The following is a 68,982-nucleotide window of genomic DNA, read 5'->3' as shown; positions in this document are numbered from 1 at the left end:
ACTCTCATCACCTTAAGTCCAAAATTGTCCTGTCAAAAAAATGGATTTTCTCTTTTGAACGTTTGAAGTCAGACGTCGGCAGGTGATTGACATGTTTTATGTTAATGAAGTTTGTCAGCCACAAACACAACTAGAACAGACTAAACACAGAAGAGTCCACAGGACAAACAAAACGTTCTGAGCTAATTTGTTCTGCTTTTTGTCTATTTGCTGATATTTCCACACGATGGAAAAAAACATCAAGTCACGCAGTCACACCTGCGTTTGTCTTTCATCCAGTCCTTCAGTTTGAGTCCAGGAAGCTCCATCCAGTTAGCCAGGCTCAGCGTTAGCATGGAGCCCTCCATGGCCTTCAAAACAAACACACACGTCAAACTACACATGAACCAAGGTCATTTACATCTGTGTGTGTGTGTGTGTCTGTCTGACGTTCACAGGGTTTTACATTAAATTTGAATTTTTTTCCCAGCTTTGGCTCAGTGAAGCAGAAACACACACACACACACACACACACACAATAATGAGAATAATCTGTGAATAATCTGCAGTCACGTACATGCCAGGCTCCTCCAGGTGAACCCTTCCCTAGCACCAGGTGTGAGATGGCGCGCTCCGGCTCGTATCGCCATTCCAGCGGCGACGTGTGGTCCAGTCCGAAGTCGCTGTCGGGGAGCAGCAGCGAGTCGAAGAGCACGGCCACGGGATTGGACGATCGGCCCTCCAGACCCTCACACAGGTACTCCAGATCCTAGAGGGAGGGGCCAGTGACATCATGAAGCTGTGACTGCGTCCACACAATCAGACAGACAGACGTATGACGCGGGCGCACAAATCCATCCAGTTTTGAGGCACAGGAAGGCCCTGAACAACGCCTTTATTTTCGAGGAATAATAATAAAAATAATAATAATAATTCTTAATTTTTAAGTCATATATGTACCATTTGTGAAACATTAATAACATGTTTTTCCTGTTTACACGTGCACGCTTCGGTTTAGTGCACCGGTGCGTGTGTGTGTCCGTGAGTGCGTGTGTGTGTGTGTGTGTCTTACCTGCTCCAGCAGTGACAGGTGAGGCTGCTCCACCAGTTTGCTGTGCAGCAGGGGGTTGGGGTGCGATGCTCCAGGTGACAGGTAGGGGGTGTAACCTGACAACAGGTACGACAGACAGATCCCAGAGGGGCCGTTACCTAGGAAACAGAGAGAGAGCGAAAGAGCGAGCGAGCTTTAGAAGGAACTTTATCGACACCATCTTTCTCCCCTTTGTTTTCCCGCTGCAGTACACATGCCAGGCCTGTGTGTGGCACTGTAACAATGGCCAGCTGTAATGAACTGCAGTGACTCGGCAGTTTGTTGAGTGACTGTTGCCACAGCAACCACACGGCCACACACACGCCGAGAACTTAAGCTGCCTTCTGTCGCTGTGCTCGTGAAAACACCGCAGCAGAGCGGCAGCATGACTCAGCACGACTGTGTGAACGCCGACACCATGACTCGGCAAGAATGCACACACATAAACAGCAAGTATGAACAATTATTACAACGATGATGATGATAATGATGAGCCTTCATCATTAATTAACCTGTCAGAATTGATTGATTGAAAAATAAAAATGCTGATCAGTACAAACCGGTTTTTTTAACTGAACATTTTATAAGACTTATTTTTTAACGACAGATGAGACGCAGGCTTTGTAAAGGCGTTTTTAACTTTGAAACATTTGGTGACATAAGAAACATTGTTGAGTAAATATTGCAACATTTTTTTTACCTTAATCATGTTTTAACATTAATAACAAGTTTGTTACTTAAATGACATGTTTATGTAACTTTGGAACATCCATGTTAACACTTTGATAAAACAAGTCGTTATTAAAACGTTGCTGTGGCGATTATGTCACGACGTCAATATTCACTGTTTCTTCTTATTTGTCAAGTCATTGTTTGATTGTTGCAGCGCTGAGAGGAAATAAACGCAGCGTGACAAGAGTCAAATCTGCCGAGTCAGGATTACATAACGACTACGTGTGTATGTGTGTGTGTGTGTGTGTGTCTTACCAATAATCACAACAGGCAGAATCTCTCTGTCTTTGTCATGAAGCTCCATTATAACTGAAAGGAAAAACACCATGATGTTAATGTTAATGTTTGTTGTGGTTCCTCCCTGCAGCTGTTGGACTGTACAACAAACACTGCTCGCAGCAGACCTCACGTAACCAGGCTCCTCATGCAATACTGTACACAAGGGCAATATACTCATTTACGCTGTAAACATCAAGTCCATACTGTGTATATTCTGCTAACTGTCTATAATGTACCTTCTATTTTAACTCTTTTTTATAGTCTAAGTGTTTAAGTGTCTAAATCTTTTTATATTGTCATTTTCTTTTTTGGTAATGCATGTTTATTATCTGTATCTTTACGGTCTTGTTTTATTTATTTTTGTGAGCATCAGCATGACTCAGCATAACTGTTCATCTTTGCCGAGTCCTGTCATTGGCTACAACTGTCAGTCAGCACACACACACACACACACACACACACACACACATATTTTAAAGTTTAACAAAGCAACATGATCTCACATAATCTCAGATTACCAGATTAAACAGTTTGCTGCTGATTTTACTGGAGATGTTTTTTTCTGATAATACAACAGTTTCTTACCCTTGTCGTCCTTTTTTGACAATTGAAAACCTTTTGGGAACGTGAGTCAAATTAAATGACACATGTTTACACATGTTTGCATTGAACACGTCAGTTTATGTTTGTGTTTCCTAATATAAATAATATTACTCTGACAATGAAAGAATGTTAAAATAAGTCAAGTCATGATGAAGGTGTGTTTTCACTGTACACCCTCAGGCTGTGTGTGTGTGTGTGTGTGTGTGTGGGATCACGTTTCACTTCCACACCCATATTTACAAAGGTATTTGTTACAAGAAGAAAATGAACGTGCACATTTACGAGGACAACTTTAAAAAATGAATGCTTATATTGTTTCTATTTTCTTATTCTGTTACTTGTATATTTTATTTGATCAAGTTTGAAAAAAATCAACTTTAAACCATCAATTCACATTTTAATATATTTTTTTTATTTTCAATAATAATAATAATAATAATAATAATAATAATAATAATAATAACAATAATAATAACTAATTCAACCACATTTATATTTCATGTTTTCATTCAATTACAAAGACAAAAGGTCAAATTAGAGAATAGGGAGGAGGAAGAGGAGAGGGAGAGAGAGAGGAGGTGAAAAACTCTGTACAAATGATCAAAAGAGGAAAAACTTTAGGAGGTGGAAACACTGAAGGGAGAGGGAGACAGCTCCTCCTCTCTTACATAAGAGGAGGAGCTGGAAGCACACACACACACACACACACACACACACACACACTCACACACTCCATGTTTTGGCACAAAATGCCAAAATGATTTCCCAGGAAAAAGTGACCATCACATGACTTACAGTAAAATATGCTGAGTCACCACAGCCGTGTTCTATTGTTAGTTGCACCATGTTTTATGACATTTCATAAACAAATATAAATATGTATGTATATGTATATATATATATATATATATATATATATATATATATATATATATATGTATATATATATATACACACACACACACATACATATATACATACATATATATTCATATGTAAATACATATGTATATACATACATATACATATATATACACACATACATATACATACACAGTTTATTGATCAGTTAAAGCATGTGTGTGACACGTGTTAGTGATATGGGTTAGTTGTGCGTCTGTCACCACGTTTACATAAGAACACAGGAATAAACCACGGTACACGACGTTGGTTCAGAAACAGAACAAAAAGGGTGAGCAGTTAAAGTAGTGTTTGTAAAGTAGTGAAATATATTCTTCTATAAATCCAGGAATAACACAGGATTACACCGTGTGTTGACGTTCTCTGACGATGACTCAGCATGTGCTCACATTCACAGTCAGTCTGTCATAACAACGAAAGAGCTTTCACTAACCAGGTCTAAATAAACTGTTTACACTGTGACACAGGTGTGTGTGTGTGTGTGTGTGTGTGTGTGTGGGATCATCAGGATTTATTAATCCTCTGCTCCAATAATCCAGTTACTGATTATTCAATTAATCAGCACATTCACTCAATTTTTATTTTAAATTGTTGTTTGATAGTACAGAGAAGTGTTATTATTATAATTCAGAATTCTGACTTCCGACTGACTCAGGGGTGTAGTGGCTCAGTGGTTAAGATCGGTACCCTGCGTGCAAAAGACTTCATGTCTCAAGTTCAACTCCACCCCTGGCAGGTTGTACTCCATTCCATTGTAAGTCGCTTTGGATAAAAGTGTCTGCTAAATGATAATAATAATAATAATGTAATGTAATAATGTAATGACTCTTTTTTACATGTGCCTCTGACTTTTTAATGGACTAACGGAATATGAACGAAGTGACAGTGACTCAGCAGAACTTGTTTCTGAGAGAAACTTCAGGTCAAACAAACACAGCTTCATCCTGAGTTAGTCATTTTTAAAATGAATAAAGCAGGGGTCTCAAACTCCGGTGACCTGTGGGCCACTGACTGTCTCGTTTGGTCAAGTATGAGCTCAAAATGACATATCAATATGCCGCATTGATTCCCTATATATGTACTCTATTGCCTCGTGTGAGCTTTTCTGTCTTTTACTTCTTCTGTCTTTTAGCCATTATGTATATGTATATGTATATGTATATATATATATATATATATATACATATACATATATATATATATATATACATATACATATATATATATATATATACCTATACATATACATAAGTGCTTGTTTTAATATGGAACAATATTTATGATGCAAAATGAATCTATTCATTTAAAAAAAATAAAAACATACAGAAAGGACTTTTAAGAAAGGACGAGTTAAGTTGACGTAAGAACACGAGTGTGACGTGAACGCGTCACTTCTTCTGGAGTTTTCCACGCCGACCCACCCGTGACCCACCGTCCTCCGCTGACCTGCGCCGCGTTACGTCACGAATGTCACATCACGTTCGTGCGCGAGCACCGCCGAGACCGCCACTAACCCCGCGTGAGTCTCGTCACGCCGCGATGAAAAATTAGATGAAATTAAAAAAAAATAGAAAGAAATGCAGCGGCTTTAATTTAAGTGAGATGAAAAGATGGAGGATACTCACGCTAAAATGGCGGTGAATCGCTGCGAGCACTTTTAAACTGACATACACGGTGTTCTGCTGCTGCTGCTGCTGCTGACAGTCTCACTCAGTCATTCCGCTTTTGTTCCGCTGATTCTGATTCTGATTCTGATTCTTCTTCTTCTTCTTCTTCTTCTTCTTACGCTTACTCTTTGCAGAACATGTGAGACGTAAAGCTGCAGCAGATGCCGCACACTCGCCGCTTTTTATACCATTCACACAGCCAGGCACGAGCCAGCCAATCACAGGCCACCCCCCCCCCCCCACCTCTGCCGGCACAAGCCCCTCCCCTTTCCTCCTTCATCCACAAAGCAAAGATCGTCTCTGGCTGCGAGATGGACACGAACACGAGTTTAGCCGAGCGTGGTCGGCAGAGGAAGCCGAGCGTCGCCCGCCATTTTGTGAGTGTCATCGGTGGAGACGAGCTCAGTCGTGAGTGACGCTTTTATTCTTTTGGTGTGAAATAAAAGGGCATTTTAAAAAAATTAAAAAAAACGCTTTGATAAGAAAACCGAACACGAAATAATTGAAATGACAATTGTCCTCATGAAAGTACTTTCACATAGAGATCATACGACTGTAGATAACTCATTTATTTAAGCAAGTTTTATCTCACTGTGAGACAGACTTTTCCAACAGGAAAGTGAAGTTTATAAACCACTCACTCTCCCACACCAAAGACTTTAACATCACACACACAGGAGTTGTTGATCCACTGCTGCCTCCATCACTAAGTTCAAATGTCTGATTTTGTCACTTCAGGGTTTTTTTTTTAATTTGTTTTCACTTCTATTTTTTAATTTCTCACCCTTGCATTAGAGGGTAGAGTTGATCTTTATATAAAAAAAATCACTGAGTTCAAACTTCAGTGACACAAAGTGACCACATGAGGCAGCAGAGGAGCAGCAGCTCCTGTGTCCCCGCAGCTAAAATCACTGATTTTCTCTGTGGGCTTTGGTGTGGGAGAGTGAGTGGTTTACAAACTTGAGTTTCCTGTTGGAAAAGTCTGTCTCACAGTGAGATAAAGACGTGAGCGTGTTCTCTACGTAGACTTTCATGACGGTTCTGGTCACAGGGGGGCGCTCACAGCAGTGCTGAGTTTGTTTCAAAATCTCGTACGACCACACGTCCAAAAAACCTAAACTATACTCACTACTATACTTAGATATCTTTTTTATATAATTGTTTCTTAGCTCATTGCTAATATGCTGACATTAGTCAGCAAAAATGCTAACTAGCCCTTTTAGCTAACTCCTCCCATTTCCGCACTCGTTGCAGGTGTCGATGACAAAGCTGAAATTCACAAGCTCAGAGTGAACAAGTCTGTGTATAAAGGTATAGTGGTACTTTTAGAGTATAGAGTACCTTAAAGTGATACTTTTAGAATGAAAGTACAAGTATGTGACCAGAAAATGACTTTGGTAGAAGTTGAAGTCACTTTTTATAACATTACTTCAGTAAAAGTCTTAAAGTAAAGTTCAGATTGAGACATGGTGGCTCAGTGGTAGGGTGTGTTGTCTTTCATCTGGAAGGTTGTGGGTTAAATTCCTGTCTTTGCTCATCTATATGTGTCTCATCAAGACTATATAAATGCAGACCATAATAGCAACTCTACTGATTTTATTTGGTATTAACGGGTAACAAAGAGAGTTAGAGGAAAAATGTGGTGGAGTAAAAGTACTAAGTAAGTTATACTAGAACTAGAAAGAACAAAGTGAATTACGTGAAAAAGTAAGTGTGACGTATTTCACAAAGTCAATGCAAGTACTTTCTGCTCAGGTGTGTTTATATACAGTATACAGTTTAATAGTAAATGTCATCAGATTGAAAGAAAGCCGTTGCACATTCTTATCGCCTCTGTTTATTACTGTTTTGACATAGTAACGGAAGATTCCTTCATGGGAACATGTGACTGCATAAAGTGCATTTCCACTTCTCTAATAAAGCCCTGGACTGACAGAGGCCAGCAGCGGCCGGTGAGTCACAGGAAAATAATCCCACACCAGAAGCTGTGCTTTGTCTGCGCGCCGACGTCACGGGGATCTGCTTCGACAGCAGAGATTAGGGCGAGACAAAGGGGACGGCGAAGGGTTAAACGTACACAGAGCATTCCTCCATGGTCACACAGGAACACACGGGTTATGTAACATGTGCCGACTGCATCATGACAACACATGAACACACTGAACCAAAGTCAATCTACTTCAGCTAAAATCACTGATTTTCTCTGTGGACTTTGGTGTGGGAGAGTGAGCGGTTCACACACTTCAGTTTCCTGTTGGAAAAGTCCTCGGACTGTGATAGAAACGGCCATTTATTGTGGAAAATGTCGGGAATGTCTTGGAATATGCAAATCTCTAATCCTGTCCATCCTGGTCACAGCTCAGCATCTTCAGCTCCTCCAGCGCCAACAGTGATTTAGATCCACAGTCACAGACATGAGACACCTGTGTGGCAGTTGACCTCTGGCCCCGCCCCTTCCTCCAGTTTCCACTCCTCTGTGTTGAAAGGTGGAACCAAACACTGATGCATACATTAGATTATGTAAGAGTGAGTGATTAGTGATGATGTAACATTTTCTAGTAGCCGCAGCAGCTGGTGTACAATTATTTATCATTTATTTTTACAGTTTTCACAACTCTGGACACAAAACTCCAAACGGTCATCACTTGTAACACAGGCTGTCTAATGTTCAAAACATTGCATTGTGCATTCACATCTTTATAGAAATCTCGCACAATCGTTGGTTCAAAAAACACATTTACTGTGAAATACCATTGAAACATAACTATAGTTCACCCACACACAAACAACCCATAGTTTCACTGTGTCACTGTTCGTCGTACAATCATTAAATATTGTAGAACAAAATAGGTGATACAGGTTTCATTAAGGTACTATGTGTACAGTACAGTGAACACATCTCTGTAAAAGTACTGCAGTAGTAGAGCGAATACTACAGACACAGTGGAATCATTGAACAAAGTTTGTAATATATTGATGCAAAACACTGCAGTACAATCACAACATAGGTTTATTATTTTATTTAAGCAAAAATAATTAGCTATGACATAGAAGCGAAAAGACAGTACTGTAAAACATTGTGATATTTCTGTTGTAACTGTCTTATAATACTATAAACTTTAAAGTTTTCTAACTGGGCTTCTTATCTGTTATGTTTTCATGCACATCTGTGTCACTACAGCGACACTGTACTTTAACCCTTTCATATTTACATGTGTCATCTGTCTGAACAACTGCAACAAACTACTGTCTCTTTGGATTAGAAGACGAAAGACAATCAGTCATTCACATGTCAGTGTGCAGCACGATGGGACTAAAATCTACACACACAGTCAGTTTAAGTCTTGTCTCACTGTGAGAGAGACCACTCACTCTCCCACACCAAAGTCCATAGAGAAAATCAGTGATTTTAGCTGCTGGTCCTCTGCTGCCCTCGTGTGGTCACTTTGTGTCACTGAGGTCAATCTGAACAGAGGATTTTAAACACTGAAGTGACAAAATCAGACATTTGAACTCAGTGATGGAGGCAGCAGTGGATCAACAACCGTGTGTGTGTGATGTTAAAATCACTGATTTTCTCTGTGGACTTTGGTGTGGGAGAGTGAGTGGTTTACAAACTTCTGTTTCCTGTTTTCCTGCACACAGGAGTTGTTGATCCACTGCTGCCTCCATCACTGAGTTCAAATGTCTTATTTTGTCTCTTTCGGCTTTCAAAATCCAAAGTGACCACACGAGGCAGCAGAGGACCAGCAGCTCTTGTGTCCCCGCAGCTAAAATCACTGATTTACTCTGTGGACTTTGGTGTGGGAGAGTGAGTGGTTTACAAACTTCAGTTTCCTGTTGGAAAAGTCTGTCTCACAGTGAGATAAAAACATTCTTAAAGATATCGTAGACTTAAATTGATGGAGATTTTATGTTTTTTAGCTAATTGCTAATTGCCTTTGGCCAGCTCACTCAGAGTCGTTGCAGGTGAAATTGAAATGAACTTTAGTTCAGATTTGGGAGATTTTTCACTCGTTGTTTTTTTTAGTTTTACACACACACGCACACACACGCGCACACACACGCACACACGCACACACACACATACCTTCACTGGGATTTGAACCCACGATGTTTGGACTGGACTGTTTTCAACGCTGGTTCCATCAGGAACAGAACCATGGTGACAGAGACAGAGGATCAGAGTGTATAAAAGTATCTTAAAGTGATACTTGAGTAAAAGTACAAGCCTGTGACCAGAAAATGACTTTGGTAGAAATAAATCACTTAGAAAAGTCTAAGTGAGGTAAGGAAATAAGGCTATTAAATGTGCTTGGACAACAAATAAAAACAAGGTCAACAGTAACGTCAACACCTGCAATACCGTCCCTGAACACACAAGGGTGCTGCAGCTCTTCAGTGAGGTCACAGCCTGCTCTGTGTTCACAGTCCAGTCCAGTTTGGTGTTCATGTGGACACCCGGGTCCTTATAAGAATCTGTCTCTGTCTGGGGAAATCCACCACCAGGTCTTTGGTTTTCATGCCCGTCCTTGATGAGACAGACGATAGCGGAGTCGTCAGAGGACAGTAACAAAGTACAAATACTTTGTTACTGTACTTCACATTCACATATCTGTATACTTTACGTTGTTATTCGTTTTTATTTCGATCAGTAAAGGAAAACTCCTTCCTGCCACCACTGTGTCCTGCTGTACTCCACTGGAATCATGGAATCATTAACAGAAATGTTTTATTGTTGGAGACGTTCCCATGACTCAGTGAGAGCACCACGGTGTGCGGCGATAACACCACATTTTACAGGAAATGAAAAACAATAACTGCTGATTTAAAGGAACAGTGATTTCCGTGGGGTGAGGGGGTCTGTAGGTCTCTCACCTCAAACTTACCCTCCAGACATCTATGAAGAATCTACAGTAAGGTGTTTTAGTTTGTCCGTTTACAACATGGTGGTCCAAGACGAGATGTAATTATAATAAAAAATAAAAGCTTTATTCTGTGCTCATGAAACCAACAAGTCATACATTCAGGTGAGTGTTCCCAATAAGGGCAGAGGTCTGAAGACAGAGGGTCTAAGGACACAGGGTCTGAAGATGGAGGGTCTAAGGACACAGGGTCTAAGAGCAGAAGGTCTAAGGACACAGGGTCTGAAGATGGAGGGTCTAAGGACTGAGGGTCTGAGAACAGAGGGTCTAAGGACACAAGGTCTGAAGACAGAGGGTCTGAAGATAGAGGGTCTAAGGACACAGGGTCTAAGGACAGAGGGTCTAAGGACACAGGGTCTAAGAGCAGAAGGTCTAAGGACACAGGGTCTGAAGATGGAGGGTCTAAGGACTGAGGGTCTGAGAACAGAGGGTCTAAGGACAGAGGGTCTAAGGACTGAGGGTCTGAGAACAGAGGGTCTAAGGACACAGGGTCTGAAGACAGAGGGTCTAATGACACAGGGTCTAATGACACAGGGTCTAAGGACAGAGGGTCTAAGGACACAGGGTCTGAAGACAGAGGGTCTAAGGACACAGGGTCTTAAGACAGAGGGTCTAAGGACTGAGGGTCTGAGAACAGAGGGTCTAAGGACACAGGGTCTGAAGACAGAGGGTCTAAGAACACAGGGTCTAAGGACAGAGGGTCTGAAGACAGAGGGTCTAAGAACACAGGGTCTAAGGACAGAGGGTCTAAGGACACAGGGTCTAATGACACAGGGTCTAAGGACACAGGGTCTTAAGACAGAGGGTCTAAGGACTGAGGGTCTGAGAACAGAGGGTCTAAGGACACAGGGTCTGAAGACAGAGGGTCTAAGAACACAGGGTCTAAGGACAGAGGGTCTTAAGACAGAGGGTCTAAGGACAGAGGGTCTGAGAACAGAGGGTCTAAGGGCACAGGGTCTGAAGACAGAGGGTCTAAGAACACAGGGTCTAAGGACAGAGGGTCTAAGGACAGAGGGTCTGAAGACAGAGGGTCTAAGGGCAGAGGGTCTAAGGACACAGGGTCTTAAGACAGAGGGTCTAAGGACAGAGGGTCTAAAGACAGAGGGTCTAAGGACAGAGGGTTTAAAGACAGAGGGTCTAAAGACAGAGGGTGTCACTTGCTGACTTTAAAGCCCTTATATTTATATTTTAAATCTATATTTTATAAATATATTTGGTATAATTATACCATTACCTTTAGCCCACAACAGCCCCGACACAGACTTTGCTTACACTTGACTTGAGTTTGTATTTCACCAGTAAACCCAGAGAACCAGCACATTTTACAGACTTGACCCAGTTTCACTGTTTTTACTCCTTACACTCTGACACTTATTAGCTCTGATCCACCTGTGACACCTGTTAACTGCAGGATAAAGTCCAGAGGCGTTACATTTCTGGGAAGTGATTCTTTATCACACATCGCACACATCATAACCCTGTTTTCCCGTAACTGTGGAAACACAAGAGGAAATGTGTGTTCTCTTCAACCTAAACAAATTTACAAAGGCTGCTTTGAATTCATTTGCTTATGAAGTAGACACAGTATCATGCATTCATCCACTGGCACACAATATAAAACCAGACGTGTACTCTCAGTGAAAACATGGCTGCGAGCAGAGACAGTAGGATAAAATAAACATATTAAAAATGCCTCGTGTGGTCACTTTGTGTCACTGAGGTCAATCTGAACAAAGGTTTTGAAATGCCGAAATCCCAAAATAAGACATTTGAACTTAGTGACGGAGGCAGCAGTGGATCAACAACTCCTGTGTGCTGTGATGTTAAAATCACTGATTTTCTCTCTGGGGTTTGGTGTGGCGTCGTTTCTTGGAGTTATTTACAGTAGTGTGAATCACCCATGTCTCACTTTAACATCACATACCCTGGTATTTACAGTAGAACAGTATTCATGCCTTTCACCACCGGAGGATGCTCACGTACCACAGTTTGAGAATCGTGGCTCTTTTGCTGCTGTTTGAACCCCCTCCATCATCTGTTATCTGCTTATTTAAGTGTCCAATCAGAGCTCAGTGACGAAGGCATTGCGTCAGGATTAGAAGTGTGGGCGTGGCTTCCTGTGTTTATAAGATCTTCAGGAAACAGAGCGAGATATTTCAGTCAGAGCTCAGAGACATTCACCTCTCAGGACCGCTGTTTGTGTCTCCATCATGTCTTCAACTGTGTCCACGACCGTGGGGAACATGGTGGTCGTCACCCACATCCACCCTGCTAACGCTAACGCTAACGCTGCTGAGAACACACAAAAGTTAGTGGGCGTCCAGAAGTTCATCAAAGGCCGACCACAGGCGCTGGGGGTAAGAAAGCACAGAATACACCTTTACTTTTACTTTATGACGTAAAGAAGTACAAATACTTAATTACTGCACTTCAGTACAACTTTTACATATGTGAACTTGACTTTGTTATTTATATTTCTACCAACTTGTGCTTTTACACTACTACATTTAAACTGTGTACTTTTACTAAATTCCCCAAATAGTATAAATTGTGTACTTTTACTGCATTCCCTAAATAAGTATAAATTGTGTACTTTTACTAAATTTCTTAAATAAGTATAAATTGTGTACTTTTACTACATTCCCTAAATAAGTATAAATTGTGTACTTTTACCAAATTCCCTAAATAAGTATTAATTGTGTACTTTTACAAAATCTCCTAAATAAGTATAAATTGTGTACTTTTACTACATTCCCTAAATAAGTATAAATTGTATACTTTTACTTAATTCCCTAAATAAGTATAAATTGTGTACTTTTACTACATTTGCTAAATATGTATAAATTGTGTACTTTTACTGCATTCCCTAAATAAGTATAAATTGTGTACTTTTACTACATTCCCTTAATAAGTATAAATTGTGTACTTTTACTAAGTTCCCTAAATAAGTATACATTGTGTACTTTTACTGCATTCCCTAAATAAGTATAAATTGTGTACTTTTGCTACGTTCCCTAAATAAGTATAAATTGTGTACTTTAACTACATTCCTTGAATAAGTATAAATTGTGTACTTTTACTACATTCCCTAAATAAGTATAAATTGTGTACTTTTACTGCATTCCCTAAATAAGTATACTTTTACTGCATTCCCTAAATAAGTATAAATTGTGTACTTTTGCTACGTTCCCTAAATAAGTATAAATTGTGTACTTTAACTACATTCCTTGAATAAGTATAAATTGTGTACTTTTACTACATTCCCTAAATAAGTATAAATTGTGTACTTTAACTGCATTCCCTAAATAAGTATACTTTTACTACATTCGCAAAATAAGTATAAATTGTGTACTTTTGCTACATTCCCTAAATAAGTATAAATTGTGTACTTTTACTACATTCCCTAAATAAGTATAAATTGTGTACTTTTACTTAATTCCCTGAAAAAGTATTAATTGTGTACTTTTACTACATTATCTAAATAAGTATAAATTGTGTACTTTTACTGCATTCCCTAAATAAGTATAAATTGTGTACTTTTACCAAATTCCCTAAATAAGTATTAATTGTGTACTTTTACAAAATCTCCTAAATAAGTATAAATTGTGTACTTTTACTACATTCCCTAAATAAGTATAAATTGTATACTTTTACTAAATTCCCTAAATAAGTATAAATTGTGTACTTTTACTACATTTGCTAAATAAGTATAATTTGTTACTTTTACTGCATTCCCTAAATAAGTATAAATTGTGTACTTTTACTTATTCCCTGAAAAAGTATAAATTGTGTACTTTTACTAAGTTCCCTAAATAAGTATACTTTTACCAAATTCCCTAAATAAGTATAAATTGTGTACTTTTACTACATTCCCTTAATAAGTATAAATTGTGTACTTTTACTAAGTTCCCTAAATAAGTATACATTGTGTACTTTTACTGCATTCCCTAAATAAGTATAAATTGTGTACTTTTGCTACGTTCCCTAAATAAGTATAAATTGTGTACTTTAACTACATTCCTTGAATAAGTATAAATTGTGTACTTTAACTACATTCCTTGAATAAGTATAAATTGTGTACTTTTACTACATTCCCTAAATAAGTATAAATTGTGTACTTTTACTGCATTCCCTAAATAAGTATACTTTTACTGCATTCCCTAAATAAGTATAAATTGTGTACTTTTGCTATGTTCCCTAAATAAGTATAAATTGTGTACTTTAACTACATTCCTTGAATAGTATAAATTGTGTACTTTTACTACATTCCCTAAATAAGTATAAATTGTGTACTTTTACTGCATTCCCTAAATAAGTATACTTTTACTACATTCGCAAAATAAGTATAAATTGTGTACTTTTGCTACATTCCCTAAATAAGTATAAATTGTGTACTTTTACTTAATTCCCTAAATAAGTATAAATTGTGTACTTTTACTACATTATCTAAATAAGTATAAATTGTTTACTTTTACTGCATTCCCTAAATAAGTATAAATTGTGTATGTTTACTAAATTTCTTAAATAAGTATAAATTTTGTACTTTTACTGCATTCCCTAAATAAGTATAAATTGTGTATGTTTACTAAATTTCTTAAATAAGTATAAATTGTGTACTTTTACTACATTCTCTAAATAAGTATAAATTGTGTACTTTTACCAAATTCCCTAAATAAGTATTAATGGTGTACTTTTACAAAATCTCCTAAATAAGTATAAATTGTGTACTTTTACTACATTCCCTAAATAAGTATAAATTGTATACTTTTACTAGATTCCCTAAATAAGTATAAATTGTGTACTTTTACTACATTTGCTAAATAAGTCAAAATGTTGTACTATTACTACATTCCCTAAATAAGTCTAAATTGTGTACTTTTACTACATTTGCTAAATAAGTCAAAATGTTGTACTATTACTCCATTCCCTAAATAAGTCTAAATTGTGTACTTTTACAGCATTCCCTAAATAAGTATAAATTGTGTACTTTTACTGCATTCCCTAAATACGTATAAATTGTGTACTTTTACTGCATTCCCTAAATAAGTATAAATTGTGTACTTAGTGAGTGAGTTAGTAAATGAGTGAGTGAGTCATGTAGGAAGTACTGAACGATTCTGTGAACAAATCTTTTAAATGAACTGATTCTAATGATTCAGTAACACTGAAAACAATGTGTTTCTTTAGGTTTGGAGAGGAAGGTGGTGAAACCTCAAACCACTTCCTGACAGAACTCACTGTTCCTTCATAAATAAATAAACAGAACTTACGTTTCACTTCCTGTAATGTGTGGGATAAGTTTCGTTTCATATGAAATAACTCAGTAACTGAGAGACGGGGCAGAAGCGTCTCTTTAAGGGTTAAATCTCTGCAGCTGTTACGAGTCATGTGAGCGCTCGGTATGCTCGTTGCGTCTCCAACAAACATGTACCGAACCATTCTGTGAACAAATCTGTGTATAAAAGTACCTTAAAGTGATATTTTTGGAGTCAAAGTACAAGTATGTGGCCAGAAAATGACTTTGGTAGAAGCTGAAGTCACTTTTTATAATATTACTTCAGTAAAAGAAAGTTTATAACATTTACAGTGTGTCAGGCCTGTCCAGCGTCAGCGTCTCTGCTTGTGTTTGTCTCTGCAGACGGTTCAGATCATCATCGGCCTGATGATTCTCCTGTTTGGGATCGCCATGACGCCTGATGCAGACACAATGGGAATTTACAGCGGCATCTTCGTCTGGGGAGCTGCGTTTGTGAGTCACTGTTTCACAATCATGTGAATCCCAGTCCAAAACCTCCAACACACACACACACACACACACACATACACTCACTCTCCCACACCGAAGTCCACAGAGAAAATCCGGGATTTTAACATCACACACACAGGAGCTGTTGATCCACCGCTGCCTCCATCACTGAGTTCAAATGTCTTATTGAGCAAATTCAGTGTTTGAAATCCTCAATTCGGGTTTACTTCAGTGACACAAAGTGACCACACGAGGCAGTAGAGGATCAACAACTCCTGTGTGTGTGATGTTAAAATCAGTGGTTTTCTCTGTGGACTTTGGTGTGGGAGAGTGAGTGGTTTACAAGCTTCAGTTTCCTGTTGGAAACGTGATGTCCATGTTTCTACACGAGCACACAGCTGATCAGTTTGTGCTTGTGTGTTTCAGTACATCACAGCTGGATCTCTGACAGTGGCTGCTGCCAGACGACCGAGCCGCTGCCTGGTGAGTATGAACATGTCACTTGTGTTTCCTCGTTCATTTCTTATTCTTTCTTTCTTTCTTTCTTTCTTTCTTTCACTCTGTGGATCAGTGTGAGTGTCGCCGCTCTCTCACGTCGTGTGTCGTCTCTGCTGCTCACAGGTGAACTGTGCGATGGCGTTCAGTATCGTCGCAGTGGTCACTGCAGTCACAGCCACCATCCTCTACTCTCTGGACGGTGCAGGGATTACATACTTCTGTCGCTACTACGACAACGGCAACTATGGCAACGGCAGCTATGGCAATGGCTACTATAACTCCTGCTACAAATATATGGTATAAACAGACGTTCACACCCTGCTCAGCACACACCACTGACAACTTTCTTGTTATTCTTCCGTGTTTATTCTTCCTGATGTTTTATGGTCTGGACTTAGATTCCTGTTTTTGTGTTTATCACTGTTCAGTGTGTCAGGACATTAAAGTCAAAGTGGAACCATGTTTAACAGAACACACGTCTGTGCAGGGACCCAACTGTCCTGTTGTTAGTGTCTCTCACTGTCCTGTTGTTTGTGTCTCTCTCGTCCTGTTGTTAGTGTCTCTCACTGTCCTGTTGTTAGTGTCTCTCTCGTCCTGTTGTTAGTGTCTCTCACTGTCCTGTTGTTAGTGTCTCTCACTGTCCTGTTGTTAGTGTCTCTCTCGTCCTGTTGTTAGTGTCTCTCACTGTCCTGTTGTTAGTGTCTCTCACTGTCCTGTTGTTAGTGTCTCTCTCGTTCTGTTGGTAGTGTCTCTCTCGTCCTGTTGTTAGTGTCTCTCACTGTCCTGTTGTTAGTGTCTCTCTCGTCCTGTTGTTAGTGTCTCTCGTCCTGTTGTTAGTGTCTCTCTCGTCCTGTTGTTAGTGTCTCTCACCGTCTTGTTGTTAGTGTCTCTCTCGTCCTGTTGTTAGTGTCTCTCACCATCTTGTTGTTAGTGTCTCTCTCGTCCTGTTGTTAGTGTCTCTCACTGTCCTGTTGTTAGTGTCTCTCTCGTCCTGTTGTTAGTGTCTCTCGTCCTGTTGTTAGTGTCTCTCTCGTCCTGTTGTTAGTGTCTCTCACCGTCCTGTTGTTAGTGTCTCTCTCGTCCTGTTGTTAGTGTCTCTCACCGTCCTGTTGTTAGTGTCTCTCACTGTCCTGTTGTTAGTGTCTCTCTCATCCTGTTGTGAGTGTCGCTCTCATCCTGTTGTTAGTGTCGCTCTCATCCTGTTGTTAGTGTCTCTCGTCCTGTTGTTCGTGTCTCTCACCGTCCTGTTGTTAGTGTCTCTCGCCGTCCTGTTGTTAGTGTCTCTCTCGTCCTGTTGTTAGTGTCTCTCTCGTCCTGTTATTAGTGTATCTCTCGTCCTGTTGTTAGTGTCTCACCGTCCTGTTGTTAGTGTCTCTCTCATCCTGTTGTTAGTGTCTTACGTCCTTTTGTTAGTGTCTCTCACCGCCCTGTTGTATGTGTGTTTCCAGAGTCGGATGATGGGCGTCTCAGGAGTCCTGGCTGTCTTCAATGCGTTGCAGTTAATTGTCTCAGCCGTCGTCATTGGTTACGCCTGCTGTGCCCAATGCTGCTGTGGAGAGGTCTGTGTGTGTGTGTGTGTGTGTGTGTGTGTTATATACAATATAACATATATAAACCAATATAATATATAAATATTGTGTGTGTTTTCCAGACACCATCAATCATTGTTGTACCTGCAGAATCTTTGGTGACTGGACAAACTGCTGCTCCCTACAGTGAAGAGGTCAGGTCAAATATGTGTGTGTGTGTGTGTGTGTGTGAGATCAGTTTGAGTCTGCGACGTCTCACTGTGAGACAGACGTTTGTAAACCACTCACTCTCTCACACCAAACGCCAGAGAGAAAATCAGTGATTTTAGCTGCTGGTCCTCTGCTGCCTCGTGTGGTCACTTTGTGTCACTGAGGTCAATCTGAGGCGAGGTTTTTTAAAGCCGAAGTAACAAAATAAGACATTTGAACTTAGGGATGGAGGCAGCAGAGGATCAACAACTCCTGTGTGTGTGATGTTAAAATCACTGATTTTCTCTAAGGACTTTGGTGTTGGAGAGTGAGTGGTTTACAAAAGTCTGTCTCACAGTGAGATAAAGACATGAACGTGTTCTGAAGATATCGTAGACTGACGTAGATTCTATGAACACGAGTCTTCTGTTCAGTGTCTGAAGCCTGTTTTTCTGGGGGGTTTATGCAGGTATACAACGTCAAACCAGAAGCAGGCGTCATGGCTCCTCCTTATCCTCCAGCGTACGACACTGTGCATAACTGAAGACGGAGAGCTGACGTCACGACGACCGCCTGACTCTTCACACGACACAAGCACCAGCCTGGAATGTTTTCATATCCTTAAAAATCCAAATAATCTTTCACTGTTTCAACAGATTGACATCACGTTGTCCTCACTTGAATCCCAATCCATCTTTGATCATGAACTATTTTCTGTTTTGTTTCTGTTAAAAAGTGTTTCGTGTGATTTCAGATTCTTAAATGTCAAGAATGTTTCTTTGCTTTGATATGACAATAAACTGAATATCGTCACAAAAGCATGAGCTTTCGTGTCGTTCACTTACCAAACATGCAAATCTGCAAATTTTAAAGATTCAAAATGGTTGACTTCCTGTCGAGCTGAGGCCGCGGTCCCAATGGACTTTTTTGTTCGTCTCGGGCGGTGACATGTCTCCACCAAGTTTCGTGAAATTTGGTGAAACTTAGTTTCGTCTTTGTCCTACTGGATCTCACCTTAGGGGGCGCAACTGAGGCAAATCACTCCGATCCTCAGTCTCTGTCTCCATGCTTCTGTTCCTGATGGAAACCAGCGCTGAAAACATCAAACACTATAAATATTATACAAATATTCAGAGTAACCAGAGATCACAAGAGGCGTGGTTACATTTGGAATCAGGGGCGGTGGAGGCAATATTTGCAAAACAAGGAAAAGAATATAGAATAATATTAGGAGAAGGAAGGGAGTTGGAATATATAGTAACTGAAGTCTGGACAAAAACTTGACCCGCTCATGCTTATGAGCGGGTCTTTGATGGAGCATGGAGATCCAGACTCACAGACCGATGACGTGTGCAGTGGAGCTGTTGGAGGTCGGAAGCCAGATTTCTTGTGCCAATGTTTTTCAGGTTTCTAAAACATATTTCATGTTTGGGCTCGATGTGCCGTGACAGAGAAATGACTGTGTGTTCAGACACGTCCATATCACATCACACAGGCGCAGAGTCAGTGATCAAGATGTTCCCCTTGATGTGTGTGGGAACGTCAACATGTTGCCAGAGGTGTAAACAGTCCAGTAGCTGTGGGAACTCGGTTGCAAGGCGACGTCCAAGTATTACGATGTTGGAGGAAGATTGTACATCTCTGGGATGAAACGTGGGTTTAGTTGAGGAGGCCAGTAAATTAAAAGAACTGTCGTAGGGAGAGGATGTTGCTGTTAAATGCTAGACATTCAAAAGAGGACAGGTCTCATTTAAAACAGAAAACACATCTGGTGGATGTCAGGTTTGTCCCGTTTGTGATCATGTATGAGGCTGAAAAGAGGGTTAGGGTTAGGGTTAGTCACGTGTCTCTGTGCTCGATTCACGCCGCGTCTTTAGTCAGCGCTCTGATGAGAGACAGCTGACCAGACGGAGGGAATGGCCTCTCCAGACCGGGAGAAGACCAGCTTTCGACGGGAGCCTCTGTGGATGTACCAGGGCTGACGTAGGAGTCCAAGTTCTTTTATCAGCGCTGGAGTACAGGCTGGAGTGTTGTAGTGGCAGCAGAGAAGTTCATTATGCGTCTGTTGTTAGCCGCCAGCCACAGAGGTAGCACGCAGAGCAGGGGAAGCACTCGGTGGACCCGAGACCCGAGACCAAGAGCAGGAGAACCTGGCAGGGTTTAAGGTGCTGTGGCCAGTTAGCTGCTCTGCTAACCTGCTACCAGCCGCTGGATGGATAGAGAAGTCGTCAGAGTCGGTAAGATCCATGCACCAACCCGTCAAATAATCCAGTCAGTTTTATCGATTAATGGCTCACAGGGATTAGTGGCAGAAATAGTTCAGCATTATTTTAGAAGTGGACACTTGAAGCGTCCTCTCCCACCTCTCTACGAAGGAACATACCTTGAATCGTAGTCTACGATCTCTACGTCACACGTTCACGTCTTCATATCGCTGTGAGACAAACTTTTCCAACAGGAAACTGAAGTTTGTAAAACACTCACTCTCCCACACCAAAGTCCAGAGAGAAAATCAGTGCACTGTCCAGCAGCGCCCGTTGTGATCACGTGGGCTCTGCGTGTTGGATGCATGTAGATCACATGATCACAACAACAGTGTGTGTGTGCTACTGCTATTTCAGAGGTTACACATGTTTCTTTAACCTCTGAACTCAGAGGCTACAAAGCCGCACAGCGAGCGCGAGCTAGCCATTAGCACCACGTTAGCTCATCCTGAGGCGAGTTGCTAAAACAACATTGTTTCATAAATCAGCGCCACCTGTCGACTTTTTAACAGTCTCCGTTTGTTAATTATATATATACATATATACGTATATATATATATATATATATATATATAAGCTCTTACATATATATATATATATTTATATATATATATATATATATATATATATATATATATATACGTATATATGTATATATACGTATATATGTATGTTTTAAATGTGTCCTGAAGCTCCACACACGGAGCTAAGTACGTCTGCGGGGCCGGGCCCCGGGCTCCGGGTTTACCTGCGGGACGAGTCACTCACTCTGTGTGGGTTGGGCTAATCCAAAATAGTGAAAACAAGGGGGGTGTTCTCTGAAGACATGCTGTTACTGTACATGAGAAACACGGCTGCTCTGAACACACCCCCATTAGCACTTGGTACTTTCCTCCTGATGAAATGAACCATAGACTGTGTGAAATGAACAATATTCTTATGTTGAAGGTTAAAATTGATGTAACCATTTAATTTTAATAATGAATGGGTCAGTTTGTCTCAGACCTACTTGTGACCACCGTATGGTGTATTGACACCTGGGTGACATGAGGGTGTGACGTCACACGTCACGTAACGTGCTGCGTTTCCCAGGTGCAGTTACAAACTACGACAGCAGTTGGCGTACTCCCCTTTTAGCTAAATTTAAATATAAACATTCTTTCACACTGTTACACACGTGTGTGTATGTGTATGTATATATGTGTATGTACGTGTGTGTTTATGTATATGTATATGTATATATGTATATGTACGTGTGTGTCTTATTTACTTAAAATGTGAGTATAAAACTGTCTGCACTGGAATCATAATCCATCTTTGATCATGTAGTATTTTCTTTCTTTTTTCTTTTTTTGTTTTGTTTCTGTTAGAAAGTGCTTTGTGTGAGTTGAGATTCTTAAACGTGAATGTGTTTTTTTGCGTTTCTATGACAATAAACTGAATATCATCACAAAACAATGAGCTACGTGTCGTTCATTTACGAAAAGTGCAAATCTGTCAATCTGGGCCGACTTCCTGTTGATCTCAATTGACTTTTTTCTTGATTTTGGGTTCAAGTTTCACCGTAGGAGGCGCTATAGAGACCTGGGGCTCGCGCTGTGTGTGTGTGTGTGTGTGTGTGATTGAGCTAACGGTCCAATCAGAGCTCAGTGACGACGTCAGTGATGACGTCGTTGCTCCAGGGCGGAGGGCGTAGTCACTCATGCTCGTCGTAACGGCGCAGTTAGACAGTCCAAAGTCTCAGGACCGCTGTGTGTGTCTCGATCATGTCTTCAACCGTGTCCACGACCGTGGGGGACATGGTGGTCGTCACCCACGTCCTCCCTGCTAACGCTACCACTGCTGACAACACACAACAGTTAGTGGGCGTCCGGAAGTTCATCGCGTGCCGACCACAGGCGCTGGGGGTAAGAGAAACCACAGAAAACACCTTTACTTTCACTTTATGACGTAACGAAGTACAAATACTTCATTACTGCACTTCAGTACAACATTCACATATGTGTACTTTATTTATATTTCTAGCAACTTGTACTTTTACTCCACTACTGTTAAATTGTGTACTTTTACTACATTTCCTAAATAAATTGTGTACTTTTACTCCACTACTTTTAATTTGTGTACTTTTAGTCCACTACTTTTAAATTGTGTACTTTTACTACATTTCCAATAAATTGTGTACTTTTACTACATTTCCTAGATAAATTGTTTACTTTTATATATTTCCTAAATAAATTGTTTACTTTTGTATATTTCCTAAATAAATTGTGTACTTTTACTCCACTACTTTTAAATTGTGTACTTTTACTCCACTACTTTTAAATTGTGTACTTTTACTACGTTTCCTAAATAAATTGTGTACTTTTACTCCACTACTTTTAAATTGTGTACTTTTACTCCACTACCTTTAAATTGTGTACTTTTACTACATTTCTAGATGAATTGTGTACTTTCACTCCACTACTTTTAAATTGTGTATTGTTACTACATTTCTGAGATAAATTGTGTGCTTTAACTACAATTCCTAAATAAATTGTGTACTTTAACTGCATTTCCTAAATAAATTGTGTACTTTTACTACATTTCCTAGATAAATTGTGTACTTTTACTACATTTCCTAAATAAATTGTGTACTTTACTACATTTCCTAGATAAATTTTTTTACTTTTACTAAATTTCCTAGATAAATTGTGTACTTTTACTACATTTCCTAAATAAATTGTGTACTTTACTACATTTCCTAGATAAATTGTGTACTTTTACTACATTTCCTAGATAAATTGTGTACTTTTACTACATTTCCTAAATTAATTGTGTACTTTACTACATTTCCTAGATAAATTGTGTACTTTAACTAAATTGTGTACTTTTACTACATTTCCTAGATAAATAGTGTACTTTTACTACATTTCCTAGATAAAATAACGTGCATTATCACATGTTAACGATGAAGACTTTCTCTGTGGTTAGAAAAGAAACCAGGAACGAACCAGGCCTGTCCAGCGTCACCTTCTCTGCTTGTGTTTGTCTCCACAGACAGTTCAGATCCTCATCGGCGTCATGATTCTCCTGTTTGGGCTCGCGATGACGCCTCTTGCAGATGCGATTGGAGTTATCACCGGCATCTTCGTCTGGGGAGCTGCGTTTGTGAGTCACGGTTTCACAATCATGTAAAACCCATTTTTACTCTTTGGCTTTCAACCCAGTATGAGACGTTGGTTTTTATCTTTTTATAGTTTTATTGCATGACTTTTTCATTTGTGGTTTTATTAATACTTTCTACAGTATTTTATTCATTTTCATTGTTTTATGTCATTTTTTTATATTTTATTTGTCTTATTTATCTCTGCTGTACAGCACTTTGTTTCAGCTGTTGTTGTTTTTTAATGTGCTTTATAAATAAAGTTGGTCTGGATTGAATCCCAGTACAAAAAGGTCAAACCTCGTCAGGTAGAAGGGGAGTTTCCTGAAGGAGGAGGAATAATGGCAACTCACCTCTGTCAATGCAGAGAGCAACGTCCAACACCACTCACTCTCCCACACCAAAGTCCACGGAGAAAATCAGTGATTTTAGCTGCGGGGCCACAGGAGCTGCTGGTCCTCTGCTGCCTCGTGTGGTCACTTTGTGTCACTGAGGTCATTCTGAACAAAGAATTTCAAACACTGAAGTGACAAAATAAGACATTTGAACTTAGTGATGGAGGCAGCAGTGGATCCACAACTCCTGTGTGTGTGATGTTAAAATCAGTGGTTTTCTCTGTGGACTTTGGTGTGGGAGAGTGAGTGGTTTACAAGCTTCAGTTTCCCGTTGGAAACGTGATGTCCATGTTTCTACACGAGCACACAGCTGATCAGTTTGTGCTTGTGTGTTTCAGTACATCACAGCTGGATCTCTGACAGTGGCTGCTGCCAGACGACCGAGCCGCTGCCTGGTGAGTATGAACATGTCACTTGTGTTTCCTCGTTCATTTCTTATTCTTTCTTTCTTTCTTTCTTTCTTTCACTCTGTGGATCAGTGTGAGTGTCGCCGCTCTCTCACGTCGCGTGTCGTCTCTCTGCTGCTCACAGGTGAACTGTGCGATGGCGTTCAGTATCGTCGCAGTGGTCACTGCCGTCGGAGCCATCGCCATCTACTCTGTGGACGCTGCAGGGATTACATACTTCTGCTTGTACGACAGTGACTCCTGGTACAGCTGCGCCCTTTACGAGGTATTAACAAAAACAGACGTTCACACATTGTTGTTGAAAGTGTGTCAACTTCTCCAGTCTTTAATTAATCTGTTGTTATTGTTATTGTCTCTTCAGTAACCTCACCATCCTTGTTAGAGCCATTTTTTGGTTTATGTGTGTGTATTTTATATGTAATACCTGGAAGCCACAGTAGGTGGCGCTCAGTACTGTGGGGTGCTGGAAATTGGTAAATAGAATAGCAGGTAAATACTCAGCAGGTGTGCTGCTTACTGGGGAAGCACGCAGTTTTTGACCGTCGTCGTCGGCATCACTTTGGTGGGGCGAACGTGAGCTATTTGTTTGGAATTTGCATTCAAGTCACAGCGTTAAAGTCTGTGTCTTTACAGTTCAGCAGAGGTCGCTTATTTGTTGTTTGTGAGCGCAAACCGTGAATAAATGTTTGGTGACTGTATACAACACACATGTTTCATTCATTCATTGGACCCGGAAGACGACGCGTCAACTACTATAGTAACAGTACAGCAGTCACTATAGTCCTGTTGTTAGTGTCTCTCGTCCTGTTGTTAGTGTCTCTCGTCCTGTTGTTAGTGTCTCTCACCGTCCTGTTGTTAGTGTCTCTCATCGTCCTGTTGTTAGTGTCTCTCATCGTCCTGTTGTTAGTGTCTCTCGTCCTGTTGTTAGTGTCTCTCACCGTCCTGTTGTTAGTGTCTCTCACTGTCCTGTTGTTTGTGTCTCTCACTGTCTTGTTGTTAGTGTCTCTCACTGTCCTGTTGTTAGTGTCTCTCGTCCTGTTGTTAGTGTCTCACCGTCCTGTTGTTAGTGTCTCACCGTCCTGTTGTTAGTGTGCCTCACCGTCCTGTTGTTAGTGTCTCACCTTCCTGTTGTTTGTGTCTCTCACTGTCCTGTTTTTAGTGTCTGTCGTCCTGTTGTTTGTGTCTCTCACCGCCTTGTTGTTAGTGTCTCTCTCGTCCTTTTGTTAGTGTCTCTCACTGTCTTGTTGTTAGTGTCTCTCACCGTCCTGTTGTTAGTGTCTCACCGTCCTGTTGTTAGTGTGCCTCACCGTCCTGTTGTTAGTGTCTCACCTTCCTGTTGTTTGTGTCTCTCACTGTCCTGTTTTTAGTGTCTGTCGTCCTGTTGTTTGTGTCTCTCACCGCCTTGTTGTTAGTGTCTCTCTCGTCCTTTTGTTAGTGTCTCTCACTGTCTTGTTGTTAGTGTCTCTCACCGTCCTGTTGTTAGTGTCTCTCGTCCTGTTGTTAGTGTCTCACCGTCCTGTTGTTAGTGTCTCTCACCGTCCTGTTGTTAGTGTGTCTCACCGTCCTGTTGTTTGTGTCTCTCACTGTCTTGTTGTTAGTGTCTCTCACTGTCCTGTTGTTAGTGTCTCTCGTCCTGTTGTTAGTGTCTCACCGTCCTGATGTTAGTGTCTCTCACCGTCCTGTTGTTAGTGTGTCTCACCGTCCTGTTGTTAGTGTCTCACCGTCCTGTTGTTAGTGTGTCTCACCGTCCTGTTGTTAGTGTCTCTCACTGTCTTGTTGTTAGTGTCTCTCACTGTCCTGTTGTTTGTGTCTCTCACTGTCTTGTTGTTAGTGTCTCTCGTCCTGTTGTTAGTGTCTCTCTCGTCCTGTTGTTAGTCTCACCGTCCTGTTGTTAGTGTGTCTCACCGTCCCGTTGTTTGTGTCTCTCACTGTCCTGTTTTTAGTGTCTGTCGTCCTGTTGTTTGTGTCTCTCACCGTCTTGTTGTTAGTGTCTCTCTCGTCCTTTTGTTAGTGTCTCTCACTGTCTTGTTGTTAGTGTCTCTCACCGTCTTGTTGTTAGTGTCTCTCTCGTCCTTTTGTTAGTGTCTCTCACTGTCTTGTTGTTAGTGTCTCTCACCGTCCTGTTGTTAGTGTCTCTCGTCCTGTTGTTAGTGTCTCACCGTCCTGTTGTTAGTGTCTCTCACCGTCCTGTTGTTAGTGTGTCTCACCGTCCTGTTGTTTGTGTCTCTCACTGTCTTGTTGTTAGTGTCTCTCACTGTCCTGTTGTTAGTGTCTCTCGTCCTGTTGTTAGTGTCTCTCTCGTCCTGTTGTTAGTGTCTCTCACCGTCTTGTTGTTAGTGTCTCTCTCGTCCTGTTGTTAGTGTCTCTCACTGTCCTGTTGTTAGTGTCTCTCTCGTCCTGTTGTTAGTGTCTCTCGTCCTGTTGTTAGTGTCTCTCTCGTCCTGTTGTTAGTGTCTCTCACCGTCCTGTTGTTAGTGTCTCTCTCGTCCTGTTGTTAGTGTCTCTCACTGTCCTGTTGTTAGTGTCTCTCACCGTCCTGTTGTTAGTGTCTCTCTCGTCCTGTTGTTAGTGTCTCTCACTGTCCTGTTGTTAGTGTCTCTCTCATCCTGTTGTTAGTGTCGCTCTCATCCTGTTGTTAGTGTCTCTCGTCCTGTTGTTCGTGTCTCTCACCGTCCTGTTGTTAGTGTCTCACTGTCCTTTTGTTAGTGTCTCTCTCGTTCTGTTGTTAGTGTCTCTCACCGTCCTGTTGTTAGTGTCTCTCTGTCCTTTTGTTAGTGTCTCTCTCGTTCTGTTGTTAGTGTCTCTCACCGTCCTGTTGTTAGTGTCTCTCTCGTCCTGTTGTTAGTGTCTCTCACCATCCTGTTGTTAGTGTCTCTCACCGTCCTGTTGTTAGTGTCTCTCACCGTCCTGTTGTTAGTGTCTCACTGTCCTGTGGTTAGTGTCTCTCGCTGTCCTGTTGTTAGTGTCTCTCCTTCCTGTTGTTAGTGTCTCTCTCGTTCTGTTGTTAGTGTCTCTCTCGTTCTGTTGTTAGTGTCTCACTGTCCTGTTGTAAGTGTCTCTCGCCTTCCTGTTGTTAGTGTCTCTCGTCCTGTTGTTAGTGTCTCTTACTGTCCTGTTGTTAGTGTCTCTGTCGTTCTGTTGTTAGTGTCTCTCACTGTCCTGTTGTTAGTGTCTCTCTGTCCTGTTGTTAGTGTCTCTCTCGTTCTGTTGGTAGTGTCTCTCTCGTCCTGTTGTTAGTGTCTCTCACTGTCCTGTTGTTAGTGTCTCTCTCGTCCTGTTGTTAGTGTCTCTCGTCCTGTTGTTAGTGTCTCTCTCGTCCTGTTGTTAGTGTCTCTCACCGTCTTGTTGTTAGTGTCTCTCTCGTCCTGTTGTTAGTGTCTCTCACTGTCCTGTTGTTAGTGTCTCTCTCGTCCTGTTGTTAGTGTCTCTCGTCCTGTTGTTAGTGTCTCTCTCGTCCTGTTGTTAGCGTCTCAATGTCCTGTTGTTTGTGTCTCTCACTGTCCTGTTGTTTGTGTGTTTTCAGAGTCGGATGCAGGGCGTGTCAGGAGTCCTGATTGTCTTCAATGTGTTGCAGCTGGTCATCTCAGCCGTCGTCATTGGTTACGCCTGCAATGCCACGTGTAACTGCGGTGGAGAGGTCTGTGTGTGTCTGTGTATATACAATATACCATATATAAACCAATCGATAATATAAACATTGTGTGTGTGTCTTTCAGATACCATCACACTATTTGGTGCCTGGACAAACTGCTGCTCCCAACGCTGAAGAGGTCAGGTCAAATATCGTGTGTGTGTGTCAACAGGATTGTGTTTTGAAAAAAATCTTCATCACCACTATATCTTCAGAACATGTTCACATCTTTATCAGTGATTTTAGCTGCGGGGACACAGCAGCTGCTGGTCCTCTGCTGCCTCGTGTGGGCACTTTGTGTCACTGAGGTCAATCTGGAGCAAGGTTTTTAAAAGCCGAAGTGACAAAATAAGACATTTGAACTTAGTGATGGAGGCAGCAGTGGATCAACAAGTCCTGTGTGTGTGTGATGTTAAAATCACTGATTTTCTCTGTGGACTTTGGTGTGGGAGAGTGAGTGGTTTACAAACTTCACTTTCTTGTTGGAAAAGTCAGTTTCACAGTGAGATAAAGAAGAGATAAAATGTTCTGAAGATATCGTAATCTTAAACTGACGTAGATTCTTTTAACATGAGTCTTTTGTTAAGTGTCTTTAAGCCTGAACTGTTCCTTTGTGTGTGTGTGTGTGTGTGTGTGTGGGTTGATGCAGAACTTCAAAGGAGAGGCGAGCGCCATGATTCTTCCTCGTCCTCCAGCGTACAACTGAAGACGGTGCCTTGGCGTCACCACGAGCACCAGCCTGGTTTTCATGTTACCATGTCCTTAAAAATCCAAATACTGTTCCATGTTTATTAAGAAATTCCAAATGTCTCACACACACACACACATATATATATATCAGTAATAAGCCTGTAATGATATGCTATCAAAAGTGAAATCGTGAAACTAACCCACGAACCTGTGTTGCGGTGGGAAAACACAGACACGCCCCTTCAAACCACAGTTTGTGCTTCCAATCCAGATGCAGCTCTATGAGCGGTCAGTGCGACCAAACCTTCTTACATTACTATTTAGTTCATATTGAAAGAATCAAACGTAAACTTCTGTACGTTGAAGACACATGTTCTCCTCCTCCGTCTGCGTGTCACGTGACTACGTTTGTTTCGTTATTTTGTGGTTTATGGCACAGACAGAAGCGTGAATCATCTCCACAATGGAGTTGAGTTCTGCCCTCCCCAATGACATTGTGACTTTGGTGTATCGTTACATATATATATACACATATATGTATGTGTGTGTGTCTTATTTACTCAACATGTTAGTATAAAACTGTCCTCACTGGTATCATAATCCATCTTTGATCATGTACTATTTTCTTTGAGTGTTTTCTTTCTGTTAGAAAGTGTTTTGTGTGAGTTTAGATTCTTAAATGTGAACGCGTTTCTTTGTTTTTCTACGACAATAAACTGAATATCATCACAAAACAATGAGCTACACGTCGTTCATTTATGAAGCGGGCAAATCTGCCAAGGCGGGCGCCAAATTTCAAAATGGCCGACTTCCTGTTGAGCTAAGGTCATGGTCCTATAGAATTTTTTGTCCGTCTTGGGCTGTGACATGTCTCCACCAATATTCGTGAAATTTGGTGCAACTTAAGTTTTGGCTTTGTCCTACTGGATCTCCCCTCTGGGGGCGCTACTGAGCCATTTTTGCACCACTTTTACATATTTCCCTTATCGTGTGTGGAGTTTTGAGCAGATCGGTCAATGTGCAGTTAAGTTAAAGGTAACTTTCTGTTTCGTGGCGAAATGGCGGCTAAATTCAAAAGAGTCGTGTTTGTAGACTTCCTGTTGGGTCAAGTTTGTGTTTGTAGACGTGTCCACGGTCGGTCTCTTGTGTCACGTATAAAGTTTCGAGCAGATCTGTCAATGTTACAGGGACACTCCCCATTTTGTGGCCAAGAGTCAAAATTAGCCAAAATGTAAAGTGTTGCGTACAAATTGATGCAACATTTCACATTTCCCGCCATTGTTGGTACGATTAACGTGCAGCTTAGTTTTGGTTCAAGTTTCATCTTAGGAGGCTCAACAGCAACATTTTATGTACGATCTTTAAATCGTTTGATCTTTCTGAACTTTCGTAAGAAAGTGCCTAAACTCAGGGCCGGCTCTACCTAATTTTGTGCCCTAGGCGAGATTGCCCTCCCCCCCCCCCACACACACACACACGAATTACACCAGCCAAATGAAGAATCACACACATGATTTTCAACACAATATCAAACGTGATAAGACAAAGCACCAGCACCACAACTGTGTCAGTGGGCACACAGGTGTTAATATACTAGTGATGACTATGGTAAAGGGGCCACACGGTGGTGTAGTGGTTAGCACTCTCGCCTTGCAGCGAGAAGACCCGGGTTCGAGCCCCGGTTGGAACAAGGGCCTTTCTGCATGGAGTTTGCATGTTCTCCCCGTGTGTGCGTGGGTTCTCTCCGGGTTCTCCTCCTTCCTCCCACAGTCCAAAAACATGCAATGTGGGGATAGGTAAATTGGACACTCCAAATTGACCATAGGAGTGAGTGTGAGAGTGAATGGTTGTTTGTCTCTATCTGTGTGTGGCCCTGCGATGGACTGGCGAGCTGTCCAGGGTGTACCCCGCCTATCGCCCGATGTAGCTGAGATTGGCACAGCACCCCCCGCGACCCTCTGGCAGAGGATGAAGCGGTAGATAATGACTGACTGACTATGGTAAAATTAATTTTCAACACACTCAAACATAATGATGACGTGATGAAACTGAAATAAAATACCAAATCAGACTGGACATCCAGGCAGGCAGAGATGATAACAGTTATCATCACCGCTGTTTATGTTTGTGATGAGTTTTCATTACTTTTCTGAAAACTAATGAAAACTCATCACAAATATAAACAGCGCTGATGCAGTGCGCATTTTCACATTAAACACGATGTAGCTAGCAAGCAGAAATATGAAAACATTTATTGTTTTACATAAATAGCGTTAATAAAACGTCTTCACACCAAACGGCACAATTAAAAAAAATTGTACAGGCTAACGTTACCTTTATATTGTAATTTCCTCTTCTCCTCTTCTTTTCGTCTCTAGCGGTTTTGCGCTCCCGAGGGCTTGGACGGCCTTTTCATGTCGTCAATAACAAAAGTTTCACCTGCCTGTGACCTGACCTCTGATCCCTGCTCTGACCCTGAGGACACCCGTCATGTGATTCAGCAGCACCACATTTTAGGAACATTATTGTTTATTCATTTGTTAATTTTTATTATTTTCAAGAGAGAACACACAAATGAGGGCGACTGGGAATAGAAAATCATTTTTATTTTCATTGTTTTAAAAATGTTTTATTTATTAATTTTTTTTTATTATTTTGATTTTTTTATTTTATTTTATTTATTTATTTATTTTTTTCTGCTGGAGGGGCGCCGCGACCGCCTATATCGCCTATGCCAAGAGCCGGCCCTGCCTAAACTGTTCAACAACACAACAGCGCGCGCGCATACACACACACACACACACACACTGATTCTAACGGTCCAATCAGAGCTCAGTGACGAAAATCCTGTTTCTTCCAGGATGGCATGGTTGCACTTTATTGGTTGTTTTATCTATTTTAATAACTATTGTTAATTGTTGTCCTGTGTATGTATTTTATTGCTATTTCTATTATTAGCGTATGTTGTGTCATTGTTGTACTTGGTTTTTACTGTTGTCTTACGCTGCTGGCTGCACTACAAATTGCCCTCCGGGGACAATAAAGATCTCTTGACTTGACTTGACTTGACTCAGTGAGCGGAGGGCGCAGTCTCTCGCGCTCCGTGTAACGGCGCAGTCAAAGAGTCCACAGTCTCAGGACCGTTCCGTGTGTCTCTGTCATGTCTTCAACCGTGTCCACGACCGTGGGGGACATGTTTGTCGTCACCCACGTAAACACAGAGCAGCAGAACTCAGTGGGCGTCCGGAGGTTCATCAAGGGACAACCACAGGCGCTGGGGGTAAGAGAACGCACAGAATACACTTTTCATTTTGATCACTACTTTTAATTTGTGTACGTTTACTATACTTCCTAAATAAATTGTGTACTTTTACTGCACTTCCTAAATAAGATGTTTACTTTTACTCCACTACTTTTAAATTGTGTACGTTTACTATACATCCTAAATAAATTGTGTACTTTTACTACACTTCCTAAATAAGTTGTTTACTTTTACTCCACTACTTTTAAATTGTGTACGTTTACTATACATCCTAAATAAATTGTGTACTTTTACTACACTTCCTAAATAAGTTGTTTACTTTTACTCCACTACTTTTAAATTGTGTACATTTACTATACATCCTAAATAAACTGTGTACTTTTACTACACTTCCTAAATAAGTTGTTAACTTTTACTCCACTACTTTTAAATTGTGTACGTTTACTACACTTCCTAAATAAATTGTGTACTTTTACTACACTTCCTAAATAAGTTGTTTACTTTTACTCCACTACTTTTAAATTGTGTACGTTTACTACATTCCTAAATAAATTGTGTACTTTTACTACACTTCCTAAATAAGTTGTTTACTTTTACTCCACTACTTTTACATTGTGTACTTTTACTACACTTCCTAGATAAATTGTGTACTTTTACTACACTTCCTAAATAAATTGTGTACTTTTACTACACTTCCTAATTAAATTGTGTACTTTTACTACACTTCCTATATAAATTGTGTACATTAACTCCACTACTTTTAAATTGTGTACTTTTACTACACTTCCTAAATAAATGGTGTACTTTTACTACACTACATTTCCTAAATATTTTTTTTTTTACATCAAATCACTGTTTTGCAAACAGGTTCAAATCCAGGGTAAAAACTCTTTTTCTGCTATAACAATAATTATTATTATTATTTAAAACCAGCTGTGTTTAATTAAAGTCAAAGTCTTCTCTCAGCTGTTTGTTTCACCGACGTTTATCTGATTGTTCGGCATGAATGTCGTTACCTATTTGTTTGTTTTTTCTTTGTTTTTCTCAAAGAGAAGCCCCAACGTTCAAAACATCGGCACAAAAGTACAAATAAATGGAATAATCATAAGCGATTATAACTGATAACTGATCTACAGTTGGACGTTGTTGGCTTTGATTCTCGTGTGTGACGTACTTAACACTAACTCTTAGTTTGTTTCCATGTCTCGTCACTAATTCTCCTGTCATTTCAGATCCCGCCTTTCTTCTATGCAATCAGCTCATTTCCCTCACCTGCGTTTCCCCGCCCATCTCCTCACCTGCAGCTCATGTGCTCGCTGCGTCCCTCAGTGTATAAATACCAGCCCATTCTCATCTGAGCGCTGCCAGATTGTCTTGTGTTAGTGTTTTTTTTTTTGCCAAGCCTCTCCAGCATTTCTAAGTAGCCTTCTTGTTTTGACCCTGTTCTGCCTTTCTTGGACCTAGGGTTCCTGCCTGCCTCTTGTCGGATTTGTTTGCCTGTTTGTGACGGATCTCCTGCTTTTGATTTCGTAAACTAAGGCCATCTGAGAGCGATAATCCCACTAGCACGTTCTGCGTCTGCCCCAGGGCCTCTTACCAGAGGAACGTGGTCCAGGAGGCATCCTCAACGGTTTATCGGAGGGCTGTGGTGCCCAATGACTTATAATAATAATAACAAAGCTGTCAACGCCTACGAAATACAGCCTTTACCGTGACATTTCTTTACTTGCTGTATGAATAGAATAGATACTTTATTAACACACACTGAGTAGCGCCCGAGGAGCAATGGGGGTTGGGTAACTTGCTCAGGGGTACCCCAGCCCTTTCGACCTGGTGGGGACTTGAACCAGCAACCCTCCAGTTACAAGCAAGTTCCCTTTCCACTTGGCCACGGGCTGCCCACGATGGGCCTTACCAGGTCATCTTGGCCCCAACCCTAACCTCACTTCTTCCCCATGTCTAACCCTAAACCCCCGGGGTGCCCTTTTCCCCGAAATTGAGTTGTTTCTTGCACATGATATACTTAGAAGTCGTCTTTTCTTCCACTTTTCTGAGATTTCTCTCAAAATCCTCTAGTTTAGTGAAAACGTCGGGACTGCTAGCTTGGGGAATAGTTGCCGTACGTCACTTCCGGCACCACGGCCTTCCGAAAAATCCTCAACCATCCTCACCAGACCTGAACCACCTTAACTGACTCCTCTCAACGCGGGGGGGCAGGTACTGAGAGTCGTCTGAGCTTCAAACCCGAACTCTGATCCCAGTCCCCCTGCGGAGAAAACTCTTTTCCACCACCTGTATCCGCCATCTCGTCCTTTTGGTCTCGATCCGCAGCTTGTGACCGTCGGTGAGGGTTCCCTTCTGGCCTCTTCACCCCAACGGACCAGGGACGAAGACACAGCGGCTGTGTTTATAATTGGGGGAGGAGTCTGTGACAATGAGCTTTGTGTTGATTGGACAAGACGGTGATGAGAGAGTGAACCAGTGGAGCAAAAGTGGATGATGAAAGCCTACGATGCAGAAGCTGGTGTTTGACCAGAGAGGGCAGCAGATACACAACATGTACAATTTCAATACTTTGATTTGAACCTGGATCAACAAATGACATTAACTAGATCTACATTTACACTGGTTTACATCTGAAAACACTGGTTTACACCTGAAAACACTGGTAGAGGGTTAGTTACACTGTAACACCGTTTCTGGATTTAACGACTGTCGAGAGCAACCTGTCTGACACTGGTCAGAAACAGCGTCTCTGCTTGTGTTTGTCTCTGCAGACGGTTCAGATCATCATCGGCTTGATGGTTTTCCTGATTGGGATCACGATGGCGCCTGATGGAGACACAATGGGAATTCACAGCGGCGCCTTCGTCTGGGGACCTGCGTTTGTGAGTCACTGTTTCACAATCATGTGAATGCCAGTCTAAACCTCAGAGTCAACGCAGAGAGCAACGTCCAACACCACTCACTCTCCCACACCAAAGTCCAGAGAGAAAATCAGTGATTTTAGCTGCGGGGACACAGGAGCTGCTGGTCCTCTGTTGCCTTGTGTGGTCACTTTGGCCGTTTCTCAATACTCAAGTAAGCAAGTATGTACTTGCTTTCTTGGGAAGTATATACTTGAGAAGTACGCTGGGAGTATATACTTGCCAAGTACGGGAGTACACAAGTATGTGGTTGTTTCTCAATACTCAAGTATGCAAGTATGTATGTATTGTTCTGCTGTTTGAATGGTGGCTGGCGCCAAGTGCTGCAGCCTCATTACCGCCACCTACAGTGTTGATAAATGAACATATGAAATACTTTTAATAAATGCATATATATGTTGTTATTATTTTTACATTTTAAATATTTAACTTCATTTATTAATTTATTTCTATTAAAATATACAATAGAAATAATACAATGTGGAAAATAGATCTATTACAGCATTGTAGAGTAGTATATATATATATATATATATGTATGTATGACATATATGTACGTGTACAAATATATACTACTCTACATACTATACTATACATATCTAATATTTACATATTATATTTAAATATAAATCTCGACTTTAATATAAATCTAAAATTCAAAGTTAAAATAAAAAAAACATTAACAATATACAAACCTTCAAACTTTCAGGTCAAAACGTTTCCATTAAAAACAAAATAACACGTCAACAACAAATCTATGGATCACACCGAGCATCTAATGACAGCGACGTCTGAGCCAGCGGATCATTTCATCAGGACAGGCCGAGGTAACGCTGCTCTGTGCCGGGCACAGTGAGAGCCGAGCGTCTGCAGAGGCGGAGCTGATCACCTCCGACAAACGTTGCTGCCAAACTATAAATACGTCATATCTTCATACACAAACCACATGTTTGAATTCTAAATGACTAATTTCTCGCCTCAAATGATGTTAAAACTTTGTTCCGGGACACAGAAAAATATTTATTTCAGATTTATATTTCTATTATCTGCTGCTATGCTCCGCCGAAATGTATTCTGGGATACATGGCCATCGCAAGTACGCTTAAGTCACCTCCGATGCATACTTGGTAAAAATGGGCGGAGCGAGAACATTTCCGGGTTTGAGAACCGTCCTCGCTGTTCGCTTACTTGAGAATTGGAACAGCACTTGGACTGAGGCTGATGACGTTTTCACAAGTACGGGAGTACGCAAGTACGCTCAAGTACGCACAAGTATGGATATTGAGAAACGGCCTCTGTGTCACTGAGGTCAATCTGAAGCAAGGTTTTTTAAAGCCGAAGTGACAAAATAAGACATTTGAACTTAGTGATGGAGGCAGCAGAGGTTCAACAACTGTGTATGTGATGTTAAAATCACTGATTTTCTCTGTGGACTTTGGTGTGGGAGAGTGAGTGGTTTACAAACTTCAGTTTCCTGTTGGAAAAGTCAGTTTCACAGTGAGATAAAGACGTGAACACATGTGACATAGATTTGATCATGTGATGAGTTTCCCTTGGTGTCGCTCTGCCTGTCTCTGACTTGAAAGTGAAGTGTGTAAAAATCATTGGTTTCCTCTGTGGGCGTTGGTGCAGGCAAAAGATCAGTTTCCTGACATAAGAGCATGTGTGCGGCATTAAGTCTTGAGTCAGTGCCAGGAAGTGGAGATGTTTTCACTTCACTGTTGTGCAACAAACGTGTTGCTTGTGCTTGTGTGTTTCAGTCCATCACAGCTGGATCTCTGACAGTGGCTGCTGCCACAAAACTCAACCGCTGCCTGGTGAGTATGAACATGTGCAGGGCCAGGACAATGATGATGGTGTTGAAGCTCTGGAATCACAGAGTGTGTGTTATCCCAATCGTCTCACGCTACGGCAGCGCAACTCAGCGTTAGGGTCAGAGGTCACTTGAAGCAGCTTTATTTAAAGAGTTGGACTTTAAGTGGAAGAAGTTTCTGGGAGCTGGTTCCACAGGAGAGGAGCTTGGTCCCTGAAAGCTCTGACTCTCTCCTCTTATGATGCTCTTGTAACTCCACGTCTGTTTTCTTCTTTCTTCTCCATCACTGACAGAACCTGCGGTTTTTTTACCTGGTTCAGCTGAGCTGATACTCAAGTGTGACATCATCACACTGCTGGCCTCTGATTGGTCAGAGAGTGACTTCCGACACACATTTTCAAATTCACAAACTTTCAAAGATTTCAAGGACCCTTGGAGCTACTTCTAAGGGCTTGGAACGTTCTTATTTTCAAAATGTATGATTATATTATATGATATTAAAGATCCCTTTGCCCGGTGCAAATTAACCCTGCGTTTTTGTGTGTATCTGCGTCATTACCTTGTTTATGAAGCCCTAAAAGTCCATAACAATCAATTCAGCCACTGCTGAGAGCGCAGAGTTTGATTGTTTTCCTGAGCTCTACGAAGCGGAACGGCACTTCCGTTGACTTTCACTACTCCTCTAAACAGCAGCGCCTCCTAGTCTGGGCACTAGAGTCCGGGCATATCCGGTGACGTACTTCTTCTACGGTTGAAAGTAGCAATATAAAGCAGGACACAGCACCAAACTTCACCTTAAGGAAGGAATGAGCAGTGCAAACAATATGTATATAACTGTCTTTGTGTGCTTGTTTTGTCGTTTAGCATTAGCGATAGCCGGCTACACGCTACGCTCGTGTTTCATTTGCATGTGTGTTTATCATCTTGGTAACCACAACGTTATCCAAGCTACAGGCGTCCTGCAGCAGTCTTTCACTGTCACAGTGTCTTCTGACTCTGGGTCAGACTCCGGATCAAATGTGTAAGGGATTACGACATTACTCAATGTTTTGATCATTGCTAGCGGTGCATCTGCCCTTCCAGAAGGGGAGCTGCGGGTCTGAGAGCTGACGTGCCAATTACGTCACTTCCAGATAACTGGCCAATCACAAGACAGTCCATGTTCTGTGGGTGTGGTTTTGGTCTGAAACAGCGGGCTGACGAGAGCGTCAGTAATGAGACATTTACATCGGCTCGTTTATAGCGACTAGGACGTTTTTGACCATAAAAAGAACTTCATGTTTGTAAGTACACCTCTATATCTCACATAGAAGTGAGATAGGACAATGCTATGGCCACTTTAAATTTTCAAGGACCCTTTCAAGCACTTTCAATGACCCATGTCTATTTGTCTATTTTCTTTCAAGGGCTTTGACATATTTTTTTTTGCTTTGACGTCGCACTCATGACTCTTCAGTGACAACGCTCTCTGACCAATCACAGGCCAGCAGTCTGATGACGTCACACGTGCTCATAATCTCGTCGACCTGCTTGTTTGCTCGTTGTGTGCGTGCTTCTGTCATTCTCTCGTCTCGTGTCTCTGCTTCTCACAGATTAAATGTGCGATGGCGTTCAGTATCGTCACAGCGGTCACTTCCACCATAGCCGCCATCCTCTACTCTGTGGATTTTTTTGTTCTACTGCTGTTCATTCGCTGTGGTTACAACTGCGAACTGTTCAAGGTATGTTGTTCTCTCTCACTGTCCTGTTGTTAGTGTCTCTCACCGTCCTGTTGTTAGTGTCTCTCACCGTCTCTCACCGTCCTGTTGTTATTAAGTAAGCAAGTAAAACTTTATTTATATAGCACTTTTAAAAACAGCAATTTACAAAGTGCTTATACATACATAATAAAAAATGCACAGAAAGGAAGAAAACAATGTGATGAAAGGATTAAGGGTGGTTAACGCTCTAGATACAAATAGATTAAAAAAAGAGGATAAAAGGACAGCATCACATAAAATGAAGTCTATAAAATGAGTTTTAAGAAGAGATTTAAAAGATGAAACTGAGTTCGCAAGCCTTATCTCCGCTGTTCCAAAGCAGAGGCACTCTAACAGAGTAGGCGCGGTCACCTCTGGTTTTTAGCCTTGGCCTTGGAATAGTTAAGAGAGAGACCCGCCCGCAGATCTAAGGCTGCGAACAGGCTCGTATGGGGTCAGCATGTCAGTAATGTATTCAGGGTCTAGACCTTGACGAGCGGAGTTGTTTAATTGGAGGAAGTTATGGGCCATCCAGCGGTTCACATCTTTTAGACAGTCTAAAACAGCAACCAGGCTTCTCGGATCGTTGGGTCTCAGTGGGAGGTATATCTGTGTGTCGTCAGCATAGCAGTGGAAAGAGACATTATGCCGCTGGATGATTTGGCCGAGTGTGAGCATATAAATAGAAAATAAAATTGGACCTAAAATAGAACCCTGCGGTACACCATAGGCTATTTGGGTTCTACAGGATGAGTGATTGCCTATGGTGACTGCACAGGTTCTGTTAAAAAGGTAAGAGCAAAACCAAACAAGTGCTGTGTCCCTGATACCAACCAAGGATTTAAGACGGTCAATTAAAAAGTTGTGGTCTATAGTATCAAAGGCAGCACTTAGGTCTAAAATAATTAAAATAGCACTCTCTCCTCTGTCTGTAGTTAAAAGCAGGTTGTTGGTTACTTTGAGGAGGGCAGTTTCAGTACTATGTAAAACTTTAAAACCGGATTGAAATTTCTCAAATAAATTATTTTGTGCCATAAAAGATAAAAGCTGGGAGGAAACTACTTTTTCTAAAACTTTTGATAAAAAGGGAAGTTTAGAAATTGGTCTAAAATTATTCAAATGGGTGGGGTCTAGTTGGGCTTTCTTTAAAAGAGGTTGGACCGCAGCATGTTTAAAAACAGGGAAAAACACGTTAAAGAACTATTTACAATGGATAATATACTGGGTCCAAGTGTGGTAAAAACCTCTTTAAGAAATTTGGTGGGAATAAAATCAAGGCTGCACCTGGTTGGTTACATGTCTGCTTAAATGTCTGATAAGAAAGGAAGTGAAACTCGCTAAAAATGTGTAGAAATGTCTCTACTGGTGGATAAAATGCTGTATGGGGGGGTGATCTGTTGCCTAATAAAATTGACCTTGTCTTTAAAAAACTGTAAAAACTCCTTGCAGGTCTTTTGTGTTGCATCATTAAAATAAGAGGAAGAGGGGGAGCTAACTAAATCTAAAACCTTAAATAAAACTGGGTTTTGAATGGTTCTCTAAAATCAGGTTGGAAAAATAGGCGTTTTTGCTACTTTTACTGCATTTTGGTATTTTTTCATTGAGTCTTTCCATATTTCCTTAAAACATGAATTCCGGTCTTTTTCCAATTTCTTTCATTTTTTCTACATTCTCTTTTAAGTTGGTGTGTAAAATTGTTGTGCCAGGGTTGTAGATTAAAAGTGCTGTGTCGATGGGGGGGTCTATGGCTGATGATGGTGGATATGGGTAGAAACTCTAGTGATGCTGTTGATGACGGGTGTGGCTGGTAGGGGGAGGGGAGCTAGCGGGGGGGAGTGTGGACTGGGAGAGTGGAGGTGATGGATGTTCCGGGGGTGCGAGGGTGTGTCAGGTAAACAGTCATGCACGTGAATGTGATTGGACAGCATGGTGAATGTTTGCAGTTAGCATGCTGCTACCCATATAGTTTGGGTGAATGCCGTCAAGTTTAAAAAAGGAGGAACGCTTCCAAAACAAATTAAAATTGTCCATAAAACCAAAGTTAAGAGCTGTGCATGTGGACTGGAGCCATGTATGGAGACTGAGGATTCTGCTAAAACGAGCTGTTCCACGGCCGAGCGAGGGAATGGGACCAGAAATAAAAACGGACTTCCCGCAGGACCTTAAAAAGCTAAAAAGATTGTTAAAATCATTTTTTGTGAGTTCGGACTGCTGGCGAGCAGTGTCGCACGTCCCAAAGTGGACGATTATACGAGTGAGTTCAGCAGCCCCGGTAATTTGCTGATCAGCGGGACTGTGGCTCCAGGGAAGCAGTGTGTGGCAGCGTTGAAAAATCGTGTGTTCCCGATTATGGAGTCTCCGATAATGAGTGTGGTAGGGGAGAATAGTGGACGAGGGGGCGACTGCTGCTGCTTGTCATGGCTGGATGTTGCCCTGTGGTGTCGAACAGGTGAGTGCCAGTGTGTGCCAGCGCTGTCAGCCCCAGAAAGGGGAGAGGGACTCACCGTTACTGGCTCTGGACGAAGAAGACCTCCGGAGCGTCTGAGCACAGCCTCGCGCAAGAGCCGGTGTCGGGAGGTTGAAGTCACGGGCCGGGATGTGGAGCCGCCAATGGAGCTTGGAGCCATTTACTGAAGTTTAGCGGTGTGTGCGGGCCCCATTTTCAGGGAATCCGTGTCAGGGCGAGCTGGAGCGGCAGGTTCAGCGGCTGAGGGAGCCGGAGTGTCGGCCGCCAGATCCGTGTAATGGTTGGACAGGCTCAGGCGAGGAGGTGAGGTGAGCCCGCCCGTATCCTTCTTGCGGCCACATACCACCACCTCGGACCAGGAGGGCGATCTATTGGGAGTGGAGCAGGAGGACGGCCGAAGGCAGGTTGAGGGGGTCCCAGACAGCTGTGGAGTGGTTTGCTGTGTTCAGGGAGAAAATCTGCTGGAACTGGTCAGTGGCCGGATTCATAAGGCTGGACAGCATGGCTTCCTTACTCCTTAGCTCATTGGAGAGCCTTCTGATATCCTCCTTCAGGTCAGATATTTTTTTATTTGCGTGTAAAAGTTCTGTGTCAGCATCAGAAGGCATGGTCCGTGAAGTTTTGGAAGCTAGCATGCAACCCTGAGCGGACTCAGTGCAGCCGCCTGACAGTCACCTGACAGTCTCTCACCGTCCTGTTGTTTGTGTCTCTCGTCCTGTTGTTAGTGTCTCTCTTCCTGTTGTTAGTGTCTCTCACTGTCCTGTTGTTAGTGTCTCTCACCGTCCTGTTGTTAGTGTCTCTCACTGTCCTGTTGGTTGTGTCTCTCGTCCTGTTGTTAGTGTCTCTCTTCCTGTTGTTAGTGTCTCTCACTGTCCTGTTGTTAGTGTCTCTCACCGTCCTGTTGTTTGTGTCTCTCTTCCTGTTGTTAGTGCCTCTCACCGTCCTGTTGTTTGTGTCTCTCTTCCTGTTGTTAGTGCCTCTCACCGTCCTGTTGTTTGTGTGTTTCCAGAGTCGGATAGAGGGCATCTCAGTAGTCCTGGTTGTCTTCAACCTGTTACAGATGATCGTCTCAGTCGTCATTGCGGGTTACGCCTGCTGTGCCACATGTGACGGCAAAGAAGAGGTGAGTCGACAGACAGACTATAAAAGACATTTTGCAGGGGAAGATTATGAAGACGCTGCTTTTCCAAACAACAGTCACAGTAACATTTTTATGTACGATCTTTAAATGTGTTTGATATTTGTGTGTGTGTGTGTGTGTCTTCCAGACACCTGCAGTATATTTGGCGACTGCACAAACTGCTGCTCCCAACACTGAAGAGGTCAGGTCAAATTAGTGTGTGTGTGTGTGTTTGAAAAAAACTGACAACAGTTTAAATCTACGATATCTACGTCACATGTTGATGAATTTGAAACAACATTCCAGGCCCTTGAATGTTTTTGAAAATGGCCCTAAAAACACATGGGTGCTTGAATTTTGTTCAAGAAAGAAACTGAAGTTGATATTTAGGTGAAAAATCCAAGCACAAACATGTTTGTTGCACAACAGTGAAGTGAAAACATCTTCACTTCCCGGTACTGACTCAGGACTTAATGCCACACACATGTTCTTACGTCAGGAAACTGATCTTTTGCCTGCACCAACGCCCACAGAGGAAACCAATGATTTTTACAATGCAACACAGACTTGTGGATCAAGTCTGAAATGTGGATCGGACTGATTTTAAAAGCTGAAATCACAAAATCAGACTCAGTGATGGAGGCAGCAGTGGATCATGATGTTAAAATCACAGATTTTCTCTCTGTCTCCACTGGCAGCCATGTTGTCTCTGTTTCTCAGCTTTTAGTCTGAACTGTCCTTTTGGATTGTAACATTTGTGTGTGTGTGTGTGTGTGTGTGTGTAGGCGAGCGTAATGATTCCTCCTCCAGCGTACAACACTGTGGTCAACTGAGCTGATGTCACAACGAGCACCAGTCTGGAATGTTTTCATGTCCTTCAAAATCCAAATAATCTTTTGTTATTCACAAATTTACATCACGCTGTTCTCACTTGAATGACAATCTATTTTTGATCATGTACTATAGTCTTGTTTTTTCTGTTAAAAACTGTAAATATGTTTCTTTGCTTTTCTACGACAATAAACGGCATATCACAAAACAATGAGCTGTGGGGACGAGATTTTTCTCTGCATTTAGGAAACAGAGCAACATTTTTTGATGAATCGATACCTGAAATAATCATGAGTCTCTAACACCAACAGGATAAAATGATGAAAGTGAATGTTACTGTTCTATGTAAATGTAAATGGACCAGGTAAGGACTGGATGTGGTTCAGGTATTTTCTCTTTAACTTTACTTCCACACATGCAGCAGTTTACTGCGTGTCTCTCACCGTCCTGTTGTATTAAACAGGTGAAACTCATTTCAGGTCCAGTTACTATAAATTCTTATATCAGTTCTACAAATGAACAAGTAAACGCAATAATTATTATAATAGTGTTTTAATTACAGTATTTCAATTCTCCAAGAACTCCAAAAGCTCTGAGTGTGGTAGAGCTCCGAGTGTGAGAGCTCCGAGTGTCAGAGCTCTGAGTGTGGTAGAGCTCCGAGTGTGAGAGCTCCGAGTGTCAGAGCTCCGAGTGTCAGAGCTCTGAGTGTGAGAGCTCCGAGTGTGGTAGAGCTCCAAGTGTGGAAGAGCTCCGAGTGTCAGAGCTCCGAGTGTGGTAGAGCTCCAAGTGTGGAAGAGCTCCGAGTGTCAGAGCTCTGAGTGTCATAGTGCTCCGAGTGTCAGAGCTCCAAGTGTGAGAGCTCCGAGTGTGGTAGAGCTCCAAATGTCGTAGAGCTCCCAGTGGGGTAGAGCTCTGAGTGTTGTTAAGCTTTAAGATTTTAACTTTAGTAAAATTATAAAAAAAAGTGACGTCAACTTGTACCAAAGTCATTTTCTGGTCACATACTTGTACTTTTACGCTAAAAGCATCATTTTTAGGTACTTTATATACAGACTGCTGTGTGTGGAAATGGACACGATGAGAACCAGTGATGAGAAAAAGGAAAGAGGAAGAAGCAGTCAGGTGACGACAGATGAACTCTTTACACAAACATCGATATGTCTGTCTGTCTGTCTGTCTGTCTGTCTATCTATCTATCTATCTATCTATTTATCTATCTATCTATCTATCTATCTATCTATCTATCTATCTATCACACAGTGCCGTCTAGTGGAAACTGAATCATGATTTAAGCAGTTTACTGAGTCTACTGTAACACTTTCTTTATCCTATCTTATCCTTAAGATTCCTTGAGTCCTTAAACATTGGAACCCACAGTGCTGTACGCTGGAGGATGAGGAGGAATCATGGCGCTCGCTTCTCCTTTGATGTTCTGCATCTGCATGAACACACACACACACACACACACACACACACACACACAGGTTACAATCTTCTACTGGAGGTAAAGGACAAAGGGCGATAGGCGGAGTCACACCCTGGACAGATCGCCAGTCCATCGCAGGGACACACAGACAAACAACCATTCACTCTCACACTCACACAGTGACCAGTTTATCTACTTTTAATATCTTATACAATCACACTTTAAACCACAAAAACTGAAACTAACCCTTTAAGACACAATCATGTAAACAAACACACACACCTCACACACACACACACACAATATTTGACCTGACCTCTTCAGTGTAGGGAGCAGCAGTTTGTCCAGTGGCCAAAGATTCTGCAAGTGTCTGTAACACACACACACACACACTTTAAAAAACATTATAACACAGAAATATCAAAGAAAAAAAAAGGATGGATTCATTCACCTCTTCACGGCAGCTACACGTGGCATAGCAGGCGTAACCAATGACGACCGATGAGATGATCACCTGCAACAGGCTGAAGACGGCCAGGACTCCTGAGACGCCCTGTATCAGATTCTGGAAAAACACAAACAACAGGACGGTGAAAGACACTAACAACAGGACGGTGAAAGACACTAACAACAGGACGGTGAGAGACACTAACAACAGGACGAGAGACACTAACAACAGGACGAGAGAGACACTAACCATAGGACGGTGAGAGACACTCACAACAGGACGAGAGAGACACTAACAACAGGACGAGAGAGACACTAACAACAGGATGGTGAGAGACACTAACAACAGGACAAGAGACACTAACAACAGGACAGTGAGAGACACTAACAACAGGAAGGTGAGAGACACTAACAACAGGACGTTGAGAGACACAAACAACAGGACGAGAGACACTAACAACAGGACGGTTAGAGACACAAACAACAGGACGGTGAGAGACACTAACAACAGGACAAGAGACACAAACAACAAGACGGTGAGAGACACTAACAACAGGACGTTGAGAGACAAAAAAACAGGACGGTGAGAGACACTAACAACAGGACGAGAGACACTAACAACAGGACAAGAGACACAAATAACAGGATGGTGAGAGACACTTACAACAGGACGGTGAGAGACACAAACAACAGGACGGTGAGAGACACTAACAACAGGACGAGAGACACTAACAACAGGACAAGAGACACAAATAACAGGATGGTGAGAGACACTTACAACAGGACGGTGAAAGACACTAACAACAGGACGGTGAAAGACACTAACAACAGGACGGTGAGAGACACTAACAACAGGACGAGAGACACTAACAACAGGACGAGAGAGACACTAACCATAGGACGGTGAGAGACACTCACAACAGGACGAGAGAGACACTAACAACAGGACGAGAGAGACACTAACAACAGGATGGTGAGAGACACTAACAACAGGACAAGAGACACTAACAACAGGACAGTGAGAGACACTAACAACAGGACGGTGAGAGACACTAACAACAGGACGTTGAGAGACACAAACAACAGGACGAGAGACACTAACAACAGGACGGTTAGAGACACAAACAACAGGACGGTGAGAGACACTAACAACAGGACAAGAGACACAAACAACAAGACGGTGAGAGACACTAACAACAGGACGTTGAGAGACAAAAAAACAGGACGGTGAGAGACACTAACAACAGGACGAGAGACACTAACAACAGGACAAGAGACACAAATAACAGGATGGTGAGAGACACTTACAACAGGACGGTGAGAGACACAAACAACAGGACGGTGAGAGACACTAACAACAGGACGAGAGACACTAACAACAGGACAAGAGACACAAATAACAGGATGGTGAGAGACACTTACAACAGGACGGTGAAAGACACTAACAACAGGACGGTGAAAGACACTAACAACAGGACGGTGAGAGACACTAACAACAGGACGAGAGACACTAACAACAGGACGAGAGAGACACTAACCATAGGACGGTGAGAGACACTCACAACAGGACGAGAGAGACACTAACAACAGGACGAGAGAGACACTAACAACAGGATGGTGAGAGACACTAACAACAGGACAAGAGACACTAACAACAGGACAGTGAGAGACACTAACAACAGGACGGTGAGAGACACTAACAACAGGACGTTGAGAGACACAAACAACAGGACGAGAGACACTAACAACAGGACGGTTAGAGACACAAACAACAGGACGGTGAGAGACACTAACAACAGGACAAGAGACACAAACAACAAGACGGTGAGAGACACTAACAACAGGACGTTGAGAGACAAAAAAACAGGACGGTGAGAGACACTAACAACAGGACGAGAGACACTAACAACAGGACAAGAGACACAAATAACAGGATGGTGAGAGACACTTACAACAGGACGGTGAGAGACACAAACAACAGGACGGTGAGAGACACTAACAACAGGACGAGAGACACTAACAACAGGACAAGAGACACAAATAACAGGATGGTGAGAGACACTTACAACAGGACGGTGAAAGACACTAACAACAGGACGGTGAAAGACACTAACAACAGGACGGTGAGAGACACTAACAACAGGACGAGAGACACTAACAACAGGACGAGAGAGACACTAACCATAGGACGGTGAGAGACACTCACAACAGGACGAGAGAGACACTAACAACAGGACGAGAGAGACACTAACAACAGGATGGTGAGAGACACTAACAACAGGACAAGAGACACTAACAACAGGACAGTGAGAGACACTAACAACAGGACGGTGAGAGACACTAACAACAGGACGTTGAGAGACACAAACAACAGGACGAGAGACACTAACAACAGGACGGTTAGAGACACAAACAACAGGACGGTGAGAGACACTAACAACAGGACAAGAGACACAAACAACAAGACGGTGAGAGACACTAACAACAGGACGTTGAGAGACAAAAAAACAGGACGGTGAGAGACACTAACAACAGGACGAGAGACACTAACAACAGGACAAGAGACACAAATAACAGGATGGTGAGAGACACTTACAACAGGACGGTGAGAGACACAAACAACAGGACGGTGAGAGACACTAACAACAGGACGTTGAGAGACACAAACAACAGGACGAGAGACACTAACAACAGGACGGTTAGAGACACAAACAACAGGACGGTGAGAGACACTAACAACAGGACAAGAGACACAAACAACAAGACGGTGAGAGACACTAACAACAGGACGTTGAGAGACAAAAAAACAGGACGGTGAGAGACACTAACAACAGGACGAGAGACACTAACAACAGGACAAGAGACACAAATAACAGGATGGTGAGAGACACTTACAACAGGACGGTGAGAGACACAAACAACAGGACGGTGAGAGACACAAACAACAGGACGGTGAGAGACACTAACAACAGGATGGTGAGAGACACAAACAACAGGACGAGAGACACAAACAACAGGACGGTGAGAGACACTAACAACAGGACAAGAGACACAAACAACAGGACGGTTAGAGACACTAACAACAGGACAGTGAGAGACACAAACAACAGGACGGTGAGAGACAGAGAAGTTGACACACTTTCATCAACACTCAGCCATTATGTGTGACCTTGTGTTTTTCTTAATACCTTGTATAAGAGGCAGTTGGACCAGGAGATTCTGTTGTACTGGTAGTAGTCATTGTCGTACTCGGAGCAGTCGAGTGAAATCCTTGCACCGTCCACAGAGTAGAGGATGGTGGCTATGACGGCAGAGACCAGTGCGACGATACTGAACGCCATCGCACAGTTCACCTGTGAGCAGCAGAGACGACACACGACGTGAGAGAGCGGCGACACTCACACTGATCCACAGAGTGAAAGAAAGAAAGAAAGAAAGAAAGAAAGAATAAGAAATGAACGAGGAAACACAAGTGACATGTTCATACTCACCAGGCAGCGGCTCGGTCGTCTGGCAGCAGCCACTGTCAGAGATCCAGCTGTGATGTACTGAAACACACAAGCACAAACTGATCATAGAATCAGTGATGGAGGCATCACTGATTTTCTCTGTGGACTTTGGTGTGGGAGAGTGAGTGGTGTTGGACGTTGCTCTCTGCGTTGACAGAGGTGAGTCGCCATTATTCCTCCTCCTCCTGTGAAACAGTGACTTACAAACGCAGCTCCCCAGGCGAAGACGCCGCTGTAAACTCCGAGTGCGTCCTGCTCATTATCTGCCTTACGTTTCATCGTGATCCCAAACAGGAGAACCATCACGCCGATGATGATCTGAACCGTCTGTAGAGACAAGGTGTTTCAGACCAGTGTTAGACGTGTTGCTGTTCCCACAAACATCACAAGGACAGAAACCTCTAAACCAGTATTCTCAGGTGTAAACCACTTTAGACTCTAAAGCAGGGGTATTCAATTAAAAGTCACCGAGGTCCAGTTACTAAAATTTCCTCCAAATAAAAGGTCCAAACCGAAGTCCAGCTTGTAGCGGCTGTAAGTCGATCCAAACATAGTCATGGTGTGCAGTGCCACTTTAGTTAGACCAGGGAACACACTCTCAGACACAGTCTGTAGCCAGAAGGAAGCAGGGTCAGTTGCCTCAAAATTCTCTCTTAATGCAGCATTTCCTTGCAGATCAATGAGCTCAAGCTGTGGAGATCCTGCATGTGCCCACTTAAATGTCTGTGTCACCTCCTTTGAAAATCCTCTGACTTCTCTGATGAGGACAGGATTCTGGATTAGCAGGAGGAGCTGCTGCCCAAGGCAGAAGCTGTTGAACCTTTTACTGAAGTTTCCAATCAGCTTGTTTATGAAGTCAACATAGGGAGAAACTGTCTCTTCCTCTCAAAAAATCATCTATTCTCGGGAATTTATCAGAGATTGGTCACGGCTCACAGGTCCGGACAGAACCATCACTCGGTCCGGGTCCGGATCGAGGTCCACCATTTGGTGATGCCTGCTCTAAAGTATTCAAATTGTACTTGTTGTGTATTTACTGCCCTCTCTGGTCAAACACCAACAGGTGTAGGTGAACACACAAACTTTGTTTTTTATTGTATTTGAAAACCTCAGAAGACTTTTGCACAGTTGTGCACGTCTTCAATCACCCTCCTTTCATGGATATTAAAAACAGATGTGAATTTTCACAGTGGCTTCAAATAGACAGGTCATGAAGTAAAAAACAACAACAATGAAATCATGCAAATTAAAGGTGTATTCTGTGCTTTCTCTTACCCCCAGCGCCTGTGGTTGGCCCTTGATGAACCTCCGGACGCCCACCAAGTTGTGCTGCTGTGCGTTTTCAGCAGCGTTAGCAGGGTGGACGTGGGTGACGACCACTGTGTTTCCCCGTGTCATGGACACAGTGGACGGCATGGCTGAGACACGATGATCCTGTGGCGTGAAGTGAAGCTTCCTGCTGAGGCAGATTAGGAGGTAAGAAGATCTATCTTGTGATTATTGTAGAAGATCGTCACAAAATAGACGTTTCTGTTTGTCTTGGTCCATGACATGTTTCCAACAAGTTTTGTGAAATTTGGTGAAACTTAGTTTTGGGTCAAATTTCACCATAGGGGGCGCTACAGAGCCCTGGAGGCAACACACGGGTCCAAGCACTATTTCATTAATAACCCTCTGCCTTCTGTTCCACAGGGCCCAGCCTACGTGTCTGATCAGCCCGGTGTGGGTGTGGGCAGCCCGGTCACACCTGGGCAGAGTGCCGCCTCATGGAGATGGGGCAAGTGGTTCGGGTTGCTGGGCCACCAGCTCCCTTTCCCCGGTTTTCACACAAATTCACCCTCTGGTCGGACCATGCCCCGCTCCAATGGCTCCACCGCATGAAAGATGCCAACACGCGGATCACTCGTTGGTATCTGGCGTTACAGCCTTCCGGTTCAAGGTGATCCATAGGCCGGGTAACCCCATGGTCGTGGCTGACTTTCTCTCCCGCTCCGCGGAGGGGGGGGAGGAGTGGCTTTAAGCCAGCGGGATCCCGGCCTAAGTCGGGCAGTGGCGGTATGTGGCAGTGGGGTGTGGTTAGAGTTGCGGCTGCTGGAGGAGAGGTAGGAGTGGCTCAGCCAGTGATCAGACAGTTCCGGACAGAATCCGGTAATCAGTCTGCTATATAAGCACACTTGTAACCTGGTTCTGGTCTCTTGCAGTAGGCTGGGTCCAGAAAGAGGAGCGAAGCAGAGACGGGCTGGAAATGCTGGAGAAACACAGTTCACACCCTCAGCTGTCAGAGCGAAAGCGGTGTTTTTGGTGGAATTATTTTTGGTGGACCTTTTTTCTGTTTGGACAATAAAGGATTATTTTCCACCGCAAAGCTGACTCTTCCTACCTCTGAACAAGCTGTGAGTGGTGAAGCTCACACTGACTAACTGTCTATGTATCGAGAGATCGACCAACGACCTATCTATCTATATCTATCTGATAGACCTACCTACCTGAAAAATTTACTACGGTTAAAAAGTTTTGGGTCTCCCACTTGACTTTTTTGTTCTATAACTCTCAGGATCTTTAAAGAAGTTTAAAATGACACGCTGCAATGGCACGCTGCGAGAGGCCTTGCTGCTGCAGCTCAACAATCTGACCGCGTTCAAAGAGAGAAAGCTTTTTTGCCTTTGCCATCAGGAGGTCATGACAGTGTGGATACCTGACAGAAAATGAATCCACATTTTTGGGAAGATTTAGGCTTTGCTTATGAACAGCCTATTTCAGTTAAATGGTTGTTTGCAATAAATTGCTTACTCAATTTTTTTTTCTCATTTCTTCTTTTTGCATTTTGAAGCACGACTTAGAACCTTCTTAAGATCCAACAGTGCAAAATGTAAATTCTTGCAATTTTTCAACTGGTCTAAAAATTTTGATCAGAGTACTTAACTTCCTACTACCTACCAAACTATCCCACAAATGGGGGAAGAAAAAAGTGTCACTTTGACGATTCTACTAAAACAAGTTATTCGTATTATTTGTTGATATGAAAAGAATGAGCTCACAGAGCAAAGCATATAATAACAATAATAATAATGACACTCGTAAGACTCTACCTGCTCTGTGGGTGGAGTTTTCTGAAAATGTGACAGCTTCTACAAAAATGACTGCATCACTTTGTTGCTTTCACTGAAGTAACTGCGAACAACACGAGGTTCATAACGAACAGAACGTACCAGTTAACACAACTCTAGGTGGGAGGTCACTTATTACATTTTATTTCTCCTTTTAACTATTGTAGTCTGAATGTCTTTCATGTCATAAACATCACCATTCATTTGCATATTCACTAACGTTTCCCTCTGTAGCATTGAACTAAGGCTACGACTCGTAATGGTCAAGCGAAGCGTTCTGTTTAGAGTTACAAAAACAACAATGTGTCCCACATTGTTGTTTTTGTGTACAATGTGGGACACAAGGCTGTGCTATGAGGGTTATTTATTATTATCTATGTTATGTTCATGTGTGTCGTTAGTCTGTTTACTTTCACACTAACTGCATCAACCTATGACTGTTACTATTATTATGACCTTTTTATCTGTCTGTCTGTCTGTCTGTCTGTCTGTCTCTCTCTCGCTCTCTCTATCTATCTATCTATCTATCTATCTATCTATCTATCTATCTATCTATCTATCTATCTATCTATCACAGTGCCATCTAGTGGAAAACAAGTTCAGGAAATGTCATCCTACTCTGTGCGTGTGTGTGTGTGTGTGTGTGCGCGCGATCTAACGGTCCAATCAGAGCTCAGTGATTATGTCAGTGATGACGTCGTCGCGTCAGAGCGGCGGGTGTCGTTTTACATTCGGGGTAACGGCGCAGTCAGAGAGTCCACAGTCTCAGGACCATTCCTTGTGTCTTCGTCATGTCTTCAACCGTGTCCACGACCGTGGGGGACATGGTGGTCGTCACCCACGTCCTCCCTGCTAACACTAACGTTAACGCTGGTGAGAACACACAGACGTTAGTGGGAGTCCAGAAATTCATCAAGGGACAACCACTGGCGCTGGGGGTAAGAGAAAGCACAGAATACACCTTTAATTTCCTCCAAGAAACGCGTGTGTGTGTGTTTTCGGACAAAAACCCAGAAAAGATAGTCCGGTTCTGTCTTGGTCAGTCTAAGTTCTTTCACTTAAACACAGAGTAAAAATGGCGTTCTTTTGATTGCGTCATTGAAATTACGGCGTAAACATTTAATAAGTAGTTGTATAACGAGTAAAAAAAGTGTATAATTATAGTAATAATAATAATAATACTGAAGTTTACTGTTTACGACAGGTCAGTGAACGCATCACAGACTGTTAATGAGACTCGTTAGTGCTGCTGATAACTCACAGGCTGTTGCGTGTGTGCGCGTGTGACGTCAAATGTTTACGACTTTCTTGTAATATTACGACTTTTTTCTTGTAATATTACGACTTTCTTCTTGTAATTTTACGACTTTCTTCTTATAATATGACGATTTTCTTCTTGTATTATTACGACTTTTTTCTTGTAATATTATAACTTTTTTTCTTGTAATTTTACGACTTTCTTCTTGTAATTTTAAGACTTTTTCTTGTCATTTTACGACTTTCTACTTATAATTTTATGACTTTTTTCTTGTCATTTTACGACTTTCTACTTATAATTTTATGACTTTTTTCTTGTCATTTTACGACTTTTGTCTTGTAATATTCAGAAAAAAGTCCCAGTAGTCTGAGATAAAGATGTAATTGTTAAATGTGTGTCACCTTCTCTGTCTGCAGACGGTTCAGATCATCATCGGCCTGATGATTTTCCTGTTTGGGATCGCGATGACACCTCGTGCAGACACACTTGGAGTTGTCAGCGGCATCTTCGTCTGGGGAGCTGCGTTTGTGAGTCATGTTGCTGTTTTCATTGTAACGTCCAGAGGGAAAAGCAGTGTTTTTACTTCTTGACAACATGCAGGAGATCGTAGACTGGTGTTAAGTAAGATCATTTTCAGGTAGTGTTATAATTACACTGATTTATTTACAGTAGAATATGTTTCATGAGTTAATACTGGGCGGCAGTTAGACTTGGCTGACCCTGAAAAAAAAGACAATAAAAAATATCTTTTCACAGTTTATACATTTCTTATTCCCTCTTCCCTGAACACCAGCTTTATTGTCTGCTTATTCCATGTGGTTAATCTTTCATATATTTATGCATACAGTTGTGTTTGTCATGCTTTGTCTGACCTTTCACACCTTTGAACATTCACAAGAGAAAACTATTCTTACACGATTACTCTTCTGGAAGAATCTGGAGATTACCGTCTGTCTCCTCATTTTTCATCTTGAAGCAAAAATTTAAAAAAAAAGTCCTTATTGTTTATTTGGCCTTCATATTATAAAGGACATTATCAACTGTCAATATGTCAGTAGTGGGAATGAAGCACACCGTTCTCCACAAACAACAATCTATTTATCCACCTTTTAAAAGTTAAGGCTTCCTTATTATTCAAAGGAAAACATTTTATCTCCGTTTTGACATTTTCTTCAGGTTGGTCATGCGCCCCACATCTTTCAACTTTTAATAATTTAATAATTGCATCTGTCACCTCCTCCATTGTAATTTCAGCTGTTAGCATTTCATGCGTCACAGCTCCTCTTATTTTAGAAATGCTATGAATCGTTTGCTGTTTTCTTGGCCCTATTTCATAATAATTCTGTCCAAAAACATATTTCTTCCGTCAAAATGTCGATTATTTTTGTTGAATTCTTTGTCAGTAATTTGGTCGTTTGTATTCTGAAAGTTTCTTTTCTAATTCTCTTAAATATTCAGTGCATTTCTTGTAAGCCTACGACGTCGTAAGAACACGTTCTGGTCTCCGGTTTCTGGGTTTCTGGACTCCGGTTTCTGGGTTTCTGGACTCCGGTTTCTGGTCCCCTGTCTCCGGGTTTCTGGTCTCCTGTCCCCGGGTTTCTGGTCTCCTGTCTCTGGGTTTCTGGTCTCCTGTCTCCGGTTTCTGGTCTCCTGTCTCCAGACTTCTGGTCTCTGGTTTCTGGTCTCCTGTCTCCGGATTTCTGGTCTCCTGTCTCCGGATTTCTGGTCTCCTGTCTCTGGGTTTCTGGTCTCCTGTCTCCAGTTTCTGGTCTCCAGTTTCTGGTCTCCTGTCTCCGGGTTTCTGGTCTCCTGTCTCTGGGTTTCTGGTCTCCTGTCTCCGGGTTTCTGGTCTCCTGTCTCTGGGTTTCTGGTCTCCTGTCTCCAGTTTCTGGTCTCCAGTTTCTGGTCTCCTGTCTCCGGGTTTCTGGTCTCCTGTCTCCGTGTTTCTGGTCTCCTGTCTCCGGGTTTCTGGTCTCCTGTCTCCGGGTTTCTGGTCTCCTGTCTCTGGGTTTCTGGTCTCCTGTCTCCCGGTTTCTGTCTCCGGGTTTCTGTTGTACACTCTGGCCGCTGGGTTTCAGCTCTCAGCTAAGCGGCTAACCAATACTTTTACTGTGCCGATGTATCTGAATTGGATAATCTTAATTTATTGCACTTTTAGTTAAAGGGTGATGTATTTAATGTATTATTGTTTTAGTTCAAGGGTTATTTATTTTATTTTAAAGACCGTATTTGTTTTATATTGTTTTATTTAAAGTATTATTATTTAAAGTATTATTATTTAACAAATCTTCATTTAAACTTTGCTGTTTTATATTATGTTGTGTCTACTTTGTACCATTTGTGTTGCTATGAATATTTAAAAAACAAACCCGGAGAAACTCAGTACTTGTACTCTTGAGTACTTGAGTCTTTTCACTGCACACTTTTTTACTCTTACTCGAGTCATTATTTTCATGAGTACTTTTACTCCTACTTAACGTAACAGTACTTTTACATGAGTAAATTTTTTGGCTACTCTACCCACCTCTGGCGGGGCCACAGGAGCTGCTGGTCCTCTGCTGCCTCGTGTGGTCACTTTGTGTCACTGAGGTCAATCTGAACAATGGATTTCGAACAGTGAAGAGACAAAATAAGATGATTGAACTTAGTGATGGAGGCAGCTGTGTGTGTGTGTGTGTGTGTGTGTGATGTTAAAATCACAGATTTTCTCTGTGGACTTTGGTGCAGGAGAGTGAGTGGCGAGTTTCCTGATGTAACTGCATGTCATGTTTGTGTGTTTCAGTACATCACTGCTGGATCTCTGACAGTGGCTGCTGCCAGACGACCGAGCCGCTGCCTGGTGAGTATGAATATGTCTCTTCTGTCCGTGCGTGGAGACGTTTGATGATCAGGTGAGAGTTTGACTGTGTGGCGGTGTCTCGTCTCTCTGCTGCTCACAGGTGAACTGCACCCTGGCGTTCAGTGTCGTCGCAGCGGTCGCCACCAGCTTCGGCATCATCCTCTTCACTCTGGATGCGACTGGACTTCTCATGTACTGCAGATACGACTTGGTCTTCGAGTGCGGCCTCTACAGGGTATTCAAACACAAGTCACACACAATGGCTGGTACACGTGAAGCTGATATTTAGCTAAATGTCCCCTTCAGGGTTCTCATGGGTCCTTGAAGTTTGTGAGATTGAAAAGAAGGCCCTTGAAAGTTTTTGAAAATGGCCCTAAACGGACAGTAAAGACGTTAAGTTGATATTTAGGTGAATGTCTCCATGTTTGTTACGATGCCAAACAAACATGGAGACATCATTACTCGCGGTGTTGTGGACACTGTGTGGACACTGTCCACAGCAGAACAATGAGCGAGTAAAGTTAAAGGAGACATATTATACCCTATTTCCCCAAGTTAAAATAGTTCCCTGGTGTCCTAATGAACATGTCAGTGACATGCTTTGGTCAAAATACCATAAGGATGAAGCACCATAGCAGTTCAATAACCCTGCTAAACCCGCCCCTTTCAGAACGCTCGGTTTTGTGCCTGGTCCCTTTATATGCAAATGAGACACCGGCAAACACACACCCACTTCTTCCAGGGGGTTTCTGATTTGTCCCATTTACTGCACTCACTCGCTCAGCTCCTGTTCCCTCCGCTCCATTCCTCTCCCCCTCCCTCCACTAGTTCTCTGACAATATCAACATGGCAGCGTGTGCGGAAAACAGCGAGAGTGCTGTCACAGGAAGAGACGTCTGGATCAAGCCGAACACTGCCGAACTGTAAATCTGTTGAAAACACTTAGTGACAGCACCGCTGATCGCCAGCGGCGAGCAGCATAAACTGCTGCTGTATGTGACTGTATCAGACTGAGTCTGTGCTCCGGTCATGGAGGACGTACTGAACAAATATTTTTAATTAGGACGTGTCAGAATGGTCAGTTATGAGCTCTATTTGACCTTTTCTTAAAAATGTGTGTGTTTGTTCGTCGTAGAAATACAGTCGCTGACTAACACACGAACACGCGTTTGCTGACTTTATCCGGCACATTAGCTTCATATATAAAATCCTCTGAGGCTGGAAGTTTGTGTAAAACACTGTGCTCCACTGTGCAGCCACCAACAGCACACTTGTCCCTCTGCGTTGACATAATACCGCTCTTCCTCCCTCGCCTGCACTCTCGCAGGGACAAGGTGGAGCTAAGGTGGAGCTCTCCAAGTAAACTTACAGGTGGGCGGTAACATTTGCGGTGAAATGCGCATGCTGCCGTCATAAGCGCAGGGAATTCAACATCGAGTGTTTTATCGCCTATACTTACACTAAGGGGGACCACGAAAACATGACTGAGTATTCTTTTTCCACAGGCGACTGGAAGGGCCTCCAGAGTCCCAAATATAAGTATTAAAATGATTAAAAATTTGATTTTGCATAATATGTCGCCTTTAAGAAAGAGAGAAAATCTCTGTCTCACCAAAGACAAAAGACACAGACTGACTTTGACCAAGATCCCAAGGACAATCACTTGACCATCTTAAGTTGCATCAGCACATTCAGTCCTTGGATTTTATGGAACTGGTCCTGGAATGTCCTTGAAAAGTGCTTGAATTTGATGTCAACCAAAGTGTGGGAGTCCTGAAATCAATACTTGTCCTGTTGTTAGTGTCTCTCACCGTCCTGTTGTTAGTGTCTCTCACTGTCCTGTTGTTAGTGTCTCACTGTCCTGTTGTTAGCGTCTCTCCCTGTCCTGTTGTTTGTGTCTCTTGTCCTGTTGTTAGTGTCTCACTGTCCTGTTGTTAGTGTCTCTCACTGTCCTGTTGTTAGTGTCTCACCGTCCTGTTGTTAGCGTCTCTCCCTGTCCTGTTGTTTGTGTCTCTCGTCCTGTTGTTAGTGTCTCACTGTCCTGTTGTTAGTGTCTCTCACTGTCCTGTTTGTTGTAAGTGTCTCTCGTCCTGTTGTTAGTGTCTCTTGTCCTGTTGTAAGCGTCTCTCACTGTCCTGTTGTTAGTGTCTCTTGTCCTGTTGTAAGCGTCTCTCACTGTCCTGTTGTTAGAGTCTCTTGTCCTGTTGTTTGTGTCTCTCATCCTGTTGTTAGTGTCTCACCGTCCTGTTGTTAGTGTCTCACACTCCTGCTGTTGTGTCTCTCCAGAGTCGGGTGATGGGCTTCTCAGGAGTCCTGGCCGTCTTCAGCCTGTTGGAGTTGATCGTCTCAGCCACCGTCGCAGGTTACGCCTGCAGCGCCACGTGTAACTGCGGTGGCGAGGTGAGTCGACCGGTGACGCGTCAGCAGCTCAGTAGAAAATACAAATTTTGTTTTATTGTCGTTGAAGTGAAATCCACATATTTTGATTGTAGAATGATCACGTATTATTGTAAACCGCAGATCTGAGACAGAAGCTCAGGACACTTTCCCTGACTCGGCGACCAGAGATATAATCTCTCCACCTCGTCCTCGGTCTGTCCTCAGGTCTCCTCCCTGAGGCAGAGGGAGCATTCGATTATCATTGACTTTTTTGAATATTTGAATTATATTCGACTCCCCAAATTCGTTCCAACTGCCCTAAATTACACCCATCGTTTTCCTGTCGCTCCGCCCCGATCCTACCAAACATACGTCCTGTACTGAACCAAACTGAACTGCTCCACACGGCGGAGGACATTTAGTTTAAGTGAGGACATTTTGTCCCCCTGACCGTCTTGGGTAAAGTAAATCCCACTTTATCTGTGAACGATGACACTTTGGTTTTTAGTTTAATTTGCACATAGAAATAAAAGAACAGAGGAACAAACACCAACACCAGGTTTAGGATCATCTTTTATGTTCATTTAATTATCATTAATAAAACAAAACAAACTCTGTGTGTGTGTCTTCCAGACACCATCAATCATTGTTGTACCTGCAGAATCTTTGGCCACTGGACAAACTGCTGCTCCCTACACTGAAGAGGTCAGAGGTCAAATATCATGTGTCACATGTTGTCTGTCCCTTTACCTCCAGTAGAAGATTGTAACCTGTGTGTGTGTGTGTGTGTGTGTGTGTGTGTGCAGATGCAGAACATGAAAGGAGACGTGAGCGCCATGACTCCTCCTCCAGCGTACAGCGCTGTGGTCAGCTGAAGACGGTGACCTGGCGTCACGATGACTAACTGATGCTTCACATGATCTAAGTAATGTTTCCCTGTTACTAACAAACTCAGCACGTTAGCATTAAGCTGTCCTTCAATCACAATCATCCACTGTTTTCTTTGCGTATTTAGTGTGACTTCAGATTCCTTCAATGTAAATATGTGTCTTTGCTTCTCTATGACAATAAACTGAAATCACAAAGACATTTGTGGACGTCAGCATTATTGTTTTTTTTTCATTTAGCAAACAACAAAACAACATTTTTTCCCCCCGACAATGTGAGATTTTATGAACCAAAATAATTAACGGATGAATTGAAATAATCAGATTTTTGATCAGATTTTTAAATCGATCGGCTGATAAACAACAACCCCCAAAAAGACTGAATTCCACGATGAGCCGGTTAGTCGTGGCAGCAGCAGTAAGTATTTAACGAGTGAACTGCATCTGCAGAATAAAACCAAATGTACGAGGTTCCCTGAATGCATCCTGTGCAGAGGTTTAACTCTTCTGTGAGGTGTGATGTGATCGTCTCATTACCGTAACTCTGTGAGACTGCTTGTCATATCAAGAAAATTCTACAACTATGGAAACTATGGGCTGGCGATCTGTTCAGGGTGTGACTCCGCCTTTCGCCCTATGTCAGCTGGGATTAAGACAGCGCCCCCTGTGACCCTCATGTGGAGGATAAATTGGATGGATACCAGAAAGCCGAGAAACAGAGTGCTGCTCTCATATACTTGTCATTACGGTAGAACCTTCTGCGACGTCATGTTCTCAGGACTGTGATTCCTAGACGGTTGAATTAGAACGTTATCTTGGAAAAAGGAGCAGAACATTTTTTAATTCTACAGCCAGAAAATCGAAATAAATCCTCATGAAGGTCACGAGAGGGTTAAATTACTTAACTGCATATCATGACATGATCTGGAGCACGGCTACTTCCATGTCCTTAACCCCCCCCACGTGTCTAATTTGACATGATCAAAAATGTCCGTAGGGTGCAAACTGTCCCATCAGCTGACAAATCGGTCGCCCTCCGTTACTGGAACCTGTGACCACGCGCAGACCGGCGGTGCCTCGTCTAACTGCCGCCTCTGAGCATCAGGTACACGGCAGAGACGGTGATGGCTGCGGCAGTGTACGCAAACACAGCACTGAAAACCGTGTTTGTCCTCATCTGTTCTCCCAGCGTCCTCTGCGTCTCCTCCAAGCGCCTCACCGCCGCCACCTCAGACTCCTCCCACTGTTCCACTCTCTCTGGTCCCACTGAGTGCAGCTCACCAGCAGGAGGCGTCGCGTCCAACAGCCTCTTCACCGCTGATAATTTCCCCTCGACTCGGCCCAGTCCCTGCTCCAGTTGTCCCAGTTGCGGCGGGAGAGACTCCAGGAGGGTGTGGGTCTTCTGACTGGACGTATGAAGGTCTTTGAAGGCCGAGAGAGGCACAGCAGCCGAGTGTGAGGCGGGATCGACCACAGGCCTCGCCACGGAGGCCTCACCCAGCGCCACCCTGAGGCTGTTGATAATCGTCTGCAGCTCGTCCTGCTGGGACCGGTGGTTCCCGGCCTGGACTCTGAGAGCTTCCTGCAGACTCTCTGGACCCTTCTGAGCCTCCAGCAGAAGAGTCTTCAGCTCCTGGCAAGGAATAAAGTCAAGAGTAGCATTAAAGCACAGTGGTGTCCTGGTGAGGGAGCGCAGAGAACAAGTGAGGGAGCGCAGAGAACAAGTGAGGGAGCAAAGAACAAGTGAGGGAGCAAAGAACAAGTGACTGAGCGCAGAGAACAAGTGAGGGAGCGCAACAAACAAGTGAGGGAGCAAAGAACAAGTGAGAGAGCGCAGAGAACAAGTGAGGGAGCAAAGAACAAGTGACCGAGCGCAGAGAACAAGTGAGGGAGCACAGAGAACAAGTGAGGGAGCGCAAAGAACAAGTGAGGGAGCAAAAAACAAGTGAAAAAGCGCAGAGAACAAGTGAGGGAGTGCAAAGAACAAGTGAGGGAGCGCAGAGAACAATTGAGGAAGTAAAGAACAAGTGAGGGAGCACAAAGAACAAGTGAGGGAGCGCAGAGAACAAGTGAGGGAGGGCAGAGAACAAGTGAGGGAGCGCAGAGAACAAGTGAGGGAGCAAAGAACAAGTAAGTGAGCGCAGAGAACAAGTGAGGGAGCGCAAAGAACAAGTGAGGGATCAAAGAACAAGTAAGGGAGCACAGAGAACAAGTGAGGGAGCGCAAAAAACAAGTGAGGGAGCAAAGAACAAGTGAGAAAGCGCAGAGAACAAGTGAGGGAGTGCAAAGAACAATTGAGGGAGCGCAGAGAACAATTGAGGACGTAAAGAACAAGTGAGGGAGCACAAAGAACAAGTGAGGGAGCGCAGAGAACAAGTGAGGGAGGGCAGAGAACAAGTGAGGGAGCGCAGAGAACAAGTGTATTTACAAAAAATAAAATACAATAGTATTAGCAATGCAACATCGAGTCCACTGCCGTGAACCCTCCTCACCTGCAGTCGTACGCGGTTGATATACGTCGAGCCCATGACGCCGATCAGAGCTCCGAGCACCGAGCCGATGACGGACCAGTTCTTGGTTCGCTCCGCTCTCGTCCTCTCCTTCTCGTGGCTCTCTCTGACAGCAGCTGAAAACAGAGCAAACTTCTCCCTCTCCGAACTCTCAGCGTTCTCATACGCTGTCCGGTGACGACGCTCCTCCTGGGGGCAGCAAAGGGCAGCAGAGAGCAGCGGGGGCAGCAGAGAGCAGCAGGTTTACTATCAAATCCAAACTACGAATCTTTTAACTGGACAAACATGATTTCCTTTGTGACTTGTATGAGGTGACTAGGGTCGCAGAATTCCGGGGAATTTTGAAAATTGGTAACTTTCCATGGGAGTGAATGGGAATAAACTGGACATTTTGAAGATTGTGAAGCTAAGTAATATATCGTATATTAATCTTTGGCTAAAACAATTTGATGCAAGTACAGAATATCAATGATAATCTACAGCACACGCAATTTACTGCAGGGCTACTGAGGCTACGGCCACTACATGCACTGTCACAACAAATGATTTTCTAGAAATCTGAACTACTGAAGCCACACGTTTGAGCCCAAAGACTTAATTAAGTCAAGTACGAGGTCGAAAGGATTAGCTTATAAACCACACATGCTACATGTAAGCCACAGAGTCGTAGCCGACGCTAACCTGCAGCAGTTTGTGTTCCAGCGTTGCCAGCTCCAGGTAGTGGGCCTCCTCCCTCGACACCCGGTCCAGCCGGTCTCGAATCTCCTTCAGTCTGACCTGCAGAGTCTCCAGGCCGGCGTGTGCCTCGCGCACCATCCCTCTGGCCACCATGAAGGCTGCCTCAGCCTGGAGGCAAGAACATCTGTCATGTACCGCAGCAGCATAAACAGCTGGAAACAGCTGGCTTTTGTCTGCAATATTCATTCCCAGGTCAAATGTTTTGTTTAAGAACAACTACTCGAACAAAGTGTTACGTAAACAGTAACACATGAGTTCATTTTACAAACATTAGCAGTGACTCAAGGATCCCTGCATCCAACTCCAACTCCTCTAACCTTTGACCTTATCCAAACAATTCTGCCACCACAGCATCGATCTAAAATGGCTCAGCATGAAAGACAGATGACTCACTTTATTTAGTGGATTTCTAAATTGGCTCACTATTTGGCAGTCAGACTGTTGGTGAAATTTGACAGTCAGTCTGTTGTTGGAGTTATAAATTGGCTAACTATTTTGCAGTCAGTCTGTTGGTGGATTTATAAATTGGCTCACTATTTGGCAGTCAAACTGTTGGTGGAATTTGGCAGTCAGTCTGTTGGTGGATTTATAAATTGGCTCACTATTTGGCAGTCAGTCTGTTGGTGCATTTATAAATTGGCTCACTATTTAGCAGTCAGTCTGTTGGTGGATTTATAAATTGGCCCACTATTTGGCAGTCAGTCTGTTGGTGGATTTTGTCAGTCAGTTGGTGGATGTGTGCAACAGCTCATTATCTGGCTGTTTTCAAGAGCACTTCTGTTTAATTTGACACTAAATCAGTCGTAGACGTAGCACTGTTTCATTTTTAAGCGTGGACTTGTTGCTACACTACTGATGTGAGCAATATATATATATATATATATATATATATATATATATACATATATGTATATATGTATATGTATATATACATACACACATATATATATATATATATATATATATATATATATATATGTACACACACACAATAACACTTTGACAAAACATTATTTAAATCAATGTGTATAAAAGTTGCAGTGTTTTTTTTCTCTCAGTCTGCTGACCTCAGTGACCTTGGTCTGAGCCACGCGGACTTCAATGATCCCGACAAACTCCTCGTACCTCTCCCACCAGTAATTTATGGTGGCACTGGCCGCTTGACTTGACCTCCGACCCCATTGCTGCCCCAGCTCACCTGCATGCTGGAGAGAGGCGGCGTTAAAGGTTGGTTCTATTTGAAGTGCTGTTTAGTGAGAAGAGGGACTTTCTGTACCTGTAAGGCAGCCAGGGCGCGCTCCTTCACCACCTCACCTCCACTCTTCCCATCAGGAGGTGCAGGGTCAGCAGGTGGTGCTGGTGGAGAACCAGGCTGATGTGGAGCACTGTAGCTGCGGACTAGAGTAATTCTGCCGTACAGAGATCCAGACAGGGAGTGGCGGGAAAAGCAGCAGGAGCCATGAGTCCAGCGACAGATCTGAGCTCCTCTGTACCTTACACAGAAAATAATAATTATACATATGTTATACATATTATAAATGTATAATTATTAACATATATATTTATATATAAATACATGTACACACACACATATATATGTATATATATATATATATATATATATATATATATACACATATATATGTATATATATATATATATATATATATATGGCCTCAACTATTTTCTTTCTTTCAGCTTCTCCCTCTCCAGAGGCCGCCGCAGCAGATCACATGTTCGTGATCCACATAATTTGATTTGGCAGATGATGGTTTGATGGTTTCAATAATAATAATTATAATAATCATAATTAATTAGGGTTAGTGGTACAAAGTGCTACAAAAAACATCCTTTCTTCAGTTAGACAGATATGATGTATGCAAAACAACTATTTTGTTGTATATAGATTAATCGGTTTGAGTGACAAAAACAAGACATTTGAGAACGTCATTTCCAGAGTTTGACAAAGACTGATTACATTACATTACATGTCATTTAGCAGACGCTTTTATCCAAAGTGACTTACAATAAGTGCATTTAAACATTTGGGTACAAATAAGAAGTAAGAAAGAGCTTCAAGTAAGCCAAACATTTCTCAACATTTTATGAATCAAAGTACTGACCGATTAGTCAGGAAAAGAATTGACAGATTAATCAAATCAGTTATGAAAAATAACGGTGAGTTGCAGCCGCACAATGTAGCCATCACAACAGACTGCCTGCCAAATAGTGAGCCATTCTAAATCAGCCACCAAGAAATTGACTGCCAAATATTGAGCTGTTCTATACTGGCAAATAATAAAAACAAAAACAAAAAATTAACCTAAATAATTTTGGTTTGTGGACAAAACAAGACATTTGAAAAGATCATCATTTTCAGGTTTGACAAGAACTGATCAGTATTTTCTGATATTTCATGGACCAGACAACTATCAATCTATTGAGGAAATAATTGACAGATTAATTGATTATTAAATTTTATTAATATTATTTAGGTTTTTATGTGTCTTTGGTGCAGATGCATTACTCATTGCTTTGTTCTGTTTTTTATACTCTGTGAATTATTTGTCCTTTGTTGGCTGTTTGTCTCTGTCGTGTTGCCCCAAAAATATTCTGGCCTGCAGAAGATTTGCCAGAATTTAAATTGGACCATGGGACTCTGATGGAGGAGTGGCTGGTGTGAATGTACCTCATTGAGAAGGCAGCAGTCACAGGAACAACTTGAAAACTGTCAAAAGATTCACCACAACAGGCACCTGAGAGGACAACAATTTAAAACATCATTTATTTGAATGATTATAATATACTAGAGCTGAACATGTTTCAAATAGAAATAATTTGCAGCACCAGCAGAGTACACAGGCAAAACAATATATAGTAAAAATAATTATTGTCGTTAGAATAGATTTAACGTGAAGTATTTGACATGTAATGTAATTTGATTCACGTTATCATCTGTATCATAAAATACGTGTGTTCCTTTTCCTGTAGCTTTTAGCTCCGCGTTGCTAACAGTTACATTGACCTTTTACACTTGTAAAATCCTAACCTGGGCTACTTTCACACAGACAACAACGCTTTGAAATACACTGACCCGATTTGTTCAAGGCTGTCAAAGCAAAACATTCCACACAAATAATGTTTATTAACGGCGGAACTTAACTAGTAACTAGCATCTCAAATGGAACGAGTTACCCCAACAGCCGGCGAGACTTCGCGTCCAGGCAGGCACATAGTGGTCATACTACTTCCGGTTCAAACCTCACCGGGTCTTCACAGCGCGTATTAGCCGGTGTTGTTGTGCTCGCTATCAGACGTGTGCTTGATTTCTTCTCCAGGGTCTCGTGACTCCGTTTAAACATGTCCGGCAGAGAAGGTAAGACGTTGCCTTATTTGTTTTGTTTTGTTTTGAGTTAAAGATTCACAGCAAATGTACGAGGCTGTTTTTGGGGGGATCGTGTTTTACCGCTGGGATCAGCTAGCTGACAGCTCGCCGCTAGCGGCTAGAAGCGCGAGGCAGAGAAGACGCCTCTGAACATTTCAGCATTAAAATATCAGCTGTTGGTAACATTAGGGCTGCAAATAACGATCATTTTTAGAATCGAATAATCTGTCGATTGTGTTCTCGATTAATCGAGTATTCTTTTGTCTATAAAATGTAGGAAAATGATGAAAAAAATGCCGAACAGTGTTTACCAAACCTGGAAATCACATTCCGAGATTAGAACATTGTCGCATGCCGAAATTAGAAAATGTTCACATTCTGAGAATAAAGTGTTCGCATGGTGAGTGAAAATATTCACATTGATACATTAGTATTTACCAAACCTGGAAATCATGTTTTCAATGTCTTATCAGTTATGTCAAATGGAGTGAAGAATCCAGAAAATATTAACATTTAAGAAGCTTAAAAATCAGAAAGCTTGTATTAATTGTAAAAAAAAACCCACTTAAAACCGATTATTAAAATAGTTGACGATTTACTTAGTCATTGATTAACAATCAATTAATCGAATAATCGTTGCAGCCCTGGTTAACATGTACATAAAACCCTCATGTATTTAAAATATGCAGACATTTGTCACCTGACACGCTTTGCATCTAACCTTAATGTAATGCTCGTGTCTAATCAGTGAAATGGCTTCTCATGATATAATATGATTAAAACTAGGGCCGTTTCTAGCTATGGCGCTACTCCTCTAACCATCTTTGTGAAAATCAGAATTATTATGGTATGTATTTAAATAGAGCTTTTTTACTTGACAGTTTTCACCCATTCACACATCTTTCATCCACATTCACACACACTCCAAGTGTCTTGCTCAAGGACAGGAGCCAGGAATTGAACCCACAATCTTCCAGTTTCTCAAATACATGAACACAACCTTCTACTCAAAATATTTTACCCATCTCAACACAGAAGAGACATGTTGGCGTTAATTATATCTTTTTAATTTAATATTAGATTTAGTTTCTTTTGCTTTCCTGACAAGATTATTCCATTCAGAACAGTTTAGTTTTAGCCACCAGCTAACTGTATACTCGTTTATTTACTGTCCGCAGGAGGCAAAAAGAAGCCACTGAAGGCACCCAAGAAACAGGCCAAGGATGCGGATGACGTAAGTGTGTTTCTTTACTCTCAGGTTTTTCAATTAATCCATGATTATTTTAAACAATGAAATCTCCAATAGGCGGGGAACGTTTATTTGTATTGCACTATTCATACTCAAAAGTGCTTTACAAAGGCACTGAAATACATTAAATGAAAAAACAAAACATGCTCTTACAGCTCTGGGTGCTTCATAGGGAACGCATACGTCTAGGATGTATTTTGGTCCAAGACCATTCAGACCAAGAGTAAGATTTTGAAATCTATGCTTTGACTCCCACAAAGCTAGTGTAGAGACCTGAAGTGTGATGTGGTCCAGTTTCCTGGTCTGACATATTTTTATTACTTTTATTCTCTTTTTATTAAGGGAATCGTTCACGATTCCTTGGTTTACTGAAAAGGAAACTTGGTTTTTGCCAGTGCTAGGATTTAAATAAAAGAAGTATCTTTTGTAGTAATTTCCTAAACCACAGCCTTGTTTATTAAAATAAATATTGATTTTTATATTGTATTTATTGTTTGTTAGCCCAAGACAACCTCACAGTAAACTGAAACGCTGCTGGTAGCTAAAGGGAGACACTGAGTAACTCTGTGGGTTATTATCTGCTTTGTCAACTAATCGCTTCAATAATCTGTGACTAGTCGACAATCAAAATAGTCGTTAGTTGCAGCTCTTACATCTACGGAACACGTGGGCTGTTAACAAAACGTGTCATTTCAAGCTTTTTCAAAGACAAAAGTCTTTGCTCACATGTGATGATTGAAAACTTTCCCCGTCTTGATTATCCCGACCAAACTAACAGCTCTTCACGACGTTATTGTGATGACTGAACAATTACGTTCATTTATAACTTTTTAGATTCTTAAACAGAATGGTGGTCGTAAACTTCACAGATGGATACATGTTTGTTTTCCATAGTTAGTCATGAGTAGGAATGTCCCGATGCCACTCTTTTGTGTCCGATACCGATATTATTCCAATAGTCATTTTAGACCATGTGTGAACTGCAAAGCTGTCGATGACACATTTGTGCCGAGTCATTTCAAAGACACGGTTTCTCCAACTGTGTAACAAATATTGAGAGAGAGCAACATGACATAAGTTACCGTGTGTTTACAGGATGATGTGGCCTTTAAGCAGAAGCAGAAAGAGGAACAGAAGGCTTTGGAAGCACTGAAGGCCAAAGCTTCAGGGAAAGGGCCTTTGGGTAAGATCTCAAGACGGGAAGACGAAAAACCTTTCCATTATAACAACTGGGGCGGGGCATGATTTTTGGATATCGTCATATCTAGGTCTGCAGTGGTTAGTCGACGTAATCCACATCATTCATAAAAATGTTTGCGCAAACGTCGAAAGTGCAAGTGTGTTTCCATCGTGGTACAGTACGGTACGGTACAGTTCCGCGTCTGGCTTGTGTTTGACTGAGAACAGTGGTGATGTCGATGGCCGCGCAGCATGACGGCGTAACAGTGCGATGACATTGAACGTGACGCGATGGACAACAGTGGAGGACGTCCAGCAGCTCTACCCTGAATGCACCGTTCCATTTCACTCTGCCACCCCAAGGGAAAGATGCCGGTTATTTTGCTAACACAAAAATATATATCTACTGTACCGAACCAAACTCGATGGAAACACGTCTACAGAGAACAGACAGTTTAAATCAAACACACTTAACAAAAACTAAAACAAAGAGTGTTGATCAGTGTTTGTCAAACATTGAAATGATGATGTTCTCAAGTGTCTTGGCTTTGTCCACAAACCAGAATGATTTTCTTTGTTTTATGGAGCAAAGAAACCAGGGAATATTCACATTTTCACACATTTAAGAAGCTGAAAAATGAGAAATCTTCAGCCTCGATCTTACAGGCGTCCGTCTCCCCACAACAAGATATTTTAACCCTTCTGTGACCACCATGGTCATAGAAAGCAGAGAAACTGAGCTTTGCTCTCATACACTTGTCGTTACAGTAGCCCTCAGGACTTCTCAGCTTCTCACTGAACGGTTGAGTAACTGCCAGAAATGGAAAGTGAAAGTGATCTTGGAAAAAGGGGCAGAAAAACTCTCTCATTGAACATTTTTTGCCGATTCTACGGCCATAAGATCAAAAGAAGTCCAGGCCGCCTGATTATTATGATGCTCATGAGAGGGTTAACCGTCACAATAAGTTTATATATATATATATATTTTATAGTTTCTTTATAAAGATGTCGTTAAAACTGAAGGTTTTCCCTTTTTCCCCTCCAGGTGGCAGTGGAATGAAGAAATCAGGCAAGAAATAAATCCTGAATGTGACAGCGAAGATGTTTTTGTTTCTCTGGCCTCACGTCGTGCATCTGCGACATTTGCGTGTTTCACTGAGTTGACGCCATGTCGGCGCCACTGAACACGGACCTGTCAGACTTAACCGTGTTTAAGCTCCTCC

General features: G+C 42.2%; 7 protein-coding genes and 1 long non-coding RNA gene across 13 annotated transcripts in view; 5 read left to right on the top strand and 3 right to left on the bottom strand.

Annotated features, from left to right (window-relative positions):
* Positions 1 to 5,412, bottom strand: part of osgn1 (oxidative stress induced growth inhibitor 1) — a 7,697-nt gene extending 2,285 nt beyond the window's left edge. Inside the window, exons 1-5 of the mRNA XM_058631009.1 lie at positions 5,230 to 5,412; positions 2,057 to 2,110; positions 1,052 to 1,188; positions 557 to 748; positions 259 to 350 (exon numbers count right to left, since the gene is read on the bottom strand). Of these exons, the coding sequence (XP_058486992.1) occupies positions 259 to 350; positions 557 to 748; positions 1,052 to 1,188; positions 2,057 to 2,105 (470 nt within the window). The 5' untranslated portion in view covers positions 2,106 to 2,110; positions 5,230 to 5,412. The remainder of the gene's footprint in view (positions 1 to 258; positions 351 to 556; positions 749 to 1,051; positions 1,189 to 2,056; positions 2,111 to 5,229) is intronic.
* A 6,922-nt stretch (positions 5,413 to 12,334) lies between these two features.
* Positions 12,335 to 18,976, top strand: LOC131460481 (membrane-spanning 4-domains subfamily A member 4A-like). Its single transcript, XM_058631013.1, has 7 exons — positions 12,335 to 12,553; positions 15,835 to 15,945; positions 16,369 to 16,425; positions 16,564 to 16,737; positions 17,889 to 17,999; positions 18,092 to 18,163; positions 18,628 to 18,976. The coding sequence occupies exons 1-7, from the start codon at positions 12,407 to 12,409 to the stop codon at positions 18,700 to 18,702; spliced, it is 747 nt and encodes a 248-aa protein (XP_058486996.1). The 5' UTR covers positions 12,335 to 12,406; the 3' UTR covers positions 18,703 to 18,976.
* A 3,121-nt stretch (positions 18,977 to 22,097) lies between these two features.
* On the top strand, positions 22,098 to 29,427 carry LOC131460309 (membrane-spanning 4-domains subfamily A member 4A-like). The gene is made up of 7 exons (XM_058630657.1): positions 22,098 to 22,329; positions 23,459 to 23,569; positions 24,298 to 24,354; positions 24,491 to 24,631; positions 27,890 to 28,003; positions 28,083 to 28,136; positions 28,647 to 29,427. The coding sequence occupies exons 1-7, from the start codon at positions 22,189 to 22,191 to the stop codon at positions 28,701 to 28,703; spliced, it is 675 nt and encodes a 224-aa protein (XP_058486640.1). The 5' UTR covers positions 22,098 to 22,188; the 3' UTR covers positions 28,704 to 29,427.
* Positions 29,428 to 31,763: 2,336 nt separating this feature from the next.
* Positions 31,764 to 43,057, top strand: LOC131461532 (membrane-spanning 4-domains subfamily A member 15-like). Of its 3 annotated transcripts, XM_058632848.1 has the most exons (7): positions 31,764 to 31,967; positions 34,727 to 34,837; positions 36,637 to 36,693; positions 38,282 to 38,410; positions 41,905 to 42,018; positions 42,164 to 42,217; positions 42,801 to 43,057. In XM_058632848.1, exons 1-7 carry the CDS (start codon positions 31,848 to 31,850, stop codon positions 42,846 to 42,848), a joined length of 633 nt encoding a protein of 210 aa, XP_058488831.1. In that variant the 5' UTR covers positions 31,764 to 31,847; the 3' UTR covers positions 42,849 to 43,057. The 3 variants fall into 3 exon arrangements, 2 of the variants coding, with proteins under 2 accessions (XP_058488831.1, XP_058488832.1); XR_009240486.1 differs by lacking the exons at positions 42,164 to 42,217; positions 42,801 to 43,057 and adding an exon at positions 40,878 to 41,449 and having other exon boundaries at positions 41,905 to 41,991; XM_058632849.1 differs by lacking the exons at positions 42,164 to 42,217; positions 42,801 to 43,057 and having other exon boundaries at positions 40,878 to 42,003.
* Positions 43,034 to 49,644, bottom strand: LOC131461530 (membrane-spanning 4-domains subfamily A member 4A-like). Its single transcript, XM_058632846.1, has 7 exons — positions 49,504 to 49,644; positions 48,433 to 48,555; positions 48,211 to 48,267; positions 47,908 to 48,072; positions 44,724 to 44,837; positions 44,589 to 44,642; positions 43,034 to 44,284 (listed from the first exon to the last, which is right to left on the bottom strand). The coding sequence occupies exons 1-7, from the start codon at positions 49,642 to 49,644 to the stop codon at positions 44,204 to 44,206; spliced, it is 735 nt and encodes a 244-aa protein (XP_058488829.1). The 3' UTR covers positions 43,034 to 44,203.
* On the top strand, positions 48,146 to 51,022 carry LOC131461533 (uncharacterized). Of its 2 annotated transcripts, none has more exons than XR_009240487.1 (3): positions 48,146 to 48,387; positions 49,510 to 49,704; positions 49,921 to 51,022. It is a non-coding gene; the product is annotated as an uncharacterized LOC131461533 (long non-coding RNA). The 2 variants fall into 2 exon arrangements; XR_009240488.1 differs by lacking the exon at positions 48,146 to 48,387 and having other exon boundaries at positions 49,566 to 49,704; positions 49,921 to 50,330; positions 50,430 to 51,022.
* Positions 51,023 to 52,035: 1,013 nt separating this feature from the next.
* Positions 52,036 to 58,900, top strand: LOC131461531 (membrane-spanning 4-domains subfamily A member 4A-like). The gene is made up of 7 exons (XM_058632847.1): positions 52,036 to 52,273; positions 53,010 to 53,120; positions 55,376 to 55,432; positions 55,533 to 55,667; positions 57,719 to 57,832; positions 58,445 to 58,516; positions 58,618 to 58,900. Exons 1-7 carry the CDS (start codon positions 52,127 to 52,129, stop codon positions 58,684 to 58,686), a joined length of 705 nt encoding a protein of 234 aa, XP_058488830.1. The 5' UTR covers positions 52,036 to 52,126; the 3' UTR covers positions 58,687 to 58,900.
* On the bottom strand, positions 58,367 to 65,192 carry ccdc51 (coiled-coil domain containing 51). Of its 3 annotated transcripts, none has more exons than XM_058632845.1 (7): positions 65,142 to 65,192; positions 64,636 to 64,702; positions 63,223 to 63,439; positions 63,014 to 63,151; positions 61,890 to 62,054; positions 61,191 to 61,397; positions 58,367 to 60,331 (listed from the first exon to the last, which is right to left on the bottom strand). In XM_058632845.1, the coding sequence occupies exons 2-7, from the start codon at positions 64,638 to 64,640 to the stop codon at positions 59,780 to 59,782; spliced, it is 1,284 nt and encodes a 427-aa protein (XP_058488828.1). In that variant the 5' UTR covers positions 64,641 to 64,702; positions 65,142 to 65,192; the 3' UTR covers positions 58,367 to 59,779. The 3 variants fall into 3 exon arrangements, with proteins under 3 accessions (XP_058488828.1, XP_058488826.1, XP_058488825.1); XM_058632843.1 differs by having other exon boundaries at positions 65,041 to 65,165; XM_058632842.1 differs by having other exon boundaries at positions 65,110 to 65,142.
* Positions 65,193 to 68,982: the final 3,790 nt, after the last annotated feature.

This window comes from Solea solea, chromosome 6, assembly GCF_958295425.1.
Source record: "Solea solea chromosome 6, fSolSol10.1, whole genome shotgun sequence".
In the NCBI taxonomy this organism is placed as follows: domain Eukaryota; kingdom Metazoa; phylum Chordata; class Actinopteri; order Pleuronectiformes; family Soleidae; genus Solea; species Solea solea.
Note: the sequence above shows the minus strand (reverse complement) of the source record. Positions and strands in the feature narration are given on the sequence as shown.

Excerpts from the sequence above, each read along its gene's own strand:
- LOC131460481 (XM_058631013.1), top strand. The coding sequence starts at position 12,407 with ATGTCTTCAACTGTGTCCACGACCGTGGGGAACATGGTGGTCGTCACC. Across the intron at positions 15,946-16,368 it reads TCGTCTGGGGAGCTGCGTTT|TACATCACAGCTGGATCTCT; the intron begins GTGAGTCACTGT and ends TGTGTGTTTCAG. Across the intron at positions 16,426-16,563 it reads GACGACCGAGCCGCTGCCTG|GTGAACTGTGCGATGGCGTT; the intron begins GTGAGTATGAAC and ends TGCTGCTCACAG.
- LOC131460309 (XM_058630657.1), top strand. The coding sequence starts at position 22,189 with ATGTCTTCAACCGTGTCCACGACCGTGGGGGACATGGTGGTCGTCACC. Across the intron at positions 22,330-23,458 it reads GCCGACCACAGGCGCTGGGG|ACAGTTCAGATCCTCATCGG; the intron begins GTAAGAGAAACC and ends TTGTCTCCACAG. Across the intron at positions 24,355-24,490 it reads GACGACCGAGCCGCTGCCTG|GTGAACTGTGCGATGGCGTT; the intron begins GTGAGTATGAAC and ends TGCTGCTCACAG.
- LOC131461532 (XM_058632848.1), top strand. The coding sequence starts at position 31,848 with ATGTCTTCAACCGTGTCCACGACCGTGGGGGACATGTTTGTCGTCACC. Across the intron at positions 34,838-36,636 it reads TCGTCTGGGGACCTGCGTTT|TCCATCACAGCTGGATCTCT; the intron begins GTGAGTCACTGT and ends TGTGTGTTTCAG. Across the intron at positions 42,218-42,800 it reads CTGCTCCCAACACTGAAGAG|GCGAGCGTAATGATTCCTCC; the intron begins GTCAGGTCAAAT and ends GTGTGTGTGTAG.
- LOC131461530 (XM_058632846.1), bottom strand. The coding sequence starts at position 49,644 with ATGCCGTCCACTGTGTCCATGACACGGGGAAACACAGTGGTCGTCACC. Across the intron at positions 48,268-48,432 it reads TCGCCTGGGGAGCTGCGTTT|TACATCACAGCTGGATCTCT; the intron begins GTAAGTCACTGT and ends TGTGTGTTTCAG. Across the intron at positions 44,643-44,723 it reads CGTGTAGCTGCCGTGAAGAG|ACACTTGCAGAATCTTTGGC; the intron begins GTGAATGAATCC and ends TGTGTGTTACAG.
- LOC131461531 (XM_058632847.1), top strand. The coding sequence starts at position 52,127 with ATGTCTTCAACCGTGTCCACGACCGTGGGGGACATGGTGGTCGTCACC. Across the intron at positions 53,121-55,375 it reads TCGTCTGGGGAGCTGCGTTT|TACATCACTGCTGGATCTCT; the intron begins GTGAGTCATGTT and ends TGTGTGTTTCAG. Across the intron at positions 58,517-58,617 it reads CTGCTCCCTACACTGAAGAG|ATGCAGAACATGAAAGGAGA; the intron begins GTCAGAGGTCAA and ends GTGTGTGTGCAG.
- ccdc51 (XM_058632842.1), bottom strand. Across the intron at positions 62,055-63,013 it reads CTCAGACCAAGGTCACTGAG|GCTGAGGCAGCCTTCATGGT; the intron begins GTCAGCAGACTG and ends TCTTGCCTCCAG. Across the intron at positions 60,332-61,190 it reads TCAACCGCGTACGACTGCAG|GAGCTGAAGACTCTTCTGCT; the intron begins GTGAGGAGGGTT and ends ATTCCTTGCCAG.